At 33.6% G+C, this 72089-nt stretch overlaps 1 protein-coding gene across 1 annotated transcript; it reads left to right on the top strand.

Moving 5' to 3' along the window:
* Nucleotides 1–11824: 11824 nt before the first annotated feature.
* CCDC198 (coiled-coil domain containing 198) lies at nucleotides 11825–58160 on the top strand. Its single transcript, XM_074285122.1, has 6 exons — nucleotides 11825–12199; nucleotides 19070–19161; nucleotides 45213–45296; nucleotides 50360–50458; nucleotides 54200–54356; nucleotides 57917–58160. Exons 1-6 carry the CDS (start codon nucleotides 11977–11979, stop codon nucleotides 58141–58143), a joined length of 882 nt encoding a protein of 293 aa, XP_074141223.1. The 5' UTR covers nucleotides 11825–11976; the 3' UTR covers nucleotides 58144–58160.
* The last annotated feature ends 13929 nt before the right edge of the window (nucleotides 58161–72089 follow it).

Raw genomic sequence — 72089 nt, 5'->3', positions numbered from 1 at the left:
GGATGGGGTGAGATCTACACATTGGGTGATTACATTCTTTGAGCGAGTGTTACAAATTCTCAGAAAATAGTAACACAGTGAAGAGGATGTGGACGTCTCCATTAGTAACTTGGATAGTAAGGATTACAGTTAGCAGGAGATGGATGACATTGATTTCAAAATGGCGAATGATTGTGGTTAGACCTAGAATAAAGACCAGGACTCATGATTTAGGACACTGATGCCCACCATATGATAACACATTCCATTATACATTGCATCTTTCATGAATTGATATTTCTAGAAGAAATAGCAGAAATAGGGAGAATGGGATGAGGTATACAAAGGAATAACATAGAAATGGTATAAATCAAATTTAGACTTGATGTCAGGCAAAACTTACTATTAGGATTATTTATAAGCACAATGGTATGTCTAAAAGAAAATGGATTCTCTCTCATTGAAGGTCTTTAATCAATGACTAGATGACCACTTGTCAGATTTGTTTTAAAGAAATGAACCTTTTTTCAGATATGGATTGGACTAGATGGCTCTGAGGTTTTGTCATACTATGAAATTCTATTATTCTGTGATTATATTACATTGAGTTTGTTATTCATTGAATCCCCCCAATTTCCCTCTTCATCTTATGAAATTGATTTTTAGACCCCAAGTAAAAGAATTTGCATTTATCACTACTAAATTTTATCTTACTAGATTGTTGATAATACTCTAGTTTATCAAAGTCTTCTAGAATCCTGATTTTCTGATTTAATAGGTTAGCTACCTTTTCCAACATTGTGTTAAATGTAAATTTGGAAAGCATGCTCACTTCTATATTAATTTCCACATTTCTATTTGATAACAAATATGAAAAGCTGTTTTTTTCTAAATTTAAAAAAATTTATATATATAAATACATATATTTTTTTCAGTAAGCAAAAATCTACCTTCTCCCTCTCCCATCCAATTGCCCAACTGGGAATGAAAGAAAAACAAAAGTCCTCTTATGTATGTCTATATTATATATGTGTATATATAGATGTGTGTTACAAACATACAAACAAACAACATTTGTAATAGAGGTTTTATTTTTCTTTCATTCTCAATTAAGAGTTTGGGTGGAAAATGTTTGTGGCAGCTCTTTTCGTAGTGGCTAGAAACTGGAAGATGAATGGATGTCCATCAATTGGAGAATGGTTGGGTAAATTATGGTATGTGAAGGTTATGGAATATTATTGTTCTGTAAGAAATGACCAGCAGGAGGAATACAGAGAGACTTGGAGAGACATATACATCAACTGATGCTGAGTGAAATGAATAGAACCAGAAGATCACTGTACACTTCAATGTTGTATGAAGATGTATTCTGATGGAAGTGGATATCTTCAACATAAAGAAGATCCAATTCACTTCCAGTTGATCAATGATGGACAGAAACAACTACACCCAGAGAAGGAACACTGGGAAGTGAATGTAAATTGTAAGCACTACTGTCTATTTACCCAGGTTACTTATACCTTTGGAATCTAATACTTAACGTGCAATAAGAAAATGGGATTTACATACATATATTGTATCTAGGTTATACATGTAACATGTATGGGATGTAACACATGTAAAATATATGGGATTGCCTATCATCAAGGGGAGGGAGTAGAGGGAGGGAGGGGATAATTTGGAAAAATGAATACAAGGGATAATGTTATAAAAAAAAAATTACTCATTCATATACACTGTCAAAAAAATTATAAATAAATAAAATTTTAAAAAAAGATTTTGGGTGGGAGAATAAAATGAGAAAATTTGCTGAATGAAAAAATATAATAATTACAAACATATTTGTGTATGAGTGTGGTATTATGTGTGTGCATATGTATATATGCACATACAAACACGCAATACTGTACTTCATCTCCTATTAAGAGCTGGATAGCCTGTTTATGATTAGTTCTCTGAAGTTGTGATTGATCAGCATGGTCAGAGTTTTTAACTCTTTCAAAGCTTTTTTGTTTTTGTTATATTGTTTTCACTTTATAAATTATTTTATTGGTTCTATTCACTATTTTGTAGCATTTTATACAAATCTTTCATAGTTTCTCTGAAAATATCGCCTTTGTTATAATAATATGCTTTTACAATTATACATCATAAATTGTTCAACCATACATCAATTGGTGGGAACTGCCTCAAATTTCTATTCTTTGTTGTTAAGGGTCAGAACTCTGAACTTGAAACAAGGATTCTTATAAGATGTTAAGTCAGTGGAATTGATAAATACAATGGTTATCTAGTTCAGTACACATACTTAGTACTTAATATAGTTCCACAAGATTCACACCTACAATAATGGAGTATATAACAGCCATCAAGAACTGGACAAGATTCATTCCATTTTTGGACAGGCTCCTGGTGGCTCTCCTGGGGGACTGAGAGACAGATTTATTCACTACATCTCATACCACCTCAGTGGCAGGCTCTCCTCATTTACTTCTCCACTGAAACCAAGATTCCTAAAGACTCTCAAGAAAGCCAGCTGAGCCCCAGACAAAAAAAAAAACTAGATTGTGAAGGAGATAATAAAGGATTTGGACTTTAACACCTGGCTATTCTTGTGATGATTAATGTGCTGAAAGGAAGGTTGCACTAGAGACCCCCAGAAAACCCACCAAGAGCATTACAGTTTGTTGTCTTTAAAAGAGCTAGAAATAATTTTTACTCTTTTCATTAGAGTTTGTTTTTAAGACTAACCACTCTCTTAATCTATATGCCCTCTATTTTCCCTTTTTCCCTTTTTTTCTTTCCTTGAGATGGACAGTCTTTGATTTCCTGGGATGTTAGAACTACTTTCTGGCTCAGTTGTATCCATTTCAGCATCTTGATATTTTAGACCATCTGTGTAGGACCATTCAATCTATGATTTTTTTGGTCATAAGAACATCTGGCAAAGGAAATGGTATTTCTTGACATTAACTGTAGAATGCCTACTTTTAAGGATTCCCTAACCCCACCATTTCCCACTCCAAATGCTGTTTGTGTAAGTTTTGTTAATTTTTTGCTTTGAATTTCAGCTTTACAAGTAGTTTCTGCTTGAATGGCAAGATAGGATAATGAGAACAATATAAATTGCTCAAGGAGATGAGATCAATGGTGATTAAATCAGTGAAGAATCCCAGCATCCTGGGGAAAGTTTTCTATTTGAACAGCAATAGTTCAAATTCACATCTTTAAAAAAAAAATCAGTTGTTAATATGGTTGAGATTTTAGTGTGAGCATGTCTTTTATGTTATCCATGACTTTAATCCAAATCAGTGATAAACATGGTAAACAGGTTAAGCACAAAACCCTGGAACATCCCACTGGAGATTTTATGTTCTTAAATTGCTTTATTTCTCTCCTTTATACAAACATACCCTTTCTGCCTGTTTTAGCAGTAGAAACTATTATTTCTGAAATAGGCAGTATCTTACACCAGAATTTGAAATAAGCTTCCTGGTCTAGAGTTTGCCAACTCATTTTTTAAAAAATTGGAAAACATTTGCTATTTTTCCATTCCTCATGATCTTTCTAAATTACTGACAATTATAAATCAGTGTTTTTTTTTTTACTTTTATTCATTTCCCAAATTTACATAGGTTGGAGAACTGCTATATCATTGGTTGTCATATTTTTTCTTATATTTATTCTTTATTCTTATTTGATGATGTTTTTAACTTTTGATCTAATTAATTAATAAACTAATTGATGAAAGTTCATTCACAAAAGACCCTTATGTCAGTAATCAGTTAATGGAGTTTATTACTTGAATTAAGAAGAAGGGAGATTATAATTCTCTATATTTTACATGATCAAATCACATCTGGAGCAATGGGTTCAGCTCTGGGAATTACACTAATATATAACATTGATTACTGTCATCCCCAATGCCTGAAAATTAGATGGATTACATTTTCTCTGTCCTCTGGGGTTGTCTCATACACTAAATAGGGTTTGAAAGTATATAGTCTTTCAACCATTGATTCATGTCTCCATTGGATGTGTTCTCCAAATTCAGAAGATTCTTAAGCTCCTCAGTTTCATTTAACCATTTAACAATCAGATTAACTTTTAAAAGGAACATTTACTTCCAAAATATAGCAAAAAAACAGACCTATAAACAATACTTCTATAGAGGGGAAGGGGTGGATGGGAAAAAACATAATCCTCATTTATAGACTTGTGTCTAAGGAAGGAAAGAATTTAGGTTCATAGTTTAATTGATTCCAACAAGTTCTAAATCCCAAATTTTCTTATCTTCTCAGAGCTTCCTTTGGATTGGCAGCAATATATGGCCGGCAATCTAGACTTCTAGTTTACCATGGCTGAAAATCAAAAGTCTGGGGAGTTTACTACTGTGTTTAGAATGGAAAAGGATAAGTGAAACAGACCAAAATCCCAAGCCTATTCCCCAGGGCTAGAGAGCCTAAAGGGGAGGGGGCATATGGATCTTCCCACACATACACAATTTAGTAAATGGCTGAACAAAACCATCACTTTCTGGGTACTGCCAGAAAGACACAGAAGAGCTGTAAATACCACATAAAATTTATGTTTAACCTTAGAAGCTATTGGAATTAATGCGCAGGACCTTAATATGGTTAAATCTATGCTATAGAAAAATATCAGTTTGGCGGTTATGGAAGAAATTTGAGGCAGATAGAACAATTAGGAGGTTAATACAGTAGTCCCGAAGAGAGTCCAGATGATAAGAACCTCAATTAAAATGGTGACCTTTTGTATATTGACGTATTTGTGTTTGCTGATGTTTGTTAAATTCACAAGTGAGAAAAAAAATTCAATTTTAAAAAGGAAAAACTGGAACACTCCCAGAAGATATCCAGGACCATGAAAAAGCTCAAAAAAAAAAAAAGATATGATATCTTCAGCTAAAAGAATTGTGCAGATGAAATACAAAGGACAAAAAAGGGTACAACTATAGCAATCTAGTGTTTGACAAACCCAAAGATACCAACATTTGGGATAAGAATTCATTATTTGGAAAAAAAACTTTTGGGAAAACTGGAAATTAGTATGGCAGAAATTAGATATGGACCCACACTTAACACCATATACCAAGATAAGATCAAAATGGGTTCATGATTTAGGCATAAAGAATGAGATCATAAATAGATTAGAGGAACAGAGGATAGTCTACCTCTCAGACCTGTGGAGGAGGAAGGAATTTATGACCAAAGGAGAACTAGAGATCATTATTGATCACAAAATTGATTATTTTGATTACATCAAATTAAAAAGCTTTTGTACAAACAAAACTAATGCAAACAAGATTAGAAGGGAAGTAACAAATTGGGAAAATATTTTTACAATTAAAGGTTCTGACAAAGGCCTCATTTCCAAAATACATAGAGAACTGACCCTAATTTATAAGAAATCAAACCATTCTCCAACTGATAAATGGTCAAAGGATATGAACAGACAATTTTCAGATGACGAAATTTAAACTATATCCACTCATATGAAAGAGTGTTCCAAATCACTACTGATCAGAGAAATGCAAATTAAGACAACTCTGAGATACACTACATACCTGTCAGATTGGCTAAGATGACAAGAAAAGATAATGATGAATGTTGGAGAGGATGTGGGAAAACTGGGACACTGATACATTGTTAGTGGAATTGTGAAAGAATCCAACCATTCTGGAGAGCAATTTGGAACCATGCCCAAATAGTTATCAAACTGTGCATGCCCTTTGATCCAGCAGCGGGCTTATATCTCATATATAAAGAAGGGAAAGGGACCTGTATGTGCCAAAATGTTTGTGTCAGCTCTTTTTGTAGTGGCTGGAAACTGGAAAATGAATTGATGCCCATCAATTGGAGAATGATTGGGTAAATTATGTTATATGAATGTTATGGAATATTATTGCTCTGTAAGAAATGACCAGCAGGATGAATACAGAGAGGTTTGGAAAGAGTTGCATGAACTGATGCTGAGTGAAATGAGCAGAACCAGGAGATCACTATACACTTCAACAACAATATTGTATGAAGATGTATTCTGATGGAAGTGGATATCTTCAACATAAAGAAGATCCAATTCACTTCCAGTTGATCAGTGATGGACAGAAACAGCTACACCCTGAGAAGGAACACTGGGTAATGAATATAAACTGTTTGCACTACTGTCTTTCTACTCAGGTTACTTATACCTTCGGAATCCAATACTTAACGTGCAACAAGAAAATTGGATTTACACACATATATTGTATCTAGGTTATACTGTAACACATTTAATATGTATGGGATTGCCTGTCACATAGGGGAGGGAGTAGAGGGAGGGGAAAATTTGGAAAAATGAATACAAGGAATAATGTTGTAAAAAAAATTACTCATGCATATGTACTGTCAAAAAATTATAATTATAAAATTAATTTTAAAAAGGCTAGTCAAATGATCATTCTATTCAAATATATGAGGAGCTGTCCATAATGCAAGAATCACACAAAAAATCCAAACAACCCAATTTTCCATTATTTATGCTAGAGCAATGTAAACATAAATTAGGCTTATATGTTCAGTGTAGGCAATCAAATTTTATTAATCAAATGTATGCAAACATTATATGATTTACAAATATTAACCCTAATAAGAACAACCTAATTTCCTAGGGCTTCCCAGTAAGCAGGTCTTGTACTAATACTCAATGACAAGATTTGTGCTTTGCCCTGCAAGAGGTTGTGTGTCTTTCTCCAAAGCAACTGCTTGATAATTCAACAAATTTTTGTCCATCAATCAGCACTGTTTGAGCTTCAAGTATGGGAAATATAGAAACCAGCTTTAACTCTGAGCCAAAATAAAACTGAAGAGTGGAGGTTACTTGTAGGTTTCTAATAGTTTTAGCTGTGGAAATTATCCACCCATGTTCTGATTGGTGATTGATTACCTAAGCTTTTGCTAAAAGGAAACTATCAACCAAAGCTAAGGTTATTAGCTAGTGTTTGTCAGCTGTTCACCAGATTTGGGCATATGGATCATTGTCAGTTGCTTACCAAATCTGGGGCTATGTACACATCATTAGTAGTTGTATACAAAATTATACTCAAGCTCTTATCTAATTTTTAAAAAACATCAACTTATAGAAAATGTGTGAGGAAAAGAAGAGAAGGGAATAAGTTTTGTGTAGTGCCTACTATGAATTATGTACTATTCTAAGTACTTTTTGTAAATACCTCATTTGGGCTTTGCAATAAACCTGCAAGGTAAGTGCTGTTATCATCCTCACTTTATAGTTGAGGAAACTATGACAAACAGGTTAATTGGATTGCTTAGGAACACATAGCTAATAATTATAATAGGTAATATATTATATAGAACTTACTATGTGTCAGACATAGTGCTCAGTGCTTTACAAATTTTATCTTACTTAATCCTCAAAAAAATCCTGAGAGATAGGTGCTATTATTCCTATCTTACAGATGAGAAAACTGAAGCAAGGAATTTAAAATTAAGTACAAAGATTAAGTGACTTGCTCCTGAGACTCTTGTCAGAATTCTCAGTAAAGACACAGCCAAGACTCAGTAAAGGTGTAATCAGCATAATTGTAGTATGAGAGTTCATTCAAATCTGAAACCTTACCCCAAGTAAATTTCATTGCTGCAGAAACAGATTTTTGTCTTAATATAGAGAAACATTTGCTAATAATTTATAACTCTTCCAAAAAATAATCCATTCTCTATCTTAAAAGTTAATTTCTTAGTGATCTTCAAGTAGCTTTCTTGTATGGCTATGTTCATTTGATGAACATGTATGGGATGGGGTAGAGTGAATTCTATTCAGTTATTGATTCACAACTCTACTGAATCTAAGAACTTCTTTGACAGTTGAGTCAAAGTCAGACTTCACACAGAACTTTGTTTATGCCTCTCTTGTAGTGATAATGATATTCTGGCATTTTCATAGCACCTTAATATTTGAGAAGAGCTTTACATATCTTGTCTCATAGGATTCTCACAAGAACCCTGTAAAAAAGGTGCTATTATTATCTCCATTTTATAGAAGAAGAGGAAAGGAGGAAGAAAGTGGGGACTATTTTAAAAAATTTATTTGTATCCCCCTGCACTTACATAGTGCTTGGCACATAATAAGTCCTTGATAAATGTTTATTGACTTAAGTCTGCAAAGGGTGAAGTGGTTTGCCCAAGTAACATAATTAATTATAAATGCTTAAGACAGGATTTGAACTTAACTGCCTGATTCTGTACATTATATTACCATTTTGTACTATGGTTATTTTTTATATGGTAAGGTTTTTCATGATAGGATTTAGTTTCCTCATTAACTTGATGAGCCTAGAAAGTGGTGAACCTTTACAAAGGACTTTGAATATATCTTCCTTTTGCCACACTCTAGAGTATGGCTCACATTGATCATGGCTGCACCCAAAATGAATTGATTGACTTGTACCATTGGGAGGTTACACTCATGGAATCATTCCATTATGCTCAACTTTAAAAAAAAAAAAAGTCTAAGGAAGAACTCAGCTTTTATCTTCTCCCACCTTTCTTCTAAATAGATCTGAAAGCACAGCAGAAATGTACATGGGGAAGATGGGGGTTTAGAGGGTATGAAAAGTGAAGGAAGGTTCCCAGAAGCTCTTAACGGTATCATTGGAGCAAAAATATATAGCCCAAAATGGGAATTGCTGAACTTGATATTTCTGGCATCCTTTTGCCTTTCTTTTCTCTTTTCTGATCATTGGACAGAGACCAGAGACCTGGGTAGAGACTTTTCTAGCAAACACACACACACACACACACACACACACACACACACGCTGTGTATGTTTGGCAAACAATCTTACTGATGTCATAACTATGGAGAGCATTTTCTAGGCAGTAAGAGCTTTAGGTGTAGCTTTGTGAGTAGTTTGAAGTCTTCTGTCTAAAGAAAGGAAAGCTTTTTGGGTATCGTGTTTCTTGAAAATAGAAGAGAATGGCAAATATGTCCTTTTATGCTGGGAGCAATAATTAGAAGGAACTAAAGTTTTGACATAAAGGAAATAATAGATCTGGGTCTTGCCTTTGCTATTATAATTATTTGGCTGGTGTAGATTTAATGAGAAGGAAGATGGGGCAGGATTACATTTATCTTCTAGTCTTAATATGTTTCCTTTCTGGGAAATTCAAGCCTTTAGAAAATAGTGCTATAAGGTTTAATTTATAATTCTTTTTGGAAGGAAGGAGGGCTTACTATCATGTAGGAGCATTGTCTGCTTGAATTATCTTCTGAGGTATTCCAAACCACAAGATGTGTTACAAGTGTGGGGAGAAAGGACCATACCATCCTATCTATATAAAGTCAGATTTATCAGAATGGAGGAGAATCATCTGTTAGTGAGAAAATGTGTTCCTTAAGACTTGATTCTATCCAAAGTCTGAAGCACTGAAGTCCCTGAAAAGTAAGATTCACTAGAGAAGGAGAAAAATGGTATTAATTAAGGAATAATGGTATCCTTTGTGTGTTTTCCAAAAATGTTCATGTGTTTCTTTGAGACCTTTGCATTTTCTGAACTTGTAAAAAGAAGGTTCATCAAAGAGAAAATATCCATTGCTTTGAATGATTGCATGGGATCTAGGAACCTTGTTACCCTTATCTGTGGAAAACTAATTCTAAGAACATGAACCCCTAGAATTCAGTTTGAGAGGGAGATGTGGTATAGTTCGTATAATCCAAGAATCAAGAAGTTCTGAACCACAGGTAACATCTATGTATTATATCTCCTCTGTAGTGGATGAAGTACTGGCTCTGGAGTCAGGAAGATTCACCTTCCTGAGTTCAAATCTGTTCTCAGAAATTACTAGCTGTGTGACCTTGGGTGACTCACTTAACTCTGTTTACCTCCATTTCCTCATTTGTAAAATTAGCTGAATGACAAACCACTCCAGTACCTTTGCCAAGAAAACCCCAGATGGGGCTGACAAAAGTTAGAAGAGGTTGAAACAAGTGAACAATAACAATAATATCCTATGACAGCAGGGACTTAGTACCTTCTAAACTTTGAATCTGCCATAGTGTCAAATGCAATATCTATACGTAGTAGTCATGAAATAAATGTTAGTTGAATTCAATTGAAATCAGTGTTTGTTATCTTCAAGGTAGTTCAATTGTATAAATATTTGACTTTTTCATTCAATGACTCACTTTAAAGCAGGGGTTCTCAAACTACAGCTCGCCGGCCAGATGCGACCAGCTGAGGACTTACGGTTATGCGGCCTGCCTGGTTATGGCAAATGGGCTGAGGGGTGGAGACAAAGTGTGAGTTTTTGTTTTAGTCCGGCCCACCCACAGTCTTAGGGACAGTGAACTGGCCCCCTATTTAAAAAGTTTAAGGACCACTGCTAAAGGGTAATGATAGAGTCCTGACAGCAATCTCTTGCAGAGGTTTCCATTTATAATATCAATTTATTATGCTTTGATACTTGTCTACCAAGTAGCACTTGTTATGGAATCGTCCTCAAGTCCAATGGGTGAAAGGATAGAGGAAAGCTATTGTCTGGAGGAAATTAAAATTTAGGTCATACATCACTTCTGCTTAACCATCCAGACACATAATTTACATTACTGAAAGCCTTCTAGAGATTGATTTCTCATTACCAGTGAGTTGAAGAAAAGATTTAAATTATATTAGAAACATAGTTTGAGGATCCCATAAACAGAAACTATAAACTATATTGACTGTATGGTCAATACATAATAATTAATCCATGGAAGAAACTAAATCTATTTGTAAGCTATATGTAAAAGTTATAAATCTCCTAACAAATTTCTCCCAGGGATCTGTTAGCACAATTGAAAAGCCCAGCAATTTTAATCAATTTGTTTACTGTGTCTCTAGAATCCATTCCTTTAGAATCCCACTACCACATTAGTTGTATATGTAAAGGGAAAAAAAATACCCATGTGAACATATTCATGGACAATAAAACTCATTTTCTTTAGTTTTGTCCTTTTTTTCCAGTGCATTTATCTCACAAAGGTGTGAAAATGTTTCTTCATGCATATCTGCTTGTCACTTTTCTATTGAGCAACAACAACAACAAAACCCCTCCCATATACACACACAAAAACAGGAATTCTCCGATGCCTATAGGAAACAAACTCCTGAGCTTGGCATTTAAGGTTCTCCACAATGCAGCTCCAACTTTATTGAATTTATTTGTCCTTATTGGAAGCCAGTCTGGTTTTTCAAAAATGAGTTGCTAGCTGCTCTCACATTCCCTGTTGATGTTGACTATATCCCACACTGAAATGTTTTTCTACTTCAATGCTTCCTGTCAAAATCCTTTCACTTACTTCAAAGTCTAGTTCAGGTGCTACCTCTACAATAAAGCCTTTCTTTGCATCTTCCTTCCCATGAATGGAATGCATTTTTCTTAAGCACTTTTGTCTTTATGTCTTCTTTTCTCTTATCCCATTTTGTCTTTATGATATACTTATTTCTATATATGTTGTATCTCTCTGTTAGACTGTAAGCTCCTTCTGGACAGAGGATATTTTCTCATTTTAGTATTTGATGCCTGGAATGATATCTTGATATCTTATTTGTGGAATTCAAAAACAATTGAATTTTCTAAGCTTTCTTTCTACAAATATACTGTTTTTTATGGTGTTAAGAGATTTGTCTAATAATTAATAAAAGTTAGTGTTCCTTACACTAATTCTATCAGAGAAAAACCCAATGGAATAAATGTTTAACAGAATTCTGATTCAGGAATGACTAGGGAGAAGTTAATAGGGAAGTAGCCATAGAAACCAGCCTACCAGGAAGTCACCCCAAAGGCTTATGTCTAATGAGACAGAACTAGAAAGATGTCTTGAATTAAAAGACTGCTTTACAAAGCAACTAGAAAGAACATATCTTAATAACAGGTTAAGTTGAAAGTCTAAGATTCTCCTTATTTTCCCCATATACATATTTTAATGTCTTAAAGTTAAATGGGGTCAAAACACTCTAAGCCTCACCATAGGGTGACCAAAGTGGCCCCTATACAAGACAAAGACCTAATGTCTTCCCCAGCCAACCCAGTGGACATAGTATTCAATGAGAATCCAGAGGAACAAAGTTTATATTCATTTGCAAAAAAACAAGGGAAGAAGAAAACTTTGGACAGGCAGCTGCCACCACTTCGGGAGACTTTGTATGGAAGATATTCTTCAGGTAAAAAATGAAAATGACTTAGAAATTATACTTCCATAGGAAGGAATGCTATTGATAAAATGTGGTTGTTTTTACAGAGAACTGGAATTTTTCTATCTAACTGGAAAAAAGATATTAACATGTATCAAAAGATTTAGCAATTAAGAGCATGTCCAGGGTACCAAAGGAGTTTATTTTGGAAAGATGTGTGAGGAAGATTTTTGCAGTTCTGGTTTGAGGGTGAGGAAAAATAATTTTGATACTTCTCAGCTTACTGTTTCTAAGTATTTTTAATGCATGGCTCATATTATACTATCAGCATTGTGTGTATGTATAAAATCAATAATAGTCAGATAGGGTCTAAGTTAAAAATTATTTTTATAATATCTTATATCACTAGTGAAATATAGTCGAAAAGCTTTGAATAATTTCAAACTACTAATGATTCCAGAGGACAACTGAATGAATGAATAGGACATTTCTTTCTTTACTCCATATTCTCTTTTTCTCACTATACATCTTCAAATTAAGAAGAATAAACTTCAGTACTCTGATTACAAGAATCAATCCTAAAGTGACTATAAATTGTTTCTGGATAGACTAAGTAATTTCTGCCCCTGCACTTCCTAGCATTTTATGACAGAGCATCTAAATACAAGTTACACTTTGAGAAAAGGTTATTAGATATTTCCAAACTACTTTAAAACCAAGTATTTTTTTATTAATAGTCTTCCAGTTTTTGTATCCCATTCCAGATTTATAAAAGAAATGAATGTCTCTAGTTACTTAACTAGAAGGCATTGTTCCATATAACTAACAACTAAAAAAAGCTTGTCTGCTTGCACAAATGTAACTATAGAAATATGTTTAAAAGAATTGCACATATTTAACCTATATCAGATTGCTTGCTGTCTTGAGGAGGAGAGGCATATAGGAGGAAGAAAAACATTGGAACACAAAATCTTATAAAAAAGGATGTGATGTTTGACATATATTGGACTACTTGCCATCTAGAGGAGGGGATGGGGGAAAGGGGAGAAACCTTGCAAGGTTTTGCAAGGGCTAATGTTGAAGAATTATCTATGCATATGTTTTGAAAAATATAAAACTTTAATAAAGAAAAAATGAATGTGAAAATTATCTTTATGTGTTTGAAAATATAAAATAATGTTAAAAATAATCATATGCATGATACTACAATGTTTCTACAATTGGCTGGCTTAATTGCTATTCTGGATAAGTGAGTGTTTGCTATATCTCTCAATTCCTAATTACAGAAAGGGATTTTCTCTTTAGATTTTTTTCTGCAAAGATGCTTTTATGTCCCCATTTCATCTCTAGGATAGAAATTTTGTGTGTGACAAGAAAATTATTTCACTTGAATATGGAAACATGGGCCCACTTTGGAAGTCAAGGCTCTAAACTGACCTATGCTTGTGAATGACCAGAATTAAAACTTTTTAAAAGTAGTATATGGAGCCATCATTAACTAATATTCAGGAGAGCTGAGTTCTAGGCATAGCTGAACCATTATCTAGTTCTATGACCTTAGGCTAAATATTTTTACTAAATCTTTTCATATATCTCATGTTGTTCTTCTGTAATATGGAGATATTAACATGTCCCTAACATCTTACATAGGTATTGGAAATATAAAATATAAAAATAGGTAAGACTGCTTTCAAGCCCAATTAAAAAGTGAAAAATTAATAGTGATAATTGACATCTAATTGGCATTTGGGAATCTTTCACCAAAAATATTTTAATTACTGAGTTCCACATAGAGGGCTATGTAAGATAATGAATAGATTCAGAATTATGAAGACTCAAGTTTCAAATCATTCCTCAGATATTTGCTAGATGTGTGGTTCTAAGCAAACCATTCAATCTCTCTGAGCCTCAGTTTCCTCATACATAACTAAGGATAAGAATTAACCCCACTCACAGGGTGGTGGGGATTGAAGAAAATAACACTTAATATTATCAGATTTGTTAAATCTTTTGAAAATCTTAATATTTTATATAAATATTACATGTAGAATTATCATAATTATTATTTTGTATTACTTAATGCAATGATAAGACTTTAAGCTAAACTGAAAACCTACTTCATTTAAAATTATAGAGAAAAAATACTGTATTTAAGATCTTCTGAGAAAGAAAAGCAGGGGTAAATTACTAGTTGTGCAACTTTTGGATACATCAGTTTCTGCGTCCCAGAGAAGTGTAATAGATAATTTTAGATTTGCAGTTATAGAGGGATTTTCCTTACCTGGAGGTCCTTACGCCAATAAAACTATAAGCCTCATAACCAAAAAAAAAAAAAAAAGAAAAAATTAAAAACCTTACCTTGGAATTTTCCACTGAAAAGCAAAGGGAGAGTGAGGTGAATTATGGGTAAGGCATTTAAAAATCAGAGTTGAAATTGTCATAAAAAGCCAAGAGTATGCCTTCATTTAAATTTTATTATATTATAATTCTTTAAGCCACCTTTAAAAATAAGACCAAGAAATGATGCATTGAAGTTCCGAGTTTGCTCATGGAACTTCTTATCTGTTGTTTGTCTTTCATTTTCGAAGAAGACTATGACAATAGGGAGATGATGCCCTGACATGCAAGTGAACTGGATTTAAGTAAGGGAAGATTGTACAAGGTGTATTGGTGCATTTAGGTAGCAAACTAGAGAAAAAAGAAATTGACCTCTTTCATTGATGAGTTTACTTAAGTAGAAAGAGCTTTTCTCTTTCTATGTTTTCATTGTCTAGATGTTTCTCATCCACCTTCTTTATATGGAATTTATTCAATAGATGTGTGAAAGGATTATAACAAGTCATGGTTGTTTGGTCATGGTTTGAGGTCTTCCCCTCAAAGGATATGCTTTGTTCCTATCTTTTATTAATTTTGGAAAGAATCATCTTTGTACTTTCAGGGTCTATTACAGTGACTTATACACAAGTTCTTAATAGATATTTATGGTCTCCAAGCTGAGGACTATAACTAGATGTCAGGAGAACTATAATCTTATCCCAAGGAGGTGTGGAATCAACCTATCAGAGTGTGAGAACTTGGATCAAATGACAAGCAATTGGCTTGGGCTTGTTGGAAACAACCACATGCACCCACATCTATCAACATTCCTCCCATTCCTCTCTCTTGGCTTAACTTTGTTATTTGTCCCTTGTTCTCTTAACCTAACTTAACCTTGTTCCAGACACCTTCAATCTAAGCTTCAAATGCAGTTGCTTCCCTCCTCCAAGTATCTTTACCTCTCTCCCCAGATCACAACATAGCAATGACAAATATTAGGAGAATGGTTTCCAAAGGCTTTTCATTCCATGGCAGCAGTTGGTCCTTCTCCCACCCCCTTTATTTTTATTTTGGGTGGAAGAGAAAGAGTTGAACAAGATAAGCAGTCTGGATATGTTGTGACAGTTTGGATATTTCATTATATTATCTTCACTCCCTAAAACCAGCCCTCTTCTAACTTCTCTATTGCTGCTGAGAACACCAATCACTTTAATCACTTCAGAATCACAACCTCACTATTGACATTTTTTATTTGCCAATAAGTTGCCAAATCTTTTCTTTCTGAGGAAGATGTCTTCAGTCCATCCCCTTTTCTCTGCTCATACTCACTACCTCCTTCAATATCCTCATTTTGTTTTGCCTGAATTGTTGCAACAGCTTCCTAATTGGTTTTGTTGCCTCAAGAACTCTCCTCCCCAGTTCATTCTTTATCGAGATAACATAATGATTTTCCTTAAGTGAAAGATATGAGTATATGACTTCTTTACTCAATAAATTCCAGTTGTTCCCTATTTCATTTTAATCTCATTCTTTTTAAATTTCTGGAGTCAAAAAGACTTGTTTTATCCATTGTGCCACCTAGCTGATCTTTCCATTTTCCAACTCAGGATGCACAATTTATGGTCCTAAAGAATGGCCAGGGGGTAATGAAAAGTTAAGTGCCGTGGCCAAAGTTGTTTAGTCTTCTGTAAGACCTAGGTCTTTCTAAGACTTAATCCTCTCAAATTATCTCATTTTACAGATGAGAAAACTGAGCAAAGTCTGAAAGACTAAAGAATTTTACTTATTATCTCACGGGCAAATTTCAAACCTACCTGTTTTAATACTCTCTGTCAGTGATTTCCAAAATTTTTGATCCTACACCTCAGAGTAAGCCACTTTTATGGACCTCAGTTTCCTTATCCAAAACTATATGATATCTAAATTCTCTTACACATCTAATCTATGGTTCTGTGATTTCTGCCAATAAAAATAAAGAATAAATGAGCATATTGTTGTGCCAACATATAGAGACTAGTTGAGAAATATTAATTTTCAATTGGAGAATTTATTAAAGTTGATTTTGGCCACATGGGATCAGTATCCAAATCATGAGGCCCTGAACAAAAGGACATAGGGTCTTTTATGGGGTCTAAAGAAACCAGCTAACAGGTTAGCCTGCTTCCTTATCTGACAGATTTGCAACTGTTTGCTAAGAGGTTATATCAAAGACAGAGGCAGGGAGACAGAAGTCTTGCATGAGATTTCCATTCCTAGTGTTATGCAGGAAGAAAGGGAGACAAAGGCCTTTTAAGGTGTGCAAAAGGGGTTTGGGGATTTCTGGGTCATTTTAAGTTCTCAAGCCCAGTTTTTTTGTGCATTTGGGGCTATGGTTGTAACAACATATCCCCAATATGTGTATATTAACATGTATTTGATTCAAGATATCTCAGTGGATAGAATGTTAGGCCATGAAGATGTATCTTTGTGAGTTAAAATCTGACCTCAGACACTTGCTATATCACCCTGGGCAAGTCATTTAACCCTATTTGCCTCAGTTTCCTCATCTGTAAAGTGAGCTGGAGAAGGAAATGGCAAACCAGTACAGTATCTTTTCGATGAAAACCCCAAATAAGGTCACAAAGAGTTGGACTTGACTACATTGATTGAAGAACAATGGAAGGAGCACCGGACTTCTTGTCAAGAATATCTGACTTTTGGGGCAGCTAGATGGCACAGTGGAAAGAGCACAGGTCCTGAAGTCAGGAGGAGCTGAGTTCAATCATGGCCCTTAACACTTACTAGCTGTGTGATTCTAAGTGAGTCACTTAACCCCAATTGCCTCAGCAATAAATAAATAAATAAATAAAATAATATACCTGAGTTTGCATTTTGCCTCAGGCACAAGCTCCTTGATCCTGGGAAATTAATTTAACCTCTCTCATCTTCAGTTATTTCACCTGTAAAATGTCAATAACAATAGCACCTACTTTATTGGGTTAGTGTGAGGATCAAATGAGATAATGTGTAAAATATTTTGCGAATCTTAAAACACTGCTACTAAAAAGGGCTTTTGGGATACTATGTGATGACTGATGATGATAATTGATAAGTATCAATGAAATCACAAATCCAAAAAATGGAGAAAACAATGCCCTACCTATGCTACAGAATAGTGTCCTGAGTTTTAAATTTATTTAATAATTTAACATTTATTGTTGTTTTTATTATCAGAACTATTTCCTTATATAGAAGGTAAGGGAGGAGCTAAGGAAGGTCATGGTTAATTCTGGGTATCATCTAATCCAATACAGCAAACATCTATTAAGCATTTGCTTTATAAGCATGTTCAAATTGAGAAATAATGTCCAGAATGGCTAAAGGGCCAACCTTAGAGTCAGGGACCACTGAGTTGAAACCTTGCTTTTGACATATATTTAGCTATGTGACTATGGGCACATCCCTTAAACTCAGTGCTTCAGGCAAAGCTGTAAGATGAAATCTCAGATCAGTAAACAGTGTCAATTGGTGGATGAAAATTCTGTGATTTCTTATGCCAATATCTTTTTACCCTAGTTGTGCAAATAAAATAGACAAAATGTGCATAATGCCTCACACATGTTAATAAACGCTTGTTTCCTTCTTTTTGTTCTTCCAGTGAAATAACAGTTTAGAAGGAAGAAAATGTATATTGCTTGAGATTACATCAAAGAATTTGCATTCCTTACCATTATGAAACTTATACTCTTATTTAGTTATCTAATGGTAGCCATCTTTAGGATGGAGAGGGCAAAAAAAAAAAAAAAGGAGGGGAAAAAAAAGAAAAAACAAATTACTATGATAATGGATTTGTAGTTTCACATGCAATCATCTTTTTATTATACTATGTTGTAGAAATGTTTCTTTTATTCCATAAATTTAAATAAATAAATGAAATTTACATTTTATAAGGTCTAACATTTTATCACTGTGCCATTAACACAATGAGCCATTATCATGTCCATTTTTTTACTTTGTTTTAAGAGTGTACTGTTCTTCTAGATTAAATATTTAAAAATTATATCTGGGAAGATGTGATAATTTATTAGCAGTAATAGCTAATGTTTATATGGCAATTTAAAGTTTTCTAAGTATTCTACAAAGTTTGCAAAGTTCACTTAAATCTTGACTCATTTGAATCTATTTTCTATACAGCTTCCATTGTGATTTTTCTAAAGTGCTGCTCTAATCACTTTACTTCTTCCCTCAGTAAAACTCTAGTTTTATCCCTATTATCCCTAGTATTAAATACACACACACACACACACATACACACACACACACACACACACACACACACACACACACACACATACACTTGTCACAACAACCCTGGGATGTAGATACTGTTATTATCTTCATTTTATAGTTACTTCTATTTTACTGAGAGGAAACTGAGAAAGACTGAATTCAATTGACTTGTCTAGAGTCACATAATTAGTAAGTATCAGAGGCCATATTTGAACCCAGGCCTCCAATGCTGTATCTATTGAGAATCAAATTATCAATGGTTCATATTAATTGATGTGAAAATATTTGTAATGACATTTTCTTATTTCTCCTCAGGCCTTGAAATGTCCAGGCCCATATCTGTTGATATTCCACTGGAAAAGGGAGAAACAAGTATTATTAAAAGACATCCACCCAGAAGATTTCAAGTAAGATGAATTTAAAACAATTCATAAGGAACTTTTTTTGGAATTAATGGTGACATCCTCTTTCAACAATAAACATATAAAAGGACAAAGGATGTTGTAAAGTGATTAATAGGATGTTGTTAATGAGCCATTCATTCTCTTTTGACAAAGAATGGTGATATAATTAATACACTATAACAAAGCCCCATTCCAGCTAGATGGTATAGTGAGTGGATAGAGCAGTGGTCCAGGAGCCAGGAAGATGAATTAAAATCTAGCCTCAGATATTTACTAGCTGTATGACATTAGGTAAGTCACCTACCTTTTGTCTGCCTAAGTTTCTTCAATTACAAAATAGGGATATGAATAGTACATACTTACCAAGATTGTCTTAAGGATTAAATGAGATAATCTATGCAAAAGCATTTAGCACAGTGCCTAGCACACAGCAGACATTTAATAAACCCTAGTGTTTATTTTTCCCTTCCAAGTCAAAAATTTGGTATAAAACATACAAGCTAATCCTTGAAATCAGATTTGAACACTAAGATAAGGAGACAAGAAATATTGTTACCAAGCTAAAGGAAATTATTGAAGAGTATATAGAATCAGATGGAAATCGTCAGCCTTAAATTCCAGTAACACTAGTCTTGAAAAGGCAGCTGCATTCAGCATGCAGCCGCAGGACTCATCTTCCTTAACTCTGTACGACGTTGCAAACTCTGCTGGTTTCAGCTATGTGTAGTGGGATGTAAGATACTGCCAACTCCAACTCTCTTTTTGGCCTCTCCTCATACAAGTTTCTGGGCATAAGAAATGTTTACAGCAAGTAGTATTAGGGGGTGACTAGACAAGTTCCAGAGATCCCCAGGGTTGAATGCCTTTTACCTTTATTTTAAACAACAGCAGAGACTAGCTACCATTCATTAGGTGATAAATATATATGTGTGTGTGTGTGTGTGTGTATATATATACATATATATATATATATATATATATATATATATGTATTGGTAGGATGTGTTATGAGGCTCAAATAAAATACTGGATGTAAAGCATTTTGCAAATCTTAAAAGTATTTATTTAAAGCACTTAAAGTGCTTGAAGATTTCTGAGGCATAATAATGCTCATGATGAAAATTTAACTATTGAATCAGCATTAAAACTAGCTGAAGCACAACTCTGAGTAAATGTTTGAGTGTGTGCATGTGAATTTTGTTGTTCATTTGTTTCAGTCATGTCTCTTTGTGGCCTCATTTGAGGTTTTCTTGGCAAAAATATTGGAGCAGTTTGCCATTTCCTTCTACAGATCATTTCACAGATAAGGAAATTATGGCAAAAAAAGATGTAAAGTGACTTGCCTGGGGTCACAGATTTATTATTTGGATAGATTTGAACTTAGGAAGATGAGAGCTTGTGTCTTTCCAGTTATGGATATTAGAGTTTCTTTTTTTTTTTTTTCTTTCTCCTTTAAACTCATCTGAGTTATCCTTCCCTATCAAGATTTTAAACTAGAGATTAAGGGATTCTCAAAGAATCAAGTCTCTCCTTAGCTTTCTTCCATAATATCACTAAATCAGTTAGCTTTTTCCATTCCATTTCTTCAAAGGCCTTCCCTAAAACCCAGGCAAGTGCTGGATCTTAACTCCTCACTTTCTCTCACTTCACATCTCCCATCAGTTCTTGAATGTTATCCTTTCTATCTCTCAAACATCACTTATATCTCTCTCCTTTTCCCTCCCCACACAAATCACCATCGTAGTTGAGGCCTTTAGGACCTCTCCCTTGCTCAATTACAATAGCCACTTAATTGATCTTCACTTAGGTCTTGACTCATTTGAATCCATTTTCTATGCAGCTCCCATAGCGATTTTAAAGAAGTGCAGCTCTAATCACTTTACTTCTTCCCTCAGTAAAACTCAAAAAACTTGGGAGACTAGTGGCTCCCAAATATCCCAAATAATACACACAGATACACACACACACACACACACATACACACACACACATACACACACACAAACATATACACACATCTTTCTTTAGAATATAAGCTCTTTGAGAGCAGAAATTGTTTTATTTGCTGTATATCCTCAATAGCACAGTATTTGATATATAATAGGCACCTAATTAATTCTTGTTGATTGATTGATCATTGAGCCAGCTATCCCCCGCAATGACTAATTTGTCATGGTCATTTAGTCTTTTCATTCTGTCATTCAACCAGTTAAAAATTCCTGGTTTTTCTTTGCTATGTTTCTTTCAAGTGACCTACTGATGACTTGGGATGTTAGTTCCCATCTTTAGCTCTATTGGCTTGTACAGGTGACTCTATCCAACCTAAATCCCCAAATTTCCTTTAATGCCTTAGTTCTTTGTGAGAATTGATTTTATGCTTTTATAATACCCAGGAACATTTTTCTCAATAAAAACATCATTTCTATGGAATGGATGATGCCTCTGATGTTAAATCTTTAAAAAACAAACCACAAAGGGATAATTACTAACATTAGATGGGGGCACTGCTGCACTTCTATCATTATTAACTTCTCTGATGTAATTAACAATTAGGGTTTTTTAAAGTAGTTATCTAAGAACCTTCCTAAAATAGGTTATATTTTCCTACCCTTGCCTAAATGCTAGTAAAAAGTTTTGACCTTGTATCCTTGCTGTTGGTTTTGAACATAAAACGGGATTAAACGTGATTTTGAGTTTCCTTTGCTGTCTGAAGTCCAAAAATTGAGTTCTGACATGGGATTTACAATCTATAACATCCTTTAATGCCAATCAAACAAGCTTCAGGAGTTGTCTACCACCAAGCCTGCAGGAGCCAAGAGAATTTTACTCTCTGCATTGCTGGATGGAAAGCAGAATAGGATACATGATTAGGTAGTGAAATATATTTATTAATTGAGGGTAGCAGGACAGAAAATATTTTAACTTTATTGAGCAGAAGGTACCTTTAAGATACAGAAGGTACCTATGTGAAAAATCAATCATTTTAACATAAATAAATGCAAAAGGATACTGCAGGCCTATATTCAGTTCCTTGAACAATAGTTCCTAAGGCACTCAGGAGGAAATAAACTTCATGAGATTTTTATACACAGTAGCAGCTGGTAGGCAGACTCTCCTGCAGAGATCATGCTGCAATATAGGACATGAGAGGAAGACATCTCTTAAAACTCCATTTCTCAAAGACCCTAAATAAAATAAGACATTTGGCTACTTCAAAAGGAATTTGTCTAAAATGAAAAGGTAGAATTTCCGTTAAGCCATTAATCTTCTTATCCAGTTCTGGGCTACCAAATAGTGGGTATCTTCTATTTAATACACACTAACCAGAAGCTTCTGATTTTTCCAGATTCTTAATATTAAAAAACTTTCAAGTCATTAGGCACTTACTTTCAATCACTTATTATACTTTCACCAAATAATCCAAGAAATTTCATTGCCTGAATCAAAATTGTAGCCTTAACTATTTGGATTAATATGGAGCTTTTGGATTGGAGGGCAAGGCTGGTCTTTTGCCATTCTTTATATTTCCAGAGATTAACAGCTGGCATATAGAAGGCATTTAATAAATGTTTATCTATTATTTGTAAATACAAGAAGTGAATATTAAGAGCATAGGTTAATTAGAAACAAGTCATATTAAACTAAAATTTTTAGGAAAGAATTATTGGACAATTAAAACAAGAATATGTCATGAATAGAAGAGGTCTGACCTGAACAAGACAAAGTCACTCATGAAAGGACTGTAGGCAATATAGAAAGATGCAGAATACATAACAGTATAATCCAATAGTTGAAAAAAAGTTGCTGATCAATTAGAGCTAAAGAGTGGTTATTAAGAGATAAATGTCAACCTACTAAAATATCAATAGTAAATAAGATACTGAAGATAAGATAAATTGTAGCTAACTTAACAGAGTTAAGCAGAGTTTGACACTAATGATTTTGAATTCAGTGGTTTTAGTTGTTAAATATGTTAGCATATGCAGTTATATATAGAACTGATTTAGTAACTTGGGACTTTCTAGTATAAGATAAACTGAGACTACTAGTTTTAGCTTCTAGTCTTAGTTTTCTGTCTTACTGATTTACAAGCTTGTATTTTGGATATATTTTATCTAATAAGATGAAACAAAATAAGAATAATGTAAAGTCTTACATTGGGTTAAAAAAATCAATTTCACAAGCACATATTGGGAGAGGCTTGCTTAGATAGCAGTTGGTAAGAAAAAGCATGAGTGTTTTTATTGAACTTCAAGCTCAATATGAGATGATGTGGCAACTCCCCCTCCCCATAAAAAAATGCACTTTTGATTTCATTAAAAGAACCATAGTTTTTAGGAATAGGGAGGTGATGGCTTGTAGTCTTTAGACCTCATCTGAAACAAGGGGTCACATTCTGAGCATCAAAATTTAGAAAATATATTGATAAGCTAGAGAACATATAGAAGATGGGAGGGCCTTGAGTTTATCTTATATGGGATCACTTGAAAGAACTGGAAATGTTTAATCTGAAGAAGAGAAGACTTGAAGGGTACATGATAGCTTCATTTAAGTATTTAAAGTCATGGAGAAGGTAGACCAAATATTTTATATTTGATCACAGAAGACAGAGCCAGGAGCAATGGTTGGAAGATGCAAAAAATCATATTTAGACTTGAAGGAAGAAAAAGCTTCCTAACAGTTAGTGATGTCCAAAAATGGAATGGGTTGTATCTGGTGGTATTTTTTCCCACATCTTACCCATTGAAGATGTTGAACAAATACCTGACAAGTATTTTATGGTGGGTTTCTCTTTTAGGTATAGATGATACTAGGGCTACTGAAGTCCCTTTAGATTACAAAATTGTGATTCTATGAAGATGAAATGTAATAGAGATAAATATGAATTTTGTTATTTGTGTTCAAAAAAATAAATTGAATAGATATGTTGTGGGGGAAATGGAGATGTAAAGTTTTTTTAAGTAGAGAGAATACTAAAAGTTTGGTTGGACTGCAATTTTAGTCATTACAAATTTATGCAACCTAAACTAAGTGGGGCTCTTGTTAATAAAACTATGCTATTATAAACTGATTTCTTAAGCCTCCCACAACATCACCTTTCAAATATCCCCAATCACTTTCCTCTCAATCTCATATTTGGAGCATATAGGTCAATATATATGATCTTCTTCCCTTCTCTAGATATCAAAACCCTTCTCAATCTCTATTCTTTTATTCCTTACCAAGGCCAACTCTTCTCCATGTTCCTTTAATCTAATTCCCCTCTCTTCTGCAGTATATTCCTTTTAATATTATCCTTTCTTTCTAATCATCTTTCCTTTTCTATTCCTTCTTTCCCTACTGTCTAAAACACATCCAAGGGTCTCCCATTCTAGAAAAACTCCCATTTGACTCTACTATCACTTTAAGCTAACATCTTCTATCATTTATCACAGCTAGATTCTTAGAAGAAGCTATCAGTACCCATGTTCTCCATTTCCTCTCCTCTCATTTCTGAAATTTTTGCAATTTGGCTTCCAATCTTACTACTTAATTGAAATTGCTCTCTCCAAAGTTACCTATGATTTCCTAATTGTTAACACATATGATCTTTACTGCTAAATTTTTGACTTGGCTGAAACATTTGACATTGTTGATCACTTGCTCCTCCAGGATACTCTCTCCTTTTAGGTTTTTGTTTTTGTTTGGACATCCTGCTTTCTTGGTCTTTCTTTTACCTTTTTATTACTCCTTAAGCTCTCATGCTGATTCATTTTCTTTCATATTTCTCACACCCAGGTTCTATCTGGACTTTATTCTAATCTCTTAATGTATTCTATTATTGATGACCTTATCAGCTTCCAGGGGTTTAAGTAATATTTCTATGGACATGGCTCTAAAATCAATATATTTCCCCTTGTCTCTCTCCTTAGTTTTACATCATAATTTCCAAATGCTTATTGGATATTTCAAAAGGATGTCTTAAAATTTAGTATTAGAACTGTCTTCTTTTCTAAACCTACTTCCTTTGTGAATTTTCCATTTTTGTAAAGGGTATCTTTGTCAACTCTCTCTAATTCTACATATCCAATCAGTTACCAAATCATTCAATTTTTATCTATATAAAATGTCTCACAAGCATCTTCTTTTCTTTACTGGCACAGCCACTATTTTATTTCAAGTCCTCATAACTTCTCACCGGGAGTAACTCTCTGCCTCGAGTCTCTCTCCATTCCAATACATCCTCTTTACCAGTACTAAAGTGATTTTCCTGAAGTGCAAATGTGACGATCTCATTCCCTATTTAATAAACTCCAATTCTTCCCTATTGTCTCTAGGATTAAATATATGTTCCTCTGTTTGCCTTTGAAAGCCCACTACAACATGACCCCCTCAATCTATCTTTCCAACCTTGTTAATACATTATTCTTAGAACATTCTACTTTACAATCCATCTGGCCTACTTTGCTGTTCCTCACTTGCACAGTCTATGTCTTATCTTTGTACCTTTGTGCCTGTGCCTGGAATATACTCCAACTTCACTAAAATCTCTTGTTCCTCTGAAGTGAAACCCTGTAATTATTATTGCTCCTCTCCCCAAATTATCTTCTATGTAGTTTGTATATACTTTGTACATGCGCGCGCGCGCACACACACACACACACACACACACTTTTATGTCTCTCTATAAATCTTAGGCTTTTTGAGACCAAGAATGTTTTCATTACATGTCTTTATTCCTAGTGTCTAGAACAACGACAGGCACATAGAAAACACTTCATGAATGTTTTCTGATTAATTGGCTCATTGATTAAATTGGAAATCAGGAGATCTGGATTCTAGGATCCACTCTTCACTCAGTAATTGCATCTAATTCAAGTAAATAAACATTTATTCAACACCTACTACACACTAGGAGGCAGCTTGGTGGAATACTATATATCAACTTCAGTTTTCTCATTTCAGCTCAAAATGATTTGGAAAAGGAAATGACAGACCATTCCAGTATCTTTGCCACAAAAACAAACAAACAAACAAACAAAAACAAAAACAAAAAAACTCCAAATAGGATCATGGAAATAACTGAAAAATAGAAGAACAACACCAACAAAAATGGGCCAGGAACAGTGCTGAATGCTAGAGATACAATTACTACAGATTGCTACTGACCTCAAAAAAATCTAAAGAGAGAGATAACATACAAAAGGAGGCAGGAAAGCTGAGGCTGGGAGAAGACCAAGTGGTATTTGGCATGGGAACATCTTGTTCTGAAGAATTGAAACTAGTCAAAACAGCAGATGCACAGTGCAATGATCCCCCTAATCCAGCTTTCTGCCTTCTACAAAAGAAAGCATTGGGAGGAGTTTGGCCTTTATCCTTCATACTTTCAATTTGAAGGGAGACTTACTGAGAGAGCAAGAGAATGTAAATCAGATAGCATAGTGATGAGATCAGAAGTGATGAGCTAACCTGTGAGGGCATAATATTACATTGAGTTGAAGTCATTGCTTTTAATTCTTAATCTGAAAAGAGATCTCTGGGTTTCCTCTAATTCTGATTTTTATACCAATATATTCTTATTTTATTCTTATTTTAGAAACCTCAAATTTGTCCTGGCAAGGAGAGAGAGGGAAATGCACAAACTGTACGTGGGTTCATTCTCTGATTGTGGCTATTGATTTCATTCAAGTCTTAGATCCTATTTGGCAGAATTTTTCTTGGAATTACTTGAGAAATGAATCGTAACCTACTAGAGGTCCTTATATTAGAAAAACAAATTGAATCAAGACTTGCTCAAACATACTCCTTTTCTGACTTATAGGAGATTTTCATGTTAAAAATACTGTTCATAATATGATAGTACTTATTTTTGGAGCTAAGTAAAGAAGAATCTGCTTTAGAAAGGAAAATAAAAGAATTGCCCATAGGCCATAAGAAAATCAACAAACATAGAAGTGAAACCTAAATTCAAGTCATTGAATGAACATTGTTTCATTGGGTAGTGCTCATGATGACCATGTAAAGAATACCAAGAAGGTGATCATGACCTATCAGCTCACATCTTTTGAAAAGGATACAAAGGTAGAGGAATTCTTTTTAAAAGTAAATAAAAGCACTTAAAGTAAAGTTCAGCAAGATGGTACAGTAGATAGAGTGCCAGGCTTAGAGTCAGGAAGACTCATCTCCCTGAATTTAATCTGGGCTTAGACTAGCTGTGTGATCCTGAGCAAGTCACTTAGTTCTGTTTGTCTCAGTTTCCTCATCTGAAAAATGAGCTATAGAAGACAATGCCCAGTAACTCCAGTATCTTTGGCAAGAAAATTCCAAATGGGGTCAGGAAGATTTGGACATAATTGAAAAACAAGTGAACAATAACAAATTTAAATTGAATCAATATATATTGTGATACAAAAGAAATTCAATGAAAATGTCTGCATAGAAGAGTTTAACAAAAAACATTGAAAAATTCCATTTTAGAATAAGAAACTAAAGAAGTCAAAGACATGTAAAGAACATATAATATTTATGTCTATATGTCATCATCTAAATTATTATAAAGAAAACTTTCTTTAACAGAAAGTCAAGATGGTAAGCTACTCATAGTAAGCACAAAATATCACAACAAATGAAGTTGATTCTACCAAAACAGAAAAGCAATAACTGGTTACTGAATGCAAATAAAATGTATATATTAGATTCTTGGTTAACTTGTGTAATGATTAAAATCAATACCAAATTAAAAGAAAGAATAAAAATGGCATGATGTGCAATTGAAGCAACTCCAAAATGAGTCCTTATTTAATAATCATTGTGATGCAAAAGATAAAAGAGTAAGTGGGTAAAAGAACAACAAATACTACTGTCTACTAAAGAAATTTAACTTATGTAGGCCAATCACCACAATTGGGCAACTAAAATAGTTGAGAAATTAACTGATTTAAATAATAGTTTATCTTTCCACTAACAAGAGAGATATGAAAAACAAGAGCAACACTGGCTTAAAGAATAAACTTGAGAGAGAATTCTAGGAAGATGGCGGAATAGGTCAGAAAGTTCCAAACGCTCCAGCTTTCCCCCACAAAAAAGACAAAACTGAACTTAAGGACTAATACAAATTGATAAATTTAACAAGAGTTAGGATAGAACACTGGTCCTTCTGGGACAATCAGAAAAGATCCAAAGAAAAATATCAGGATGGCAGTTTGGGCCTCTAATGTGTAAATATCTCCAAGCTAGGTCCATTGAAACAACCAGGTGAGATCCTTTGGATAACTGGATTTAAAGATAGCCTTGGTCATAAACACAGGAATTTTCACCCTGGGACAGTGTAAGAAGTCAGGGAGTCAGAGAAGATTGAGGAACTTCTGCTGAGAAAGAACACCAGGTCCAGTTGCTGTGATGCAGCACTGCATGAAAAGGGACACAACACACAGCTTGTGAGTGCAGAAGCAGTGGAGCAAGAATACTGCTGGTTGTGGGCAGATACAGGAAGGTGGAGTTATTGATTTTGAGTTCCAGGCCATAGGGGAGAACAAAAGGAGGATCTGAGGCCAGAGGCACCATTCTTCTACCCCATCCCCCTGGCCCTAGATTACACCAATAATTTGATACAAATAAAAAAAAAATGAGTAGGCAAAGGAGAAAAAAATCCAATGATGGAAATTTATTATGGAATAGACAAGACCAGGATTCATCTTCAGAGGATAATGAAGTAAAAAAAAAAAAAAGTTTCTCCTTCCCCAAAGAGTAATGTCAAATGGTCACTACCCCAAAAAAAGGATTCATAGAAGAGCTCAAAAAAGATGAAAAATTAAATGAGAGATGTTGAGGAAAAACAAAACAAAACAAAACCAAAAGAACCACTCAAAAAAAAAAAAAGATTATGAAAAGAAAGTCAACCAACTAGAAAAGGAGACAGAGTCTCAAGGGAGAAAATGATCCCTTGAAAACTAAAATTGGACAAGGGAAGTTAGTGAAGTTATAAGAGACCAAGAAATAATAAAACAAAATGTAAAGATTGAAAAAATAGAAGAGAATGTGAGATATCTCATAAGAAAAACAACAGATCTAGAGAACAGAACAAGAAAAGAAAATGTAAGAATAATTGAACTACCTGAAAACTACAATCAAAAAAAGAATATTTATATAATAATAAATAATTAAAGAAAATTGTTCTGAAGTGTTAGAACAAGAGGGAAAAGTATAAATAGAAAAAAAAAAAAAAAAAAAAAAAAAACCACTGATTATCTCCTAAAAGAGATCCTACAAGGAAAACCTATGGGAATATCATAGCTAAATTCCAAAACCTTCAGGTCCAGGAGAAAATATTATAAGAAACAAGAAAATAAATTAAAATATGGCAGAGCCACAATTAGAATCACAATAATTAGGAGTGGCTACATTAAACGGATGCAGTTCTTGGAATACTAAAAATTGAAGAGGAAAAAAATTAGAGTTGAAATTAAAAAAAATATTATTCCCAGCAAAGTTAAGCAAAATCCTGAACAAAAGAAAGAAAGAAAGAAAGAAAGAAAGAAAGAAAGAAAGAAAGAAAGAAAGAAAGAAAGAAAGAAAGAAAGAAAGAAAGAAAGAAAGAAAGAAAGAAAGAAAGAAAGAAAAAGAAAGAAAGAAAGAGAGAGAGAAAAAAAGAAAGAAAGAAAGAAAAAGAAAGAAAGAGAAAGAAAGAAAGAAAGAAAGAAAGAAAGAAAGAAAGAAAGAAAGAAAGAAAGAAAGAAAGAAAGAAAGAAAGAAAGAAAGAAATTCAATGAATTTCCAGATTTTCAGGCAAAAAGATCTGAACTTAATAGAAAATTTTGACATATACAATCCAAGAGAAATAGATGGTAAATATCAGAGGCTAATTTCAAAGGACTCAATAAGGACAAAATGAATGTTTTATACATGGGAATGTAAACCATATATCTAAGATTGTCATTAGTAGTTGGGTAGTTCAAAAGAAAGATTGGGATAGACCTGAGTCAGATGTGATTCTTTTAAAAAGCAAAACCATGTAGGAAAAAGTAAAAAGAGTAATTATGTTATACTAATGAGGTATGAGAGCAAGAATTGACACAGAGGAATTAAATGGGGGAGGAGAGTTAGTAGTTCTGGAATCCTATTCACATTGGGAATGAGTTAAAGAGAACTCATTATACATAGGTATAGAAGTCTTCTAAATTTATTTAAAAAATAAGAAAGGGGAAATAGGATAAGGAAGAGTATCAAAGGGTTTGCAGATTAACAGGACTGGGTAAAGAGGGAGGGAAAGGATGGAATGGAACAAGGAGGGATCCTTGATGGCATGATTAGTTAAGTTAGTAAGGCAAGGTAATGGGTAGAAATAAAGCAGAGGAGTTAGCAGGGATAGGAAATAAGATACACACAAAGATAATAATAATGATTAGGAGTATAATTTATTAGAAAAAAATAGCAATTTGTAATCATTGATCTCAGATAAAGTTAAAGCTAAATTTAATTAAAAGAGAAAAATCGAGAAACTACATTCTATGTCCATCATATTAATCAATATTGTTTTAGAGTATTTAAAACAACTAGATAGTATAAGGTTGGAATGTGGCTGTGGTGACAGAAATAATGAGCTGGTAGATTTAGAAAAATATGGAAAGATGTGGACTTATGAAAGATAAAGTTATCCACCTTCAGAGAAACAGAGGACAAACACAGTATGCCTTATATATATATCAATGTATTTGTGTATACATATATGCATGATTATATATATATATATATATATATATATATATATATATATATATATATATATGTAGGTATGTATATGTGAATATGTATATGTGTGTATATGTCCATACTTAATGGCAGTCTTCTTGGGGGACATGGAAGAGAAGAAAGAGGGGAAAAAAAGAATGAGGTAAAAAAGTTCACAGCAAAAGAACATACGAAAAATCTACAAAGAAGCAAAGCAAATATGGACAAATCTGAACACGATATGTAGTATTTATTATATTGGCTTTCTTGAAATGGAAATTTATTGTCTTTTTTTGAATTCTCTCCTGTGTTTTGCTCTACACATAGCAATGCTTTTTTTAAAATTTTGTATTTGTTTTAAATAAACAAAATTTTAAAATCCATTAGTGAAAAGAGAAGATTGTGAAGAAGATTGTGAAGGTGAGAAGTGGAAAGAAAACAAATTTATGGACTCCTTAGCAGGAGATTCAATTAAGACAAATGAAATTAGAAGGGGACAGCAAACAGGTGAAAATTTTTTTGGAAAGACCTTCCAAGATTATTATTACAAACTGTTTTCATTAACAGTACCAGAGAAACTGTTACTTTTAGATTCCAACATTATGGCATCTAGTTTGCTAGCTGAAGAAGTAATAACTGTCAATCAAAAATAGGAAAAGCATCTGAAATAGAATGATTATAAAAAGACAAAGCAAAAAACTTTTGAAAGCAACATGGAATTAATTTTTTCAAACAGTATGAAGAGGATTACTACTTTATTTTAAAATTTTATTCTTCAAATATTTAATGTTTTCCTATTACATGTAAAAGTACTTTTCAGCATCCATTTTTAGAAAGATTTTTAATTTCAAAAAATTTTCCCTCTTCCCTCCTTCTCAAGATACCAGGAAATCTGATATAGGTTATATAGGTGCAAGTATTAGTTTAAAAACATAATTGAGAAGACATAGCTATCAATCCATATGTCTAACTTCCCATTGCTATAAAATCTTTATGAGAACAATTTACTTTCAGGAAGGACATGATAAAGATGAGATCATGTAGACTCTCACAAACTACATTCTAAATGATCACATTTTAATAATTAACACAATAGAAAAAATGATGATTATAAAATTCCAATCTATATATTGTTTGTTAAAGATTAATTTATAAATATATTTATATATACATGCATTTATAAATATAAATTTGTTATAGGAGGATGCCATCATAAAAAAGCTCCTCTTAAAGAATGTCTTTAACATTGTTTCATATTATATGAATAATTCTAATGTATTTGTTACACACTTAAAAATCATAAAAAATTTCTCATAAAATGTAACAAAAAGTAAATCTATTCATTTATCCACTGATTATTGATATCAAGTGACGTCATAAGACAAAAGTACAATATAAGCTTGTAAAAATTGTTCAGCAGTGTATTTGACAATGTTGTGGAGGTTATTCAGCAGAGACCAAACAAAAGATGGAAGTCCTCTAAATGTATTTGCAGATGACATTGTGCTGATTGTATGAAGTCCTGGAACATTGAAGTTTCCTAAATGAGACCTAAAACCATTCCAAAAGGATTGCTTTAATTACATGTACATGAAAAAACAAGTAAATGATGAACAGTCCATAAAGTTGGTCTATCAGTACTCAATGTATCTTGAACAGGAACTGAAATTGGCCTGGGATAGATTAAGAAATTAACTACATTACCTTTAAGAAATTGCACAATCAGTGCTTTTAATGCTATGAAGATTCTTATAGAAATAACCTTTTAACACTATTTGTTTATGATGCTTTTTGAATACAGCACATAAAATATCACTTTGAAAAATCCTTATGGTTAAAGAATTAAAATTTCAGGTCAAGCCAAAGGGCAATAGAGGAACATATAGAAGGATATCACCAGTCAAAAATTGTGCTGAAAAGTGGGGAAAGGATGTTACCAAAGAAAATGTGTGCCTGGAAAAGAAGATGAATGGATTATGTAGGAATAAAAAATAAAGAATATCCAATGGACAACACATGTATGACAATGGTATCCACATAATATTAGTATCTCTAGAAACACAACCTTCCAGCTCCCAGCACTTTGTATAAAACACCTATTGGAGATTTATGGCAAGACATGAATATGAGTCAAATGTGATGATAACATGTGAATTTAACGTAATTTGTACCCTTAAAAAGATTAACATACTGCATAAAGTGCTGGCCCTGAATAAGGAGGATCTGAGTTCAAACCTATTCTTTGACATTTACTAGCTGTGTGACTCCAGGAAAGTCACTTAATCCCAATTGCATCCAAAAAAAAAAAGGATTATCCATATTGATTGTGGGCATATCAAAAAAAAAAAAAAATGAGGAAATTAGTGTCTGGTTCTTTACTTAGCTCTCACATTATCATCTAAAGAACCCCAAAAATAAATATTTAAGAAGAAAGCCCAAATGGTTGTTGAAATATCTAAGGAAATTTTTTCTTTAAATGTAAATTTAATTGGGTTTTTTCTTTTTAAAAATTCATTACTTCTCATTTATATTTTTGACAGTTTAGCAGAATGAAACCTAAAAGTGCACAATATGTATATCATTTTATTGTTTCATTTCCCCTGCTTACCCTCACCAAATAGAAATAACAAGGTCTTTGCAAAATCCATGTACAATTTTCACTTTAATCATCTTGAGTTTCAACTCTCTTAGAAACAAACTATGCATGACATGTAAAAGACTGACTGAAGAGAGGATAAGGTTGTGCATGATGGATTCTTACTTCATATTCTGTGCCAATGAAAAATGACTTATATAAATGAAATGGTAAGCATAATTCTAGGTGTTTTGGAACTGAGGGTGCTATCCTTTTAAGCACTCTTAATAAATAGTAGGGAGGAAGGAAGGAAGGAAGGAAGGAAGGAAGGAAGGAAGGAAGGAAGGAAGGAAGGAAGGAAGGAAGGAAGGAAGGAAGGAAGGAAGAAGAAAGAAAGAAAGAAAGAAAGAAAGAAAGAAAGAAAGAAAGAAAGAAAGAAAGAAAGAAAGAAAGAAAGAAAGAAAGAAAGAAAGAAAGAAAGAAAGAAAGAAGAAAGAAAGAAAGAAAGAAAGAAAGAAAGAAAGAAAGAAAAGAAGGAAGGAAGGAAGGAAGGAAGGAAAGAAGGAAGGAAGGAAGGAAGGAAGGAAAGAAAGAAAGAAAGAGAAGAAAGAAAGAAAGAAAGAAAGAAAGAAAGAAAGAAAGAAAGAAAGAAAGAAAGAAAGAAAGAAAGAAAGAAAGAAAGAAAAAGAAAGAAAGAAGAAAGAAAATAGCCACAGTGTGAAAACTATAAGGCAATGTCTTTTCATGAATGAACAGTATGGTAATTGAAAGAGAGAGAAAATGAACTTTGATTTAATAAAAATGACTTAATTTTATGCTTGAATAAACATAGGTTTTAGATAGGCTGGAAAAGTTTGTCCATAGGGACAAAAAAATAAACTCTGCTATAAATGAAAAGGTTCAAATAACCTTGTAAATGTATTGAATCTGTCTTATGAACATTTTTATGGTTGAAAGGGGATAGAAAATGAATTTTTGTTCATTAAAACAATAAATATAAGTGTGAAGAAATATAGTTTTTAAAGAAGAATCCTTTGAGAATTTACTGAAATGGAAGGGCATTGAAAGTCTCTCTGTACAGATAAAGAAACTAAACCCTCCTAAATGCATAGATAGGTAATTACCTATTCCTAAGAATTTGCTTAATTTTCCTCCATGTTAATCCAAATCAATATTTAATGTACTTTCTGTCAGCAAGTTCTTTAAAGGTACATTTTCCTGTTGTATTAGATGAATTCTAAAGTCCCTTCAAACTCGAAAAGTTTATAATTACTCTTATTTTGTATCCACTTATAACTAGGGGGTAAGCTTTATTATATAGAGATATCTAGTCTATAGGAAATAATGATGACATGACAGATCAGTATTTTGGGAATACTAGAGAACCAGGTATCACAGTAGATAATGCATTGTATCTGGAGTCAGGAAGACCTAAATTCAAATTTGGCCACAGACACTAGTCATGTGACTGAGCAAATCATTTAATTCTGTTTGCCTCATACTTAAAACTGAACTGGAGAAGGAAACGGAAAACTACACCTGTATCTTTGTCAAGAAAATTCCAAATGGGGTCACAAAGAGTCAGACACAATTGTAGGCACTCTCCAAATTGCTTTCCAGAATCGCTAGACATTCCCCAACTCCAAAAACAGTGGATTTTTGTTTTTCTCTTTCCACAACTTCAATACTGAAAAGATTCCCGTTTTTTGTCATCTTTACCAATTTCCTAGGTGTGGAGTGAAATCATAGAACTGTTTTATTTCCTCCTATAAGTGATCTGAAACATTGTTTTATGTGATTGTAAATAATTTCTATATGCCCAAAACAGTTTGATAAAATCTTAAAAAGGATCTAGTCCAACTCTTTCATTTTACAGGAAAAGGAGATTGATACCCAAGTAAGTTAATTTGCCACACAGGTAAGAAGTATTAGAGGCAGGATGTGAAACCACAGCCACTGATTCTAGAGTCAATGTTCTATCCACTGTAGCATAACAAGTATTTCCTTTGCATGGCAGTTTTGTCATAAATAGTATAAACAATAATATTCATTTACATCTTTTGACCCCTCATTTCTGGGTGGTGGAGAATATCATATATTTCTATGGCCTAATCTTTGATTATATGTATATTTTGAAAATATATATTTTTATACAAAGGTGATATTTTTCCTCATAGCTAGTCACTTCCTTCTTATCTAAATTATGACATTTTTTCAAACACAAGATTTTCAATTTCATGTAATTAAAATTATGTGTTTTCTACTTCACACTAACTTTTCTCACCTCTTTGATTCAGAATTCATCTCCTACACAGAACTATGAAATATACCTGATCTGGTTCTTTTCTCATTTTTTTTTCACAGTATGAACTTTAATATTCAGATTGTATATCTTTTTTGAGTTGTGATATATCTTGCAAAATTTGGTCATGCACAGTTTGTTTCTAAGAGAGTTGAAATTCAAGATGATTAAAATGAAAATTGTACATGGATTTTGCAAAGACCTTGTCATTTCTACTTGGTGAGGGTAAGCATGGGAAATGAAACAATAAAATGGCATACACTTTTAGCTTTCATTCTGCTAAACTGTCAAAAATATAAATGAGAAATAATGTGAATTTTAAAAATTTTATCAGCATTGCTTGTCAAATAGGGAAGTTTTGTCTTTTAAAAAAATTTATCTAGGTAAATTATATTTTAAATAAATACAAGCTAAAATTCTACAAATATTTATTTAAAAACCATTTACCCAATCATTTCCACCACAGATTCAAGGATGGTTCAATGTTAAGAAAATATTAAAGACAATTTTTAAATGTTTTATTTTTTAAAATTCCAGACAACATGATTATATGAATAAATGCAAAAAAGTCTTTCATAAAACATAATACTTATTTATGCTAAAACCCTTAATAGAGTAAATATATGTCTTCTAAAACACAATGTTATTACCTACTTATATCTATCTAAAACCAATAATTGGCATTAAATATAATAGAATAATAATAGATTTCTTAGTGAACATAAGAGTAAAGCAAGGACACTCCCTCTCCCTGTTAACATTTCACATATTTCTAGAAATACTAACAATAACCAAGATATAAGAGAAATAATTAAGGGCTTCATGCTAGACTAAGAGAAAGAAAAGTGATTCCTTTTGATTATGACATGATGATTTACTTCAGAAAATCTTAAGAAAAGCAAAAGATTCAACTGGTTTTTATTAATAGCGCCAATTAAATAGATGATTACAAAGTAAACTCACAAAAATAAAATTCATTTCTGTTTAATAAAAATGAAATTCAAAACAATATAATAAAATTTAAATCCCATTCAAAGTAACTACAAAATAAATAAAAATCTGGGACTCAATCTACCAAAGTACTTAATACCTGAATAGCTACAATTTTAAGATGTTCCTTAAAGAAATAGCAAAAATAATCAGAGGGATAGCCAGCACTCAGAGCTATGCCATGGCAACATAATAAAAGTGTCAATACTTCCAAATAATTTGCAGACTTAGTACCTTAACAGCAAACTTCCAAGGGGATTCTGTATAGAACAGAAAAAACAATAATAGAGTTTAATTGACAGAAATGATCTAGAATATCAAGGGGAATAAAAAGGAAGAATGAAGGCAGAATAGTACTTCTTGACCTCAAGATAAAGTATAAAGTAATAGTTTTCAAATGAAAAATAGAAAAGCTGGTCAATGGAGCAAATCAGACAAAGTCAGATAAAGAATCAGGAAAAATTGATTTCAATGATAAACCAGAAAATTTCTTACTATTCAAAATGTCTTCTTTCATTTTTATTTTGCATGTTGTTTTCCTAATTTTTAATTGTATAGTAATAAAAGCAATCCTTCTCCCTGCCTTACCAATTTTGTTAATGTATGTTGTTAGGGACATAATTTTTCCTTGAAATTTGGATTCACAGCATTGCAGTTATTGTTGTCCTTCATGTAATCATTGTTTTGATGATTGATTGTTTTGACCATTAGCTTAAGATTTAATCACCATAATTCATTTAAGTCTATGGCTTTGGCTTATGCTTTTTATGTCATTAATTTTTATTGGTTTGTATATTTCTGCTATACTTATTTTATCATCATCATCATTATCCTTTATGGGTGTATTTTAATTTCAGAACTTTTTAACATGCTTTTCCATTTACTATGTCATTTTGTCTTCATAAAGCAATTCTGTCAAATACAATGGACTGCCTTTATTGTCTTCATTTTATATTTAAAGAAATGGATATAGAAATTACATGATTTGTTTAAGATCATTTAGTAATTAGGAGATCAAGATGAAAATCTATGTATCTGGGAAGCTAGGTAGAGTAGTGGATAGAGCACCAGCCCTGAAATCAGGAGGACCTGAGTTCAAATTTTGCCTCAGTCACTTAACACTTCCTAGCTGTGTGACCCTGCAATTAATCCCAATTGCCTCATGGGGAAAAAAAGAAAAAAGGGAAAAAAAAATTACGTATCCTAATCATGAATTGTTTTCATCAATCCACGTTGCCTCTTTAATTTAGAAGACATTTTTCAGAAAACAAAAAATAACAACACTCCTTTGCCTTCTGACAATGGAAAAACAACAACATGTACAATTGAGAAAATGAATGTTAATTTAAACTTTTTTTCCATGATGAATGTTTTACCTCCTGACACAAAATGCTCACTTTTTCCTCTCTTATCTTTTTTGACAATTACATGTCTAAAGTACTCTCACCTCTGCATTTTGAGGTGTTCATTTTAAAAACTTGATCATCTTGCTAGGATCAAAGTTTTTCATTAGCTTCTGTCTTCTTATGACATAAATTAATTTTAAAATCTTGAAAGGCTTTATGTTACTAAACATAGATTTCCCCTAATGGTCTAACTTTTGAGTGATCACCTCTCTGAGACAGAGAAATAGATTGAGGTGGATCCCGGAGGTTTAACATTAGCTAAAATAGGAGCTCTATCCTCATTTATAAGCAACACTTAACACTGACATTTGAAAAGCAGAATTGGAGATAAATTCCACCCAGTTCACCCAGATGCCTGAGTCAACCCAAGGGATATGCTGAGCTCATTCTCTCAGGATTATTTCAGTTTCATTTGGCATTGATTTACTTCTCTTCTCCATGAGCAAGCATTTACACTTTGAGTCAATAATACCTTTTGGTACCAAAAGAGAATATTTTCCCATACTGAGAAATCTGACAACATTATTTTGGATTAGGATAAATATTATTACAATATAAATTTAATGAGTTTTTAAAAATCACTTTTTAATCCAGATAAACAGGATCATATAAAAAAAATTTTTAAATCAGATAACCCTTTTTTATCACAGTGGCAGTTAGTTAGAGGACCCAGTGGCTAGAATGCTGAGCCTGGAATCAGTAAGAGTTGAATTCAAATTTGACTTTATCAAATACTATCTGTATGATCCTGAGCAAGTCACTTAACTTTATTTGCCCCAGTTCCTCATCTATGAAATGGGCACACACTGGAGAAGGAAATAGCAAAATACTCTAGTATTTTTAACAGAAAAACCCCATGGACAAGTTCATGGGGCCACAAAGAGTTGGACTTGACTGAACAATTGAACAGTAACAAAATTTCTATCACAAGAGTTATGTGACCTGTTATTTAGACCAAGGGTAAAGATTTATTCCCTAGGCAACTCAGTAATCTTTGGTCTGCCTTTCATGGCTTGAGACTGAACTTTCAAATATTGACCAATCATTCTGAAAGTGAAGAAGGAAATAAGAGAGTGTGCATTACTTGGTACAATTCACAATCATTGGGAGGAGAGGGGAGTGCATGTATATGTATAGGATAGGGAAATATAGGAGAGGAACCCAAACTCAAAGGGTGTAATGGGCTGAAGATGACAACTATAATCATCATTCATCAAGGATAGTGCTTTTTAAAAAAAAATATTTGATACAACAATAAATATCTGAGATGACTAATAATTAATAAGCCCTTTTCCATATCTTCTATCTCCTTCTCTCTACTCATACTATGAAATGATTTGCTTGGACTATTACAAAAGTTCCCAGATGTCTTTTTCTAGCTTCTCCTTTATCCAATCTATCTTCCATGCAGATGTAAATTCATATTCCTAAACTATAGGAATTTTCTCCTGTGAAATTTTCTCCTGTTCTCCTGTTCAAAAAGTTCCATTGGTTTTCCATTGCCTCTAAGATAAAATACAAATTTCTCTGGCATTTAAAATTCCTTTCAAACTTATTCCAGCTTATCTTTATGATTACATATTAACCCCCTTCACATATTCTACATTCCAACTAAATCAATCTATTTCTGCATCTTTACACACAAGCTGTTTCTCATGCCTAGGGTTCTCCCTTCTGGCTCATTTATACCTCATGGGCTCTGTTCAAGTGACACTTTCTTCAAAAAAGGAGAGGGATAGATACTGGACCCGTGGCTTTATTGTTATGATGAATTTCCAAAGGAGGACACTCCCTCAGTTAATGGAATTTGGCAACTGCTCTGGGACATAGAGGAAAGCAAAAAGGATGAAGTAATGTGCCTAGGAACACACAGCTAGTGTATATGTGTATATATATATATATATGAAATTATCCAAGGAAGAAAGGAGAGAGAAAAAGAGAGAAGAAGAAGGAGGAGAAGAAGAAGAAAGGAGAAGAAGAAAGAAGAAGAAGAAGAAGAAGAAGAAGAAGAAGAAGAAGAAGAAGAAGAAGAAGAAGAAGAAGAAGAAGAAGAAGAAGAAGAAGAAGAAGAAGAAGAAGAAGAAGAAGAAGAAAGAAGAAGAAGAAGAAGAAAGAAGAAGAAGAAGAAGAAGAAGAAAGAAGAAGAAGAAAGAAGAAGAAGAAGAAGAAGAAGAAAGAAGAAGAAGAAGAAGAAGAAGAAGAAAGAAGAAGAAGAAGAAGAAGAAGAAGAAGAAGAAGAAAGAAGAAGAAGAAAGAAGAAGAAGAAGAAGAAGAAGAAGAAGAAGAAGAAGAAGAAGAAGAAGAAGAAGAAGAAGAAGAAGAAGAAGAAGAAGAAGAAGAAGAAGAAGAAGAGAAATGAAGAAAATAAAGAAAGGAAAAAAGGAGGAAAAGAGGGAGGGAGGAAGGGAGGAAGGAAAGGAGGAAGGAAGGAAGGAAGGAAGGAAGGAAGGAAGGAAGGAAGGAAGGAAGGAAGGAAGGAAGGAAGGAAGGAAGGAAGGAAGGAAGGAAGGAAGGAAGGAAGGAAGGAAGGAAGGAAGGAAGGAAGGAAGGAAGGAAGGAAGGGAGGAAGGAAAGAAGAGAGGGAGGGAGGGAGGGAGGAAGGAAGGAAGGAGGTAAGGGAAGGAGGGAGGTGAGGGAAGGAAGGAGGGAAGAAAGGCTCAAGTACTTTACAGATTTAATTGACCTGCTTGAAATCCTATTTTCTATTTGTAGAATTTCTACCTCAGATCATAATTTAACATAAAATTATAGTTAGCTTGGAAAGGGATAATAGAAATCATCTAGTCTACCCCACCCTCAATTTTACAGATGAGGAAACTGGCCTAGAGAAGTTATGATGTATCTAAGGTCATATAAGTAGTAAGTGATGGAGCTAAGATGTAACCTAGGACCCCTGACTTCAAATCTAAAATTCTTTTTGCTGAATTCCAATTGAACTATTTCTTATCCTTTTTTAGGACAAATTATCTTTAGTCTAATATAAACTTAATATGAAGGTAAAAGGGAATTTTTTCAATGCATTCTTTTCCAGTATTGGGATTCATTTCTTTTTTTCTCTTTTGATATATTATAAGGAAGAAATCTTCACTTTATTTCATTTTAGTCAACAAGCAGAGATTTTGTTTTATGTCTGTTATTCTATTGTTTCTATTTAAAAATATAAAACCAAAACATTTTATTTAGATCAAATTCTGTTTTTAAAGGAAACCAATTTGTTCTTGATTTAATCAAGATTTCCTAAATCCTGGACTTATATAAATACCAATAACACTTAGGCCACTGGATTTCACACTGCACACCAAATACTATAGATTTTTCTTTCAATTTAAAAATAAAGATAATGAAAAAGTAGAGTTCTTTCTTAGATACTTTGGGAAATATTTTTACCATATTATCTCTGATGGAAATCAGACTTTAAATATGTAGCCGGTTATTGTCATGAAGATGCTTCCCAAATATTCTGTCAACCATTGACATAATAAACTAGAAAGCTTCTAAAGTGTTTGCAAGGAGTTTAAGGAAGGAGAAAGAAAAGAAAAGTCTGCATCAAATGGATAGGAATTAGTATCATCCTCCATTTTAACTCCAATTGGATCTTGCAGCATGGAGAAGTTGTGTTACTCTGACCCTTTCTATAATGATTTTGAAAGTTGCTCTTTGGAGCCATATTGTATCTGCTCCTAGCAAATAAGCCATGGCCATATTTTCAAAGTGCAACCAATTGAGTTATGATTGTTGAACCCTCTCCTTTTCCTCTTCTGCTGCATATGTCAGGAAGATTAAGGTTGTGGCAACTGAGCAACTACTTCCTGGGGCCCTTCTCTGTATGAGAAAGATAGACAGAACAAGGGCAGCTACTCCTATTTCTTCAGTCAAAAGGGTTTTGTTATTATGCTATCATTTTCAGAGAACTGTACCAGCCATTCTTCATGGTCTTCTCCCCAATGCAATTTTTACCTATTCCTTCACTATTGTTTATTTCCTTGTGAGATAAAAAGAAATTAATGCCCACCAATTCCTGTTTTGAATTCAATGTTATTTGCAGTGATAGAAGTTGGGGAGAAGGTGAATCTGGATAAAAATCAGTGGGTACAGCCCACTTCATTAGAGAAGCCAGTCTTTGTTAGAGAAGCAGTCAAATAATGCTTTCTTCCTTGGAACATAACCAACCTGGTGATGCTTCCTTGCTAGAGTATTGCTAGCCAGCTTAAAGTGATAAGCAAAAAGTAATAAGCAGGGAAAGATAATAACAACCTGAATTGAGTCCTATTTCCTTCTGGAGATATTGGTGAACTAACAACTAGTACTTTAAGAGGAAAGGGAGGATTGCTTGCTACTATGAGTATAATAGATCCTTCTTGGAGTAATTTACTGGTGCATTGCTAAATCTCTTCCTACATTCACCTCCTGGCTGTAAAATGAGGAAATGTTTAGGGTAAAGGACTACTCTGACTATCTGAAATACAACAGCAGTATTTGTTTTATAAATGTTAGTACCAGATGGAATCTTAGAAACAGTCTAAGTCAAACTTCTTCATCTTATACATGACTAAGATAAGAGCCAGAAAGGCAAAGAAAATGATGTCAGAAGTCAGAATACACATCAAGTTGGTAGGTGAGCTGCAAATGGAACTCAGGTTTCCTGATTCCTGGTCCAGTGGTCTTTCCTACTTACTTTTTTTGGCCTCCTCATTTCTTTCCACTAATTCCCCAAGCAATAAAATGGAACATTCATGATAAACACAAACATTTAGGCAATTATTTTAACTAATTTTCTGAAATTTTCATCCTTCCGAGGATGAGGGGAGAGAAAGAAAGGGAAGGGACCTATTGGCTGGAAGTTTATCTTTCTAGCAGTATTATTTAGGGAATTTCTTTAGCAATTAAAAGAGATGATGGCTGTTTACAATGCAAATTGCTGCCATCTAGTGCTAGCTTTGGCATAATGACAATATTGTGGCTTTTAATTCTTTTCAAGAAAAAGCCTGAAAGCCCCCAATATATAGATATCCTTAGGAAAAATCACTTAACTCTTTCCAGATCTATAGATTTTTGCTATAAGAAAATGAAAACAGAGAAAATGAATTCTGTGATCAATTCTATTTTCACATATCAGATAAAGCTGGTTCATAAATACAAGGTGTCCAAAAGTTGCAGTTCAATTATTTAAGCTATTAAAGCGTATAGCATATAGAAATTTTAAAGAAAACTTTCTGAAAATATTATCCTTTTTATACTCAAATTTTGAATGACATTTTAAAAACAAATCATCCGTCATGTTAGTGATACATTTATTAATTTACTTGCACTTCTTTTCTGTCCCCTCTTCCCATTTTTTTAAATTTATGAAATAAAACAAGCATTTCTTTAGCATAGTACAATTTTTTAAAAATATGAACATGAAGCTGCGAATCTACTATGCATAACTATTTCTTCTTTTTTTCCCCCCTTATTCCTCCTCACCCCCATCCCAATAGTCTTTTTAATGGAACTATCCCTGAGAAATTAAAAGTCTTATCAAAGAAAAAAAAGAAAAGAAAAAGAAAGAAAAAAACTTTGTTCTAAAGCATTTGATTTCATTGTCATAAGACAGCTGTTCTCATACTTTATCCTGTGACTCTTGAAGTCTCATTATATGTTTCAAAGCTTTGAAGTTTTTTTTTAAGTCCAATTTGTTTTATAGGCCTTGACATCATAAAATATCTCTTTAGAATTCTGTAGCTCTGATCTTTAGCCTTGCAGCAATATCTTTTAAGAAATTGAAAGAAAAGGTAGGCAAAGGAAGAGGCCCAAGAGGATGTTGTGAACTATAGTATAGGGTAGGAAAGTAGAAGGAATTTAGACGGCTTAGTCATGAATTGTTGTTTCCAACTCTTTGGGATGCCATTTTGGGGTTTTCTCGACCCAGATACAGGAATGGTTTGCCATTTCCTTTTCTCATTCATTTTACAGATAAGAAAACTGAGGCATTCTGGGTTAAGTAACTTTCCAGGGTCATATACTAGTCACTGTCTAAGGCTAGGATGGATTTGAATTCAGGAAGATATTTCCCTGACCTCAGGGCACTTGCTCTATGCACTGTGTTACCTAGCTGCATAAAGCCACTAGACCAGAGTGCAAGACCTAGTTCTTTGACTTGCATCTATGTGGCCTTAGAAAAGTTACTCAGTGTTCTTAATCCTGAGTTTCTTCATCTTTTAAATGAGAGGTTTGGGCTTCTGAGGTCCCTTTCAATTCAAGATCTTTCATCACATTATCATGCATCACCAGAACATACTAACTCTTTGATCTTAATCCCTCTCCCACCTCGGCATTTCTTCCTCTTACTAAAAATAAAAGGCTATTCTTACTATGAATTTGCTTCATTAGCATTAATGATTGCTCATGATATACTGTGGCATTTTCTCTGGAGACTTTTAGAAACAAGAGAGTTTCTCTATTAGGAGTGGCATAAATCCAAATTAAACTGTAACTGCTGTTTTGTCTCGGGATACCAACATTTATAAGTGATGAAAGCTATTATTCTTTTTGAAGAAATAGAAATTACTGAGTTTAGCCATTTAAAAAGAAAAAACCCCACCATATTTAAAATAGGAAAGCTCTAGTTTGCCGCTTCCATTGCCAAATAACCTTTCTCAGACTGGCTCTACTTTGTGCCCTATAGAAGCCTCCTCTGTTGCGTCTCAGGGTCTCTGTCAATAGGGGAAAATGCCTCAGGGTCTCTGTCTCCTTTTCACTGGGTAATTTTTTCCCCTTGGCAATTGAATTGGTCTTAATTACAGGACATACATTGTGAAGTTTTGGTGTATACCAAAATTGCTACCTATCGGTCTACTGTTATAAAGTACAGACCTATAAAGGAAATTACCTTTCTGAGTTCTTTTCATCTCTGAAATTCTATTAATTGTTTCACCACATGAGCAAAGCTGTAAAACAATTATAGAATCTTAGAGATGAAAAGAACTCTAACGAGAGTGACTTTTTTTTGGCAAATTCTGGAAAGGAATTTTTGGCTTTTATCTTTCATTGAATGTTGGGCTCAGTAATGTTGAATGGTTTAATTGTTGGATTTTAGATGCTAGAACCTCTTGAGCCACAAGTCAACACTGCTGAAAAGTTCTTGACCCAGAAAGCAGATGAAACCATGCTAAAGAAAAAGGTGAATATTGTTAATGTTGGAGCAATGGTAAGGGTGAGGAAATTGTATTGCCTTTTTTTTTTTTTTCTTCATAAAAGACTGAAAGCTTTAAGATACATAGAGACATGTTGTCTGGACCTGATAGCCCAAGCCCATCTGACCCAAACTGGCAATTATTATCTGGTTAGAACACACAGCCCTCTAAACTGTTTGCCCCATGAGATCTAGTCCATTTTGGGCCTTGTAATAAACATGGGAAGGTTGATGAAAGAGGATATTTGACTTTGATACAGACAGATCGGACAATAGCAATATTATATTGTATATTGAAAAGAGAACTGAATTTGAAGTAATGAGACCCCTGTTTTAATTTGGCCCTGATAATTACTATCTGTGTGTCCCTGAGTTTTTTTTCTCAATAGTATTTTTTGTAAAGATAGTTTTCAACATTCATTTTTGTAAAACTTTTCCAAATTTTTCTTCTTCCTTCCCTTACTTTCTCCCTCCCCAAGATAGCAAGCAATTTGATATAAGTTAAATATATGCTATCCTTTTAAACATATTTCTATTTCTGTTATATTATACAAGAAAAATCAGATCAAAAGGGAAAAATATGAAAAAGAAAAAAACAAAAAAGCAAAAAGGTGAAAATACTATCCTTTGATCCACATTCAGTCTCCATAATTCTCTCTCTGGATGTCATTGTCCTTTTCCCTCCCAATTCTATTGAAATTGCCTTCAATCACTGCATTGTTGAGAAAAGCCAAGTCCATTACAATTGATCATCACATAATCTTATTTTTTAATTGTGGACAATGTTCTCCTGGGTTCTACTCACTTTATTCATCATCAGTCCATGTAGGTCTTTCCAGGCTTTTCTGAAATCAGCCTGCTCATCATTTCTTATAGAACAATAATATTCCATTAACTTCATGTCATAAGTTATTCAGTTATTCCCCAACTGATGGGCATCTGCTCAATTTACGATTTTTAATATCTCTTTGGAATACATAAGCACTAGTTGGACTGCTGGATCAAAAGGTATGCAGTTTCATAGCCCTTTGGGCATAGTTCCATATTACTCTCCAGAAAGGTTGGATCAGTTCACAACTCCACCAAAAATGTATTAGTATTCCAGGTTTTCCACATGCCCTGAAAAATTTATCATTATCTTTTCCTGTCATCTTAACCAATGTGAGAGGTATGAGGTGGTACCTAAGTATGTCATCTTAACTCTTTGGGTTTCAATTTATTTACCTATCAAAGGGTAATTTCAATCTCTGTTGTTGAAAACAACAGCTGTTGTTTTTGTTGAAATTCAGTTGTTTCACTGGAAGAAAAAAACCACCTCCAGGATTTAGTATCCTAACTTTAGTATGAGCTGTTTGTTACACATATATCTTATACATACAAGATCCCTGATGAGGTAATAGGGAACCTCAAAATGATGAGGTAACTTGAACCAAATCATGAGGTAAATACCTAATGAGGAGGTATATACCTCAATAGGATTAAGTGAGGTCTAGTGGCAGGATTCGGGGTACAGGGAGTCACATGGAGCTCCCCGCAACCCCCTTAGGATTCGGCGCAAGGATACAAAGTTAAATCAGGTCTAGTGGCGGCGAGAGTCCCCTGTAAATGAATTTACAGGCCAAAAACCTAGATGGGTAAAAAGATGTTTATTGCCAGGTTTGGAAACAAGGTTAAAGTCTGATTAGTAAAAGGCATTAGATAGAGGAAGATATACGCCGAAAGCGGGGGAGACAGAAAATTTCTGATGCAAGCATCTTAGCTGGCATCTTTCAAATCTCTGAACCAAAGATGGTTCTAGCTTTGCTCTTTTTATCTGCTTGAAGAAGTAATGGGCGGAGCTCAGGTTAATTCTTTGAAGGCCAGATTTTTGGCGGGCTTTATCCAAGCCAGCTCAGATCCGGTGGGGGGGCTGGGTACAAGCCCAAACTAGTTTTGACCAGATCTTGTATAAAAGGGGGCTGAAAACCCAAACCAATTGGGGGCTGGGTACAGCCCAAACTGGCTCAGATACGGATCTTTTCCCCTAGGAATATCTTGTCCCAAAGGTAGATCAGACAAGGAATCTTAAAGGGGCTACACCAGCAACAATCCCCTTGTTTGTACTCTTGCATGAATGCACCCTGAGCATCTCTTCACATGTTTTTTAATGTGTTCATTCTTCCACTGATGTGTATATTTGTGGGAGAGCACTCCCCATGTTTATGGGGAAAATGTTTTGTGGTTACTTTTTTTTTTCTATGCCATTTTATTTAAATGCCTTTCCTTTGAACAAATTATGGCAGTCTGCCTGACCAACAAAGTTCAATCCATTGTGGGGGCTCATGAACTATAATTTTAAAGGCTGAGAAACTACAGAATACTTTGAATCCAGAGTAGCCACTCCCTGTGAGTTTAGATAGGTAGAGGGTACCTTCCATGAACTACTAAAAGAAAGATTGTACTAAATATCTTTCTTGTTCCCTTCAGTTTGCAGCATTCATTCTTTTTTTCCCCTCTAAGGGAAATTAAATTCATATAGTAATGACTTAACCTGACCAACCAAACAAAACATTGTCTTGCAATTGGTACAAATGATTTCCAGGCATTGTTAATCTTATAAGCCTAAGTAAAAACAGTCCTTGTGTTGACAGGCCTCTCCATAGATGGGCTGGCTTCCAGATATATACTTGAAAGAAATTGTCTTTCTCCCATTTATCATTACCTAACATGGGTCTTCTACAAGCTCAACATGAAGAGTTTTATTGAAAGGCTTTGTCTGCTATGTTTCTTCCCTTTCATTCACTACAACACCTGGTGAAAAATATAGATGGATTTTGTTCTTCACTATCCATAGATATTGTTTGCATTGTTACTGAAGCCTAATGGAGGGAGATGAACAATGTCACAAATGTTCAATTTCAGGTCCTTTCTATGCTTTAGCATCTCCTAGGAACATTGTTTACATATTACAACAATGTAGAGGGATGAAACAAGCTTTCCTATTAGGAAAATCAATTTTCCAATCAATCAAAACTTTTACTTCTCATATTAAAATATCCTGTCTTTGATAGAGTAATAGCTCATATTTTGGCACTTCCAAGTATGAAAAAATTGTAACATATATTATCTCATTAGATCTTCATAGCAAATCTTTAAAGTAATATTATTATCCAGATTTCATAGATGAGGAAACTGAGGCTGGGGAGATTAAGTGACTTGCTTGAGTTGGTATAATTATAGTGTTTCAAGCAATATTCAAAACATATCTTTATGACTTCAGAGCTCGATACTCTATTCACCAGCTATCTTTGGGAGTGAAAAAAATATATTTCACCTAACCACGACAAAATCCCGAGACATTGGCTTCAGAGTTGGATTAAAGGAGAGACAACATTATGAACAAATGAATATTTAAAAACTCTAGATTCAGTAGAAATATAAAAAAGATAGAATACAATATACATCAAGAAGCAGTAATAACACTAGTAACAATAATAAATGACTCATTAATGATATGGAAAAATAAATCCTTAGTCTTGGAAAGATAATTTGCATTACAGTTAGTTTCAGCAAGATGAAGTAGAGCAAGTCCTCTAACTGGAGTTAGAGAGAGCCTGATTTTAATACCACTCTACACTTACTAAGCTGTATGATTGGGCAAATCACTTTGCTCCTATGAGTCTCAGAAGAGATTCTACTAATATTTATCTACCTCATGTGGTTGTTTGCAAATATAACTCATTTTGTTACCCACAGAGATTACAGATACTGTAACTCTATCATTAAGAGCCAAGTGGAGCTTTGTGAAACAAGGCAGTCTGAAGTTTTGTATTATCAGGTATTTCTTCCTGTGGAATCAGGGAAAGGCTGACTGGGTTAATTTTGCTTTTTTTTATGAGAATCTATAAAGAATCTGTATAGAATATAGAAAGAAAGGTTAAAAAGAAATTCTGTTTTATTGAACTATATCCATTTTTAAGGGCTTAAAAAAACCTTGATAAAAAGAATTTTATGAAGGAAATATTAGATACTAGCAGTTTATTATTGATTGATTGTTGTCTTTTGTACTCAAAGAGGACCTTAATGACATGATATTATGTTACAGTCAGTGTATGTGTCTAACTGTGGCGATCAGACCAATACAAGCTCAGAAGACTACCCATAGGTTGGGCACAAATAGTCCACATTACATTTGAAATGGAGATGTCTCTAAATTTGCACACCTCATATTTCTTTTGAGCTACTGTCATTCTGCTTTGCTCATAGAACACAACACCATTTTGATGTGGGCACACCTTGCTGGGCAGTCCTGTGCCAATGTCTCCCATATACCGCAATTGATACCAATGTGCATTATGGATAGAATGTTTACTGTGATGGTTGAAAAGAGATAAATGAAAAGAACTAACATAGCAATTCCTGAGAAGCTGAATTTACTTGTTATCTTAAAGAAAAACTTAAAAAATAATTTTTAATAGAATTTCATCAGTGTTTGGAGTAAATTAAATGATGAAATATTTCCAGAACTGAAGTAATTTGTCTTTATAGTAAAGAACTGAGGTGACTGATTGAGATATTTTTCAGCCAAAATATTATAAATATTTTCTTTTTATTATTAGTTTAATTTGTTAATGAATTATATATTTTGAAAATTTAATTTTATTGATTTATGGGAGATTTAAGAGTTTAATATTGAGAGATACAAATATCTACTATTAGAAAAAGGAGGTTTCTCCAGTTTAATTAATAAGTAGTATTTCACATAGCAAGGTAGAAGTTAAAAATAAATGATTAATGGGAAAAGATTATGATATTATTAATAAGAAAATACACATATAACCCTAGATTATTTTAAATCTTAGAATAATAATTAAATATGGGAATAAGTCAAGTAGCATACTGAGGTGTAACCAATAAGTATGTGTGGTTGAGCCCTATAAACCCTGGCTACATTAGGATCTCATGAGATAATACATGAAAAGCTCTTTGCAAACCTTAAAAGCATTATATAAATGTTAGCTGTTATTATCAAACAATCTTGCTTTAACCAGTGTATTACCTTTTCATAGCAGGAGCTGGAAAAGAGAATGCAAGCTTTGACATACACTTCTGGGAAAAGGCAATACTTACACAAAATGAAAATGCTAGAAATGAACTGCAAGAAACAAGAGGTAAAGATAACAAAGGAGAGGACTCATCATTTATTAATTTCAAAAGTATTAATTTTTACTAATCTATTAATTAAATTTATTGTTTATTAATTTTAAATACCTCGAGAGATGTGTGTGTATGTATAACCTTTTTTTTCTTCCTTCCCCCCATAGAGACTTTAAGAAGAGGTTAAAAATAAATCACTGAACTTTCAGTTAATTCAGCCATAACAATACTATGAGAGACAATAACAATGGCTATGGGATGGATCAGGAAGAACTTTTTCCTGATAGGATCATCTTTTCTTTTACTGGCATATATTTTGATATTGTCTTAATATCACTTTATCTGCTATATAACTTGAATGAGTTTTCAAGGAGAGCTTGAAAAGAGACCTTTTAAGTTCAAAATGTAATTTCTTTACTTGTGTTAGAGTCAAATCAAGGGTGAGATGATTTTGCCTTAATGTGGAAAATTGAGAGAGTTTTAATAGAACTCACATGCTGACAAAAAGAAGGTCTCTAGACTCCTTTCATCCTCGAGCAATTATCTATTTACTTTAGGAATTACTCATTCTGTCCCTAGTCCCCAGGAATCAAGATTCTTAGATGTCAAAAGTGAAGAAACACAACTTCTACCTATGATGAAATAATTCTATGTGGCTACCCTTCAGATACTCATAGATATAGTTTTCTTTGGTGTTCTTTTTTCCAAACTAAACATCTCCAATTTCTTCAAATGATCCTGATTACCACATTTTCTATTCTTCTCATCATTTTTGCCAGACATTTGTGGACACATTTCACTTTGTCTTTTTCCAAATGAAATGCTTAGAAATGAGCCCAGTACTCCAGGGCAAAGTAAAAAACTATTAATTCCTTCATTCTAAACCTGATGCTTTTCTGTGCCATTTAGGATATTATTTGATTCTTTACCCTATACATCCCACTATTGGTCTATTTTAAGCTTGCAGTTCACCAAATCTCCAGTTCTTTTTTTCTAATTTTGATGTAGCTAAGCTTTCTACTCCCCCCATATTGTACTATGTTTGATTTTTTTAAATATAAGAAAAGAATGTATTTCTGTATATATGTATATGTATTTCTGTCATTTCATTTTATTTGATTTTATTGGGAGATTTCTCAATGCAATCTCTGTTATCCAATATATCAGTTAATCCTCCAAACTTTGTGCCATCTTAAAATTTAATAAGCATGCTATACAAGCTTCCTTTTAAGTCATTGATAAAATTAAATAGGAAATAAAGGATTAAGAACATATCACTCTGACACGCTACTAGATAGATTGCTCTTCAAATTGATTATGTAGTCATCCCTACATACTTAATGATTTTTATCCTTCAATCACATATAAGTTGGAGTGATATAGGCTGAATGATAGTATGGTACAGTGTCGTTCAGCTTATATCACTGTCTTATGTGTGATGTGCCTAGAATATAGTGGGAACATAACAAACACTCATTGATCAAAAAGTATACATCCACTTATCCACAAGTATAGCATGACAAACTGTAAAATTCTTTGCTAAAGTCTAGATATGTTATATCAACCACATTTCCCTGATCTACAAATCTAGTGAGCCTGTCAGAAAAGGAAACCAGGTTAATTTGCCATGCCTTGCTGATGATATTGCACTGATTTGTACTCATCACTTATTCCCTAAGTGTTCACAAACTATTCCTTAGTAATCTAGAACTTTGTGGAGAATATAAATCAAGCTCATGTGTCCCCAGTTTGCTAATTCTATCCTTTTACACTTCAAAAAATGGTACACTGGTTCTTCTCCAATCCTATAGCACATTTCTCATTTTCTAGATTCTGGAAAAAAAAAAAGATTAAAAAAAAAGATCTGCAACAATTTAGCAATCACATATACTTTTTCCTTTTTTTCATTTTTATAATAGTTTTTTTTTCAAATAGTTTTCAACATTCACCTTTGCAAAACCTTGTGTTCCAAATTTTTCTCCCTCTTTCCTCTTCTCTCCCCTCTCCTAGACAGGAAGCAATCCAATATTGGTTAAACATATGCAATTCTTCTAAATATATTTCCACATTTATCATGCTGCATGAGAAAAAACAAATCAAAAAGGAAAAAAAATGAGAAGGAAAAGAAAAGCAAACAAACAATAACAATAACAAAAAAGTTGAAATTAGTATTTTGTGATCCACATTCAGTCCCCGTAGTCCTTTCTCTGGATGCAAATGGCTCTCTCCAACCCAAGTCTATTGGAACTGGCCTGAATCATCTCATTATTGAAAAGTGCCAAGTCCATCACATTTGATTATCAGATAATCTTTTATTGTTTCTGAATCTGGAATATAGTTTGCCCAGGTCTGGAGACTTGAACTCATTAAAACCTATAAGATGTTTCCTAATCCTTTCCTCAGTTATCTAATATGTCCCTTCCCTATTGACCACTCTTGGTATCATCATCTGTTCAAATATCATTACTGTTGGAAGAGAAAAGAAAAAAAAAAACCTAGTTGGGAGGCAGGTTAATTTAGCTTTTAAATAAAACTTTAACTTTTGGATTAGAGAACCTAGGTTCAAATCTTATCTCTGATGAATAGGATCAATCATTTAATTTCTATGTGTCTCACCTCTTATCTTTAAAATAAAGGAATTGGAATTAAATTATTTTTTTAAAACTCTCCCAAAATGGTGAGGAGGTTAAATGATTCAACTTTTTTTTCTTTTCTCTTATTATAGAACATGATCACCACCTATGAATATCTGAAAAGTAGTCACGTAGAATTATTTCATCTCAGAACAATGGATAGAAGTTGTATTTCTTCACATTTGGAATCTAAGAATCCTGATTCCTGGGGACTAGGGGCAGAATGAGTAATCCCTGCAGTAAACAGATAGTTGTTTGGGATGATGGGGATGAAAGAAATCTGGAGACCTTTTTCCTTGTCAGTTTAAAAGTTCTATTACAACTGTCTCATCTTCCCACCCTGAGACAAAATCATTTCATCATTCTATTTGACTCTGACACAAGTAAAAAAAATTACAATTTGAATTCAAATGGTCTCATTTCAAGAGTCTTCTTTGAAAACTCATTCAAGTTATAAAGCAGATAAAATGATATTAAGAAATATCAAAATATATGCTGATAACAGAAAAGATATATATATAATTATATATATGTAATTTCAAAAGATATATATATAATTGTATATATATATAATTATAAAAATATATATAATATATTTTATTATATATAAGTATATATAATATATAAAATATTATATTATAAATATATTATATATAAATATATATAATATATAAAAAGATATATATATAATTTCAACCCTAGAATTCACATTTCAGAAGCCCTCTTTGCTTGTAGGGCCATTTTCTCTGATTTGAAGCAGGGAGGTCTTCCTATCCCAACCTCCTAAGGAGAGTTCTCAGGCCAGCTATCTCTTCATTTTCTATCTGACTTCACTTTCTGCATTTCTTCATCTTCCTTACTCCATTTCAATTTCTTTTTAGTTGTTATCCTCCCCATTCCTCTTAACTGGCAATCTAGTTGATATTGGAAATCACAGCTACTTATAAGACTTTTCTCCAAATTGTTTCAGTCTAACATATGTCTTTGTCCTTGTAATGAACTGTGAAATGTTCAGTTTGTTAGTCTCTAAATTCTGTATAGTGAAGGCTGCCAAACTTGGAGAAGAAGTTAGCTATTTACTTTTCTGTTATATTAATATAATTGAATCATTTACTGGCTCAGGCTGAATTGAAGAGAAGTCTCCACAGAGAAGCAAGAATTAATAAGCACAAAATGAGAGAACTCAAAGCCAAAAAAGTCCTTGAAAACATGCCAAGAGATGATGACAATGAAGACTTTGTAACTATGGAGTCTAATATACCCATAAATGGAGAAAGAGGTGAGTTTAGTCATTTTTCCATTAAATAAAGTATTCCCAATTTGTTTAGTTTCATCTGGCAAATTTCTGATGAAAAAAGAGCAATGACTTTGGGTTACTCCTATTGTACTTATGGAATTTACTAAGTTTGTCCTAACTATACATTTTGGGATTGAGGAATTGGAAGTAAAAAAAGAAGTTTGCAAAACAGTTAGAAAAGACTTTATTAATTTAGTATTTCACTAAATTATTAAAAATATTTTAGATATATTATGACTCACTCATTTTTAGGAGCCAAATAGAAAAATCTTCCTTTATGATTAAAGAAAACAAAAGACAAAGAGGTTTATTAATGGATTGCAAGTTGCACCAGATGTTAATATATTTAGAAACAGTTTTTTTTATTTTCTTACATAGTGCTCTGCCATCCCCAAGACAGTCCAATCTAATACAATCGAATCCAACTAGTATGATTAGAGACCTTTCAATGTGGTTGACAACTAAGGATATATGGACCACTAAGCCTAAGTGACTCCATATTGGAGTTCTATCATTATAAATATAATATCAAACAATATAAAGTTTACAATATCACAGTATATACATAAATATGTGTATATACATGTTTTTAATATCTTGTCGATCAAATCCTTATCTGAAAAACTTCATAAAATGATATTTTTCCCAATTGACTTTCCCTTATCCCAATCAAATCGGGAAAATATCTTTATATAAAATTTCTCAGATAAGAATCTGATGTTCATAATATTGGTCTAAACCTAATATATGCCAGATTGCTTTCCACTTTTTATAAAATGGGGGGTATTTCTAAGTATTTTATGTATTTCAAATCAATATTTGTTATTTGTATTGTCTGTAATTCTCCTGTGCTTTATCCTTCTCTCATTTTGATATTAGAATTATATTTGCCTCACAAAAGAAGCAAAGAAGAATATTTTAATTCTAATTTTTAAAGAATAATTTGTGTCATATTGATATTATTTTTTAAAAGTTTGATAAAATTCTCTTATGAATTCATCATAATCATTATTAGGGCCATTTTTTCCCTCCCATACAAAGTTCTTTTTCTTTACCAACATTAGATTACTTAAGGTTTTTATTTGCTTTTCTGTTCATTTGAGTGTTTTATGTTTTTGAAAGTATTTCTTATAAGATGACTATTATGAAAAAGTCTTGAATGACTACACATGTATAACCTATATAGATTTATTAGCATTCTCAATAGGTCGAGGGAAAGGGGGAGAAAATCTGGGACTCAAAATATAAAAAATAAATATTATTTACATATAACTGGGGGGGGAAATAAAATATTAAAATAAAGGGAAAGAAAGAAAGTATTACTCTTTCTTTTATCTTCTCAGATTTATTAACATATAACTATTCAAAGTGAGTTTTTGTAATCCTTTATTTTCTTCTGTTTTCCGTGTTCAATTTTCACTAATCCCTGTTTTGCTTAAGTGACTTCTGGGAAGACAGAACTGGTCCCAGATGAATACCAATTTTTTTCTTTTTGGCCTGATATTCTCCCCCTCTTTCCCCACATTAATGCCTTGTTCCACTTCCCTTTCTGTTTCAGTTCTCTGGTTGATCCCTGGAGCAGCATATTACCACTATTATATCTCCTTCTTCTCTAGAATAATAATAATAATAAAAACACTTGTATATAATGTACTATGTGCCAGGTACTGTTCTAAATGCTCTGCCCATATTATTGCTTTTGATCCTCATAGCAACTCTGGGATATAGATACCATCATCATTCCTATTTTACAGATGAAGAAACTGAGGCAAACAGGATTAAATTATTTACCCAGGGTTACACAACTAGTAAGTGTCTTAGACAAAAATTGAATTCAGGTTTTCCTGATATCAGGCCTGGCACTTTATCCACTGTACTACTTAGCTGCCCAGGGCTAAACAAGTCCAGTTGTTAACTACTCTTCCCTTCTCTACTAGCCAAAGAGTACATCTAAAGAACTTATTCTCCTCTCCCTTTGCTAGGCTATGGTTTTCCTACCTTCTAGTGCCTACCTTCTACTTTTCTTATATTAAAAATGTGAAAAAAAACCAAACATTTTTAGTTTCCCTGGTGAGGTAGTCAAGAATTAGTTTTCAGGCTGTAATTTGGAGATCTCTGTTCTGGGGAAAGAGAAAAATGGCAGTAACTTACTTCACTAACTTCTGCAATGGTTCACATACATCAAAAGAGGTAATATGATTTTTGTTATAAAAAATAAAATTTGAAAATAAAGAAATCTAAAGGTTTGAATAGATATTAGTCTTTCTAACACCAGGACTTCAAGGTATTATTATATGTAGACATTTCTGAAACCTATATATCCAATCCTTTTTAAATTCTATTCTTGAATTCCCAACTGCCCATGAACCATGGAGGACATCCAACTAGATGTCCTGTAAGCATCTCAAGCTTAAAATGGCCAAAATATCCACTCTCCCTGATTTCCTTATTTCTACTGAGGATACATTATCCTTCTTGTCATTCAGATTTACAATACAGGAATCATTATTAACTCTTCCCTCTCATCCCTTATAATCCAATCATTCTTGTCAATTCTACCTCTCACATCTGTCCTCTTTATTTTCACCCATATGGTCACCATTCTAACTCAGACCATAATCATCTCTCACCCAGAGCATTGCTATAGCATTCTAATTGGTCTAGCAATTTCTAATCTCTCTTCTCTCCAATTTACCCTTCACACAGCTGCTTAAGTGATATTTTTAGGGCACAAGACTGACTGTGTCACTTTCCTGATAAAGCTCTAGTGGTTTCCTCTTGCCTCTGGGATAAAATATAAACTTCTCTGATTAGCATTTAAAACCTTCTCAATCTGGTCCCAATCTGTCTTTCTAATCTAATTGCACATTTGTATTCTTCACAAATTCGTAACTGGTTTACTTTGTTTTCCTCCATACACAATATTTCATCTTCTTCCTCCTTGCCTTTATATAAACTGTCCACTTTATCTGAAATTCATTTCCTCCTCTTAATCCATCACAAAAATTAGTTAGATTCTTTCAAATCTCAGCTCAAGTGTCATTTCTCATACCATGCCTATCCTAACCTCAATGTCATCAATTCAGAAATTAGTTTGCAGTTACTTTATACATTTACATTATACACATACATTATACATATACTTTATACACATATATGTAATATTGTTTATTATTAATATTTATGTTGTTAGTAATACAATATTATTGATATTTACATGTAATATTTCCTTTTCAACATATAGATGCACACATTCATGAATACATGCCTACACATGTATGTGCATACATGTGTGTATATGTGTGTGTATATCTACATATACATATATAGTTTTGCCCTTATAGAATGAGGACAAAGTCATTTGGGGGAGGGGGATCATTATAGCTCTACTTCAGTATCTGGCATATTATGGGTACTTAATAAATGTGTATTGAATGAATAAATTAATGAATGAATCTAGATTTTTTTTGGAAGCAAACTTTCCTTAGACACAATATTGATTATGTTGGATTGAATTCTAAAAGAATTTTGGTCTTTTGTAGGAAATGCATGGAATAAAGAATTTATGAATCATGAATGGAGTGGATATCATCCCAGGAAAAGTGATGAATTGAGAAGACAGAGCCTCAAACAGCAGGTCCAAGATGAATTATTTTGGGACAGTTCTAGCACCAATTCAGATGAGTCAGAAAAAGATGAAAGGAAATGCTGGACACTAGTGAGGACCAAGACAGAAAGAATTCCAGTTTTTGATGAATTCTTTGATTAAGAGTAAAACAGCTACAAGATTGGAAAAAGAAAGGGAGAGAGGAAGTGGATTGAAAAATTCAATTACTTGTGATTCCAGGACCTAGAACAATGCATGGCATATAGGAAGTGCTTAATAAATACTTTTGGATTAATTGCTTAATTTTAATTTAATTTTAGTACTGATTCAAATCAATATGTGGAATAAGCTACCTTTTTAAAAAAAACCTTTATTTTTAAATAAAGTTTTCCTAGTTCCAAAGTATTATATCTCTGTCTCATTTATAAAACAAATAAATTAGGAGATTGGTTGTTCATATTATGCTCTTTATTTTATTTACAAGAATTACAACATTGGTGTTTAAAATACCAACATCATCAAGGAAGCTTATAGGTTTGTTTTCATATAACTAACTTTTGGTCTTAACATAGAAGCACCTGGGAGACTACAGGAATATTTAATATGTTAGGATTATTGATTAAGAAAATAATGATTAAATGAAGTTAAAACAATTCTGAGAATATAATGAAGATTTATAAAGAGTAAGAGTTGAGAGCTAGAAGGATTCTTGGGGATTATATAATTAAGAGAAAATTATTACAATTTACAAAAACTAAATGTACATGTATTTTGAAAAACATCTCTTGTGAAATCCAAATGCAGCTGCCTCCTCAACATCATATGCTTTTTTATAGATTTGTTTTGGGAAGGTTGTTCAATGTTATTAGAAAAAACAGCCAAGTGATTGGATTGCAGAATCAATATCTAAAAAGAGATCTATGAGCTAGAGGAAATTACTGAATCTCATCAGATAGATACTATATTAGATAAAAATTTTATACTTTCAGGATCTCTGATTCATTAGTATGACTATTTCCTTCTCACCCTGAAAATTGTCTCTGTCCTTATGGTCTTCTCACCTTTCTTATCCTTCTCCCACTGGTGAGTTCCTCCTGGAACTTCTAATTAGAGGAAGGGCCTATGCCAGTCATCTTTCTTTATTCCTCTCCCAGCTCTGCTTCTGATCCCCATTTTCCAACTTCCTTTTATGTATTATATTCTCTCCACCAGAATGTGAGCTCCTTAAAGGCAGAAATTTTGTTTTAGCTTTTATTTAGGTCCCCAGCACTTATTACAATGTCTAGTAAACACTATGCATAGTAAATACTAAATAAAAGCTTGATGATTTGATACACATTGCATACATGTGATTTGAAACACAATGCAGAGTAAATACTAAATAAAAGCTTGATGATTTTGACTGATGCAGATCCCAATTCTTTCTAATTTAGTAGAGTTTTTATTGTCAAGAAATGCATTACTCTGTGGCTGATATAGCAATCAGTCCATTTGATTTTGTTGGTATGATCTTTGGATGACAGACATGCATTTTTCCATGGAGTCCACATTCGGGGTCTTCAGGGCTTGGTAGAATCTGTCAAAGTTTGTGATCCATTGCCATAACCTTTGGCATGGCTTCAGGATATGATGAGTAATGTGAGTAGAATTTAGTAGAAGTAAAAGTTATATTCAATAGTGATAAATGTACTACCTGGGGTTTCAAAAATCAATAGCACAAGACTTAGGGGCAGGACTAGATAATAATTTGTGTATAAGTAATCTGTAGTAGTATTAGGGTGTTAAAAGCTCAGTTTGAGTCAATAAAATGACCTTTTTATTTAAAAGTTGTTTTTATTTAATGTTTTGAGTTCCAAATTTTATACCTATGTCCTTCCTACCCCTCCCTTGCCCTGAGATAGTAAGCAATCAATCATATGTAATTATATAACATTTCCATAATATGATCTTTTGATAATAATAAAGCACTGAACCTGGAATCAGGAATCTGAGATAAAAAAACACCTAAGATACTTATTAGCTCTTAGACAAGTCACTCCATCTCTGTCTACCTCAGTTTCCTTAATTGTAAAATGGAGATCACAAAAGCACATACCTCCTGGGTTTTGTGAGGATCAAATGACTTAATACTTGTAAAGTGCTTAAAACAGTGCCTGGCACAAAATAGGCTTTTAATAAATGCTTGTTTCCTTTTTTTTAGCAAATAAAATATTTTATTTATAAAATAAAATCTGATAATCTTAGGCTATACAAAGTAGATCCTTACTTACTGTAATCTGAAATTGATGGGACTTTCTACTACAGTATCCAGCCATCACTAGACAATGCCATCATAGGCTGAGCTGAGAGAACTAAGAGCAGGTGTCTTAAGGATGCTAGCTCTACTGGTGATTGGCTCCCTTTCCTGTTGCATATGGTTGTGCTACTGAGATTTTGGCTATCAAAATCTGGCTGAGATTCCATCCAGTTCTGGTGTGGAAGTAGTAATTTACTGTAGTTTCTTTTCAGATTCCTTGATCATTATTTGGCCTAGTGCTATTTGTAAATTTTTATTGGAGTCTGTGAAAGCTGAGTTAGATATCTCCTTTCAAGTAGCCTGCTTGAACAGAAGTTCTGCCTGTTTTTATTCTCAATAAATTCCCCTATGTCCTTTAACTTTTCAATTATTCCTTCTATCACCTCACTTTAACTATACAACTCCCTCTTTTACATCACTCATTCTTCTTGAATTATAAAATGAAGAGAAATGAACATATTCTTGTTTTCATTTTATATCTTCATTCTATCTGCTACCTAGCTCTTATCTGATAACATTACACCTGTTGCAATTATATCCATAATAAGACAATCATTCTTCTACTCTCCCTTTATTCATAGGGTCAGTAAAGAAGGTCAAGCTTAAAGTTGGCCAGAGGGAATCGCATTCAGTATAGCCTAAAGAGAAAGCCTTTAGCATAATGAGACAGTCAGAACCCAGAAGTGGCAGCATCAGTGGCAGTATTATTGCCTTGGCACACAGGAGCTATGGTGGCACCCAGGTGATACCCAAACTCTACAAAAATTTTTGAGGACGAGAAGAACAGAGCATTGCCTGCCAAGTAGACCAAATGATTAATATCCATTGAAGTCTTAGGGCTGCTTTCAATACTATTTGTCTTTATTTTTAATTTAGTAGGCATTTATTTAAAATGCTGGAACTCTGTCTTCCCAGAAATCAGCCGGAGTCAGGATCACTAAACGTCTTTATTCTTGATCTTTTACGGTCAAAGTCAGGGGGTTAGGCCTAGCAACCTCACACACACCTTCCTCCCTCAAACACCAGGAGAGACTGACTCAGCGTCAGCGTCTCAATTTCTTCTTCCTCCTTCTACTCCTCCCAAACACGTCACTTCCCCCTCTTTGTCCCACCAATCAAGTCAGCACAGAACAGCTAGGGAGGGTCAACCTTCAAACAAGTTAATAGGAAACTGTCCAATTGGCAATTAGTCTCACGTGCTTCATTATCCAAGTGCATTGCTCAGTTCTAGCCCTTTACATCTCCCGCTTTCTTTTGTTTTAGACCACAGGTGGTCGCTCCATCCCTGACTTTTCAGGGAGGTGAGAACCCCAAAAAGGAGGTGATCACGTCCTCCCTGACATCTCAGGAAGGAAGATGAAAAGCTTATTCTTCCTTCCATTCCCCTTCCCACTGAAGGGGAAAAACCAACAAAATAAAATTAAAACCAATAACAAGAACTATTATAACAAATTTCCATATTGTTTATGTCCAAAAATTTGTATGTTCCATTTTGCATATATCATTTTCTCTGTCCAGAAGTGGGTAACATTCTTTGTCACTAGTACTTTGGAAACATAGCTGGTTATTGTATTGATTAAGGAAAAATGTTAGCCTAGTCTATATGGGTACATCATTTGATGGGAATTAATATTTTCATATATAATTCTATTTTTCTGTTCCTCTTCATGTAGGATCATGTTTACATTTACTTCTATTCAAGTTCAGAATAAGAACATTTTAAAAATTTATAAATAAGGAAATGAATGAATAAGTATGTCCCAATTCCATATGACTTTATATCTATATTACTCTATATAATCACCCTGAACTAATCTCTATTCTGGGAGCAAGTCTTATTTCTCCTTGCCTCGGTCCCCTGTGCTTGGAATATACTCTCTTTGCCTATTGAATTTGTCATCTTCAGTTATTTCAGTCATCCAAGTGTTTGTGATCCTATCTGAGGTTTTCTTGGCAAAAATCTCGGAGTAGTTTGCTATTTCCCTCTCTAGTTCTCAGATGAGGAAATTGAGGCAAACATGGATAAGTGAATTGTTGAAGGTCACACAGCTAGTAAGTGACTGAAGTCAAATTTGAACTCAGGAAGGTGATTCTTCTTGACACCAGATCCTTTACTCGAACAGCTGAGTTTTCAATCCATTCTTTAAAGTTCACGCCAAATAGCCCTTCCTTCATGATATCTTACTTGGTCCCTAATCAGTTATAACTTTATCCCTTGGACAAACCCAATTTTGTTTTACAATTTTCAAACGAACCAACCACATATTATGTGAATTGAGTGTTTCCTTACTAGACTTATAAGCTATAGAAAGGCAAAAACTGAGTCGGAAGTAAAACTTTCATTTTCTTATAGCATGTAGCACTTAATGAATATTTATTGTTATTGTCACAATCATTTTATAGTGCTGCTGTGATGAATGTGGTATATTGATCCAAAAATATGATACTTCTATAAGCATCTGATGGTATAAGTAAGCTAAATAGGCTATACTGTTAGACATGCATTGAACTAACAGACCTACAGAATGCACTTAAAAAACTCACTCCTTACCCTTCTTTGTGGTAACATGTATTACATCCAGTTCATCCTTCTTTGAGGGGCAAAGCTTATTGTTAAAACCCTTGGGACCAAAAAATAGCCTGAATAAGTGCTTTGAATGTGAATGCAATATAATCCATGTTCTGGCTTCTTGTAGCCTGGGGCTCCTTATTGGCTTATGCTTCAGAAGGATTCTGGGCCTGAATAATATTCCCTTTCTCCCTCTATGGCATCTAAATACTCTTAATTAAATAGCTTGAGCCTTTTGTCAGTTTTCACTAAAAAGTATCACTCTGGGTTAAAAAAAAAAAACAAAAAAACTCTAACACTGTAAATCTGCTTCCCTCTTTATTTTCTTTAAAATTTTTTATTATATTAATGTTTTAATTTGATTTTTAATTTTGGACTAAAACAAGCATTTCTATAACATATCACAATTTTTTAAAATTATTGCACATAAAGTGATTGTACACTATTATGCACAACTTGACATTCATTTCAAATATACAACAAAATCATATGTAAATTTTTCCCTCTCCAAACCCTGCCTTAGAGATGGCTATCATTATAGCCAAATGAACATAGAAATTTATGTATGTGTGTATATATATATATATATATATATATATATATATATATATATATATTCTCTATATATATACACATATATAAATTTATATATATATATATATATATATATATATATATTTCTATTTATCAGTTCTTTCTCTAGATGCAGATAGCATCTTTCTTCATATGACCTTTAGAGTCCCAAGTAGTTCTTTAAAAAAAAAAAAAAAAAAAAAAGCTTTTTATTTTCAAAACGCACGTATAGATAGTTTTCAACATTCACCTTTGTAAAACTTTGTGTTCCAAATTTTTTTTCTCCCTCACTTCCCTCCCCACTCTCTCCCTAAGGTAGCAAATAATCCAAAAATATATTAAACATCCCATTGCTGGAACTCTTCCCAGAAATCAGTTGGAGTCAGGCTAATCAAAAGTCTTTATTCTTAGTCTCTTGAGCTTGCTGTCAGGGGATTAGATCTACTAATCTCCAGACCATCTTCCTCTCTCTCCACCACCAGGAGAATGCCCCAATTTCCTCCTCCTACTCCCCCCCACACATGTTACTTCCCCCTCTTTGTCCCACCAATCAAGTCAGTACAGAACAGCTGGGGAAGGTCAACCTTCAAACAAGTTAATAGGGAACTGTCCAATTGGCAATTAGTCTCACATGCTCCACTATCCAAGTGCATTTGCTCAGTTCTAGCCCTTTACATCCCATATAGTTCTTAAAACAATACTGCTGTTACTGTATACAATGTTATATTGGTTGTGTTCATTTCAGTTTCCCTTTTAAGGGATTTGTCCCTACTCATATACCAATCTCACTGCTAATATTCAATTAGACAAAACTGATACATATTCAAATACATGTTCAAAAATTTGAATTTTAATACACTGACACACACATGGTAAGAAAACAATAAAATTCTCCTACAGGGAACTAGAAAAGAATGGCATTAACAGGATGTATAACAAATAGTTACACCCTTCTTGATTTCTCTGCAGTCTTTTACACTCTCAGTCATCCACTTCTCATTGGTACTTCCTTCTCTTTAAATTTTTATGATATAATTCTACTTAGCTATATAACTTTTGTTCAGTAACCATTGCTAGATCCTTATTAGGATCCTGACTACTAATTGCAGGTATACCTCAGAACTCTACCTTTTCCTCTATAGATTATTTCACTTGGTGATCTCATCAGTTTCCATGATTTCTGTTATCATCTTTATGCTGATGGTTCCCAAATGTATTTATCAAGCCCAGTCTCTCATCTCTAAGTGCTTTTTGATATCTTGAGCTGGGTATCATAGTTTTTGATCCTCCATGCTTGCATCTTCATTTCTCATCACTTACTTGGCTTTTCTACCTGCAAGCCTCTTTTAGGGTCAAGTTTAAAATAACCATTTAAGCTAATCTGCCCTCAAAGTTTGAAATCCTTCAGAACCTAAAGAATCCTAGAAAGTAGCTTGCCTTCTTTCAGGAAATCCATACCATCTTAATTTTATTAAGTGCATAAACACTTTTCTGAGTTTCAAAAGGTATACTACATTCATCTAAGCTTCTTATTATGATAAACAAATATAATAACTTTCCCATAGCTTTTAATTTCTAGGTCTAGATCTCAAGAGAGTATTTTATGAATTCTAAGCATTCCATTTCACTAATAATTCCTATATCCCAGTGGGTACCCGGTGATGATGGTGTGGAATAAGTGTCTTTCTCAGAAATTGAAGAAGTCACTATCAGACAAGGAATGAGAAAATGAATCTCCTCACAGCTTTCTCTGAGACTTAAATGAGATAAAATCCTCTTTTCTATAATTAGGACAAAGGCCTTGGCTCCTCTTCCACCCCACCTCATCCCACCCCCAACTATAATGTGCTTTTTCCTCTTGAAAAAAAAATAGTCTTGGAACAGAGAAATATGTGGTTATGATTACAATTTAATGAGATTTAAAGAAATCCATATCAGATGTACCCAGATGAGTAATATCCTTTAAAACAATCATATGGAGAGGCTCTGTCAGAGGTACTGCCAATTATCTGAATATAGTTGGTTCAAGCTCTTCTCAAATTGTCTTCAGTCTATTTAAAAGCCACAGCAGAAAAACTGTCTCATTACTCATGGATGGTTCAACTCCTTTCTCCCTCCTCTTTTGTCTGCCCTGTTTCCAAGAGGATTTTATTTGGTTCTATCTCTCTCTCAATTAACCCTTAAAAAAAAAGACATAGTAAGACTGCCCTTATTAATATGCCATCAATCTCTGATGTGATTTGAAAGCTATGGAGAAGACCCTTTGGAGAGCTCCCTCTTTACTACCTGCCACTTTATGGAAATCCCATGATTAAATATTTATTCTTTTGGAACAAGATCCCCGACATCTTCTTGGAAGGGGTAAAAATATGGGGGAATGTTGCATTATTTCCAATCATTTATATCTCATTATGAATTAATAATAATCACACATTTATAAAGTTTGTTTCTTAGACATTTTATATAAATTATCTCTTTTCTCCTTCATAATAACACCATGAGGTATGTACTACAGTTATCATTATCTTGCTCATATTGAGGAAGAAAGTGAGATTCTGAGAGGCCTGATCATAGAATTAGAACTGGCAAGAAATTAGAGTTCATCTAATCCAAAACTTCAAGTGTGGGCTGTGATCCCATTTGGAGTCACACAATTGAATGTGGGGATTCTGAAAAATCTGGCAACACTAAAAGTTTTCTGAATGCAATGATCAAAAATCAATTCAAAATCAGATGCATAATGAATTCAAGATGTTTCTGAAAGTGCTTGTCCATGTTGCATTATGGGACTTCACTGCACTATTGGTTCTGAACACACAACACACACATTTTGTACTTCGCATGCATGAACTTGCCAGAAACATTTTGGCACAGATGTGAGATGGAATAATATTAAGCTTTCTGGAGTTAAAAGGGACTGTAAGTTGAAAAAATTTAAGAAGTCTTGACCTAATCTACCAAAGTTTACATATAAAGAAACTGAAATTTAGAAAGGTATTTAAAATAATTTGTCCATGAATACACACAGAGTAATTGCTAATTCCAAGTCCAGTTAGTCCTTAGCTATAATGGCATATGAGAGTTTTTATGGGAGAAGAAAATAAGGAAGAAAGTTTGCAAGGGACAAAAGAATTAGAAGAATGAAACAACCAGAAAGTTAATGTCTGTTTGTCTGGAGTGTATGAAAATGAGAAGTATTGGGGTACCACATATCTTAGAAAGGAATGAGAAAAATGATTAAAGAGAGACATAGGAAGGAATATGAGAGACTGCAAAGACAAGAGATTATATTTTTTCATTTTGTCTGTCTCTCCAGCACTTAGCATGGTGCCTTTACAAATGGTAGGTCTTTAATATACATTTGTTGTATTGGATTAGGTTGACCAATCCTGTGGAGCAGCAATCCCCAAACTGAGAAACCAGCACTGAACTTGGCATATATTAAAAATCCAATATATTTTTGTTGTACAAAACATGTACTTTATTCTGAATTGATTTTTATTATTTATTGCATTATGAAAAGAGCTCTAGAAGAGAGAACCAGAATATACCAGTTTCCACAGCACTCATTTAGTGATTATCATCAAATCTGTTCCAGGGCAAAATGTTGTCACTGCCATCATTAAACACAGCTGCTCTTTGAGAAAATCATGAAAATCGGGCTAGAGGCAAACTAGTAAATTTTCTTACTCAAATATCTTGACTTTGCAGAGAAAACAACTTTTCCAAAGCCAAATATGAATTATAAAATTGTCTGGTTTTCTTCTGAATGTAAATTTTTTATGAGGAGGCTGCTATGTTCCTTCATTCCTCTGAAAACATGAGTTTCTAAGGTATTTCAGGTAACTTAGTGTTTTTTTCCTCACTTTTTCACATTTGCAGATAATACTGCACTAAGGAGAACATGGCTTTATCTTGTCATACCTTTTAAATACTTTGTTATGATGCTGAGCTTGTGGGATGTATGTCTCCACAGATGCAAATTCCAACTTGAATCATTCATGCAGTTCTCATGATCTTAAGTAAATATTCCATTGTGGAACCAGTCTGTTAAAGACCCAACTTTTTTTGTTTTTCTTTTTGTTTTGTTTTTAATATCTCAAGAATTTCAATGAAGCATAGTGGTTATTTGTCAATTATCTTTCATAATAATATAGTATTTATAGAAATGAATATTGGTATGAAGGAGATAGACATATAGCAATATAGGATGATAGATTCAAACTAAAAATCCTATATTGCTATATGTCTTTCTCCTTCATACCAATATCCCTTGTTTTAAAAGTGAAAAATTTGAGACCCAAAGAAGCTCCATGATGTATCCAAGGTCAAGAGGGGAGAAAGTGACAGAGCCAGGATTTTATTTCAAATAACAGATTTAAAACTGTCAGTAATCTCAGAGTTCAAATCCAAATCTCCACCCCATTTTGCAGATGAGGAAATAGAAGCCCAGAGTAGTACAATGATTTACCAAAGGCTCATGGGATGTTAGATCTAGAACTAGAAAAGAGTTGAACCTAGTTGAATCTAGTTGAACCCTCTTATTTTACAAATAAGGAAACTGAACCCCAGGGAAGTTTAAATGGTTCATTCAAGATCACCCCAGTATTAAATGGTGAATCTAAGTTCTCTAACTCTAAATCCAGTGTTCTTTTTCACTTTAGTCAGTTAATTAATCAATCAATAATTAATCAAGTTAAACTTTATTAAACTCCAACTATGTCTCAGGCATCGTGCTAAAGACTAGGATACAAAAAAGAAGCAAAATAAAAAATAAATAAAAAAGTCCTTGCCCTCATGGACAGCAATAAAGTGAGGATGACAAAGGGGACAATCTATTGGAAGAGATACAATGGAATCACTTGTTCAAATGGAAGGGTGGGCCTTTAGAAGAAGTCAGGTTCCCTCTTGAAGACAAATACAAAGGTAAAAAATAGTGTCAGGAGGCATTGGAATGAAATGAGAGAGTCTTTATAAAAAAAGAAAGAAGAAAAGGCAGTTTCATAGAATTACTATCCCCATTTTGCAAATGCAGAAATTGATACTTAGAATAAACAAACCATTCCTTTTTACAAAAGAAAAAGAAAAAAAGGAGAGAAATGAAATGAGAGAGGAAGAAGGGAGAGGTGGCAGCTCATGGAGAATGATTTCATTTTTTTGCAAAATAAGAGGCAAAATTATCTGCTGAAATGGTACATGAGGAGAAGCCATGTTATGTTTGAGGAGGGACTGGAAGAGTTTGTGTAGTATAAATTTGCAATAGACCCAGTAATAATGGCTGTGTGATTCTCCTATGTTTAGTAACATGTGTATAAGAGTAAAGATGATGGATAGTAGGAGTTGAATTGTGACAGAACACAATTGGTGATATGATAAGACTGACTCAAAATAAGAGGAGAGCATAGAGTTGAACTGGTTCACCAAAGGGTCAAGATGGGGGAAAGAAGGGAGAGTGGTTAGTTCAGGAGATTTAGTTTAGGAGAGAATTGAAGGGTCAAGAAATTGGAGATCATTATGTGAATTATAAAAGTAGGGTTTAGAAAAAAAGAAGGCAGTAGAGGTGGAAAGTCAATGGATTATGGTCAATTAAGGGGATTTCAGAACTCCTGAACATGGAAGTGGTACATTTGTGAGTGATAGCAAGATCAAGGATATTACCTTGAAAACTGGATCATGGAAAGTGAGTAGGCTGAGAGGGACAGTTAATGCATCATATGTTGAAATCCCTTAGTATGAGACAAGGAGAGAAGAGTATTGTGAGTCAAGTATCAAATTCTTTGAAGAAGGAAGGAGAATATCCTTGAAGTCTGCTTCTAGGGTTTTGATTGGGTGGTAGATATGAATAGCATGGACATCAAATAAGAAAAGGTTACTGAGTAATAGAGGTAGGAAGAGAACCTAGAAGTGATCATGGGGAAGAAGTGTAGTGCCAGAGAAACTGAGGCAAGACAGAGATTAGGTTTTTAATATTTTAATAGTGGAGAATTTGGGCTACCAGCCGAACAGGATGCATGTCCAAAAGATGTCCAACCCCTAGCCAGCTAAATGGGATTCTTGTCTCAAATCATCCAACAGTGAGCAATTAATTCCAGAGACTTTTATAGGGCTCCAGCTATTAGGGAAACAAAGGCAAGAGAGAACAGAACACGGGTGAGTGGACAAGTCATAATTTCAGGAAAGGATTATAATTTAGTTCTGACAGGTTGGGGATCAAGAAGGTCAGTAGCAGGAGACAGGGAGTCTAGGGCAAGAGATAGTGAGTACTACCTAGGCATTTCAGATAAGTCACCTGGAGTTTTATGACTCTCACTGGAATGTGAGAATGGCCAGAGCTCCAAGGCCCCAATTCTTTCAATCCCAATGGGGCAAGGAAGAGGTATGGCAATAATAATTTTATTCAGGGTATAACATAATAACTCAGGGAAACAGATATTACAGAAAAAGAGTGTTCCAATTCTCCTTATCTGGATCTATAAGTCAAGAGGAAAGAATGAAGGTACAACTAGGCTTAGAAAGACTGGCCAGATATGCTGTCCTCAGGGAAAAAGTAGATTTTGATCAATGTGGCTAGGTGACTTAGTGGGTGGAGTGCTGAGCCTGAAGTTTCAAATTCAAATCTGGTCTGAGACACTTACTAGCCATGTAACTCTAGGCAAGTCATTTAACTTGTTTGCCTTAATCTACTATAGAATTAAATGGTAAACCACTCCAGCTTTCTTATCAGAGGCTCTATATCATGAGAATTTAGGGAGGAGAGACCAGGCTTTAATCTAAAGGTAGAAAATGCCTTGTGCTGAAACAGCTGGATTTTGACCCAGTGAGGCTCTTTGCCACTTTCCCTTAAAAGAAATTGGTAGTAAGAAATGGAAGGCATTTGATGAGAGCAAGATCTCACTCTTTTACTCACCTAAGGCTAGAGATCAGGCAGGTAATCAGGAGAAGAAAATCTTGGGCAAAAGGAAGATGGAAGTTCACTAGCAAGCCTAGGGAACCTTTCCTCAGGGGAAACACTCAGCAAGAGATAGAAGGCTAGTTTGTCAGAGAATGATAGAATGGTTTGATTTTTCTGATACTTCATCCTGTTGCTTTGCTCTTGAGTAAGACACTAAATACACTGAAGAGTTTTCCAAATAGAATCAAACTTGATCTTCTCCTCCTCAATTCTGAATTCACTACCTGTCTGAAAAAATATAAATACAAAATAATATCAGTATCACAAACAAGTCTTAGTGCAGTTTTAAGTTTTATTAGTTTTTTTGTTTTTGTTTTTTTGAGGCTGAGGTTAAGTGACTTGCCCAGGGTTACACAACTAGGAAGTGTTAAGTGTCTGAGACCAGATTTGAACTTGGGTCCTCCTGAATTCAGGGCTGGTATTCTATCCACTGCGCCACCTAGCTGCCCCCAAGTTTTATTAATTTGAAGACGATTAGAATACCATGTGTATGTATATTCTCTATGTTTACTAAAAATATATGCATGTATATAAATATGCATACACAAAAATAAATGCATGCATATAGATTTGTATATGCACTCACACATATGAAATACTAGGAGCCACAGCCAAAAAAGAATTACAATATACAACAGGTTTCCCTTTAAATAAGAGGCCCTCTGCTGGTCATTTCCCAAATATACAGCAGCTCCCGAGAGCTCCTGGAAAATTTCAGAGAAATCAGAAAAAAATAAAGCTGATTCATGAAATAGGAATTGTAGACTATTGGAAAATTGATGCTTCTTTTAAGAAAACTGTTTTAGAAAAGGCTCATTGGAAAAGTGGAGTTGGAAGGAAATATCTAGAAATTATTGTGATTTTAGAAACAAGCCATCAACAATTTTTTTTAAAAATCAGCATCTCTGTTTCTAAGCAATACTTATCCAGGCATTACCTAACCCACAATCCTTTTTCTGTCTCTTCCTTCATTGGTTCCTGTCAGAGACTGAAGAGGGGTGTGTGTCTGTGTGTGTGTGTCTGTGTGTGTGTACCCCCTATGTGCACACATATTCATCCATCATCTTTATTTAGAAAAGAAGTCAGTGATACTTATTCAGATCCTTATGAGTTTTTTCCTTCCATCAATTATTGCATTGGTCTTATTTTCTTGTAATATTCGTTGTTGTTTCTTTCAGAGTATTGATTTAAATGTTTCAGGATTGGCCTTGACACTGGCTTCAAAGGGTTGTGCTGGTTTTTGGTTTTTTTTAAAATAGCTTTTAGATAGAAACATACCAAGCATTCCATAGAAAAAAGGAATATAGAGCAATTAAATTTTCACTGTTAATAATGCCCTTTAGAAGCTCTTACTGAAATGAGAATAAAGACATAGGTATCTTTCTGATTTCTCAGTGGAAAAATTTAACTCCAATCAAATATATTCCTTAATTATATTCCTAATTCCTTTGTCCAAAGGTCTGCTGAATAATGCTACTTTTCATCTCATTCTCAATCCAATAAAAGTATTTGGTAATAATATGTTGTGTTTCAGTGGCTATTTCTGCATCACTGTTTCATCTCTATGGAGTCCCAATAGCCCCAGAAACTTCTACATTAGAGAAACATAATTGTTGAGACATTCCCAGCAGTAATACTGCCTTAATGCTTTTTTAGGACAGAGAAAGGACAGGGAAGTCAGATTTCTACCTGCAAGTTTACTCTAGAGCAAAAAGTCA

Source organism: Sminthopsis crassicaudata, chromosome 2 (genome assembly GCF_048593235.1).
Source record: "Sminthopsis crassicaudata isolate SCR6 chromosome 2, ASM4859323v1, whole genome shotgun sequence".
Classification (NCBI taxonomy): domain Eukaryota; kingdom Metazoa; phylum Chordata; class Mammalia; order Dasyuromorphia; family Dasyuridae; genus Sminthopsis; species Sminthopsis crassicaudata.
This window is presented reverse-complemented; position numbering and strand designations above follow the sequence as displayed.

Bases quoted from the DNA above. Each gene is read 5' to 3' on its own strand.
- CCDC198 (XM_074285122.1), top strand. From the start codon at position 11,977: ATGGGGTCAAAACACTCTAAGCCTCACCATAGGGTGACCAAAGTGGCC. The intron at 12,200-19,069 runs GTAAAAAATGAA...ATTTCTCCTCAG, and splicing joins GTATGGAAGATATTCTTCAG to GCCTTGAAATGTCCAGGCCC. The intron at 54,357-57,916 runs GTGAGTTTAGTC...GGTCTTTTGTAG, and splicing joins ACCCATAAATGGAGAAAGAG to GAAATGCATGGAATAAAGAA.